This window comes from Symphalangus syndactylus, chromosome X (genome assembly GCF_028878055.3).
Source record: "Symphalangus syndactylus isolate Jambi chromosome X, NHGRI_mSymSyn1-v2.1_pri, whole genome shotgun sequence".
NCBI lineage: Eukaryota > Metazoa > Chordata > Mammalia > Primates > Hylobatidae > Symphalangus > Symphalangus syndactylus.
In genome coordinates this window covers 100183589-100255677 of record NC_072447.2, presented here as the reverse complement: position 1 = coordinate 100255677, position 72089 = coordinate 100183589, and the positions used below count along the sequence as shown (strand labels likewise).

General features: G+C 36.8%; 1 pseudogene; it reads left to right on the top strand.

Moving 5' to 3' along the window:
- The first annotated feature begins 41950 nt into the window (after positions 1-41950).
- On the top strand, positions 41951-44375 carry LOC129475356 (small ribosomal subunit protein eS7-like; annotated as a pseudogene).
- The last annotated feature ends 27714 nt before the right edge of the window (positions 44376-72089 follow it).

Here is a 72089-nt window from a genome sequence, read left to right as displayed (position 1 = left end):
AATGCAATAAAGTAAATAACTAAGTAGATTGAATAACATATTGGATTCAGCAGAATATAGAATTAGTGAAATAGAAGATATGATCATGTATATAGGCTGAAACACAAAGAGCAAAAAACGTGAAACATATAGAAATGAGCATAAGAGATATATGGAACATGGTGAAAACATTTAATATACTTGCAATTGGAATCCTGGAAGGAAAGGAGAAAGCAGGTCTGAAGTAATATTTGAAGAAATAATGGCAGAGAATTTTCCAAAACCAACTGAGGACATCAAGACATAGATTTAAGGAGCTCTGCAAACCTCAGGCAGATCAATTAGAAAGAAAACCACACTTAAATGTATATCATAGTTAAATTGCTAAAATGGGTGGATAAATATAAATTAATATTTATAATAGAGAACAGCGATAGTAATGTCTTTAAAAAAATTCTTCAGGTTGGAAGAGAGCTGAAACACACTACTGAGGGATAAATACAAATTGTGCCTGGCACATTTGAAAAGAATTGTTGAAGAGCCTAGCAGGGAGGAGAAATTTCAATTAGGCCACTTGAGGACCTCCCAGTTTCCCCAGTGTCAAGGCAGCACATAATATTCTGCCTTAATTTTAGGTGTTATGCTACAATTGACCCCTTCATGCCGTCACATCAATTTGAACTTTGGTGATGACTAAGACTTTTAGGGAGTATGATAAATGCCTCCTGATATGGTTTGGCTGTGTCCCCACTCAAATCTCATCTTGAATTGTAGCTCCCATGATTCCCATATGTTGTGGGAGGGACCCAGTGGTAGATACTTGAATCATGGGGGTGATTTTCACCTTACTGTTCTTGTCATAGTGAGTAAGTCTCATGAGAGCTGATGGTTTTATAACTGGAAACCTCTTTCACTTGGCTGTCATTCTCCCTTTCCTGCTGCCATGTAAGATGTGCCTTTGCCTTCCACCATGATTGTGAGGCCTCCCCAGCCATGTTGAACTGTGAGTCCATTAAACCTCTTTTCTTTAAAAATTATTCAGTCTTGGGTATATCTTTATCAGCAATGTGAGAATGGACTAATACACCTCTCTAGCCAGTTAACTAGGCACTTGACTAGGAAAAAGAGGGACACGTGGTGAGGTGGTTATCAAAAACATGAACTTTATGGTCAATAAAGGCAGTTGAAGGACAATTGTGGCATTGGAGTGAGAGTGTGTGTCCCCAGTAACACCCAGCTAGGGATCTAATTGCCACTTTTTAACTTAAACAGGAGTTCCTTTGAGGAGTTCATTATGCCTCTCAATTAAATTGGCTGCTGGGGCTCATGGGGGAGGTAGAAGTTCCATTTAATGCCTTCTTCAGGACCCCAGCACTATGTACTCTAAGAGGTTAAGTAAGTGCCTTGGTCACTATCAGAAATGCCTGGAATTCAGTAGGAAGTGAGAAGTACCCTGGTGAGGTCTTGTATTATGGCCTTAGTGTTTATAGACACATCTGTTACCTTGATTTATATTTTTGAGTATCTGTGAGGTAGGAAATTTCCAAAGATTTTAATCCAAACAAGATATATATATTTTTTTACTAGGACTGTCACAAACACCACAAACTGGGTGGCTTAACACAACAGAGATTAATTCTTTCACAATTCTGTAGGACAGAAGTCTGAAATCATGGTGTTGGCTGGGCCTTGCTCTCTCTGACGCTTCCAAGGGAGGATCCTTCCTTGCCTCTTCCAGGTCTGGTAGCTTGGAAGGCATTCCTTGACTTGTAGCAGCATAACTTCAATCTCTGTTCTCATCTTCATATAGCATTCTCCCTGTGTCTCTGTGTCTTCACATGGCTGTCTTCTTGTAAAGAAACCAGTCATACTGGATTTGGAGCCCACCCTTCTCTGTGACCTTATCTTAACTAATTACATCTGCAATGATCTTATTTACAAATACAGTCATATTCTGAAATATGAGGCGGTAGGACATCAACATAGCTTTTCTGGAGGACACAATTCAACTCGCGACGGAGGGCAACTCCTAGGCAATGGCCCAAGAGTTTGTAAAAATGATCTAATTGTTGGCCGGGGCACGTAGTGATAATGACTGCCTGAAGTACAATAAAATGTGCTAACCCATATATCCCATTCTTTTATCAGGGACATCCTAGTTAAAACATGAAAATTAGCAATTCTCCACTGAGCTCCATCATATATAGTGGTGGCCATGTCATCTGTAAACTCCATGAAATCCCATTGCTGTTTACTAAGTTGCTCCAAAGAGTCTTCTCAGGTAGCCAAGAAATCTGGAAGGGAGTGACTTCCTCCAACACCATGGCAAGGGACTGAAGACATGGAAGCCTACCCCCTTGCTGGTAGGTATGCCAGAGGGCCTGGGTTTGGCTCCATCTTGTAGTAGCAAGGAGGCCTCGATAGCCATGCCAAGCTTGCAAGATGCTGCCTCCTTACCCAAGACATAATGGACAGCTAAATACAGAGGGTCACAGGCTCAGGGTCTGTGAAAGCCTCTGTTTCCAGGACAGCAAATTATGTGACCAATAATTGCTTCTGTAATGGTGTGTAGTACAGGGCTTAAGAGAGTAGTTTCTTGCATCAGAAGCCCTGGGGCAACTCATGAGGAATGAGAGGGGGTTGCTAAAGCCTCTATAATGAAGGCATTCTTGAGGGCCTAATGAAAGTGCCTGTTACATTGCAATTTGAACAAACTGTAAAGCCTTTGTTGGAATGATTTGCAAGTAACAGCATAAGCAAGTTTAAGTAAAATTTATAAATGAGGAATACATTGCCTCTAAATCCCAGAAAGGCATAAAAGATATTTTGCTTGTATTAACACGATGGGTGCTGAGAGGATCAATAGCTGTTCCTTGGTGGTGCCAGGAATGAAGCAGCCCTTGGTTAACTGAATAATTTTTAGGAATTTAATGGATGGAGTCAGTAATTTCAATAATATTGTATATGGGGGTCTTAATAGATGTGCTCGTAGAATTAGGTTGCACTAATCCACAATGAGGTGTCATTCATTCTTTCCAGAATTTGATGTTAAATAGAAAAGCAGTGACGATAATCACCCTTTCACTAATTAAGTCTTGTAGAATAGGTTTCAATTCTTAAAAGCCATTTTTAAATGTACTGTGAGCCATATTAACTATTTTAACTGAGCTGCAAGTGTCAGTTTGGGCCAATTTTGTCAATCCAATTTGTAAGTGCTATGAAAAGAAAAGAAAATCTCAGGACCCCAAACTTACTATGCCAAAGGGAAAAGTTAATCTTGGAAACTGAGTCATGCAAAAAATTGCCCTTCCTCTTGTTACTAAACATATAGCTGCAAGACAGAAGGCCACGTATCTCTTCAGGTGGCCCCCCCTCCCTGAAAATGTAAATTAACAGCTTATCTTCACATCTACGGGACAAAGACAAGACTAGAAATCATCTCTCTGCTCACCTTGAAATAGATGCAGATTTACTGAGCCCAAGACGAATGCATAACTGACTGTTCCTCCTTTCATATGCAACATGTGGATTCAGTCAGCACTAATCAAAGCCTCACAAGAATGTGACTAGTTATCTCACTGCCTACCATTTTCTTTTTTCTTTCCCACTTCCCCTCCTGCCTGCCCTTTTCCCCTTAAATATTGAAGCCCTCAAAACCCTCTTTGGAAAATGTGATGGCCGCAAATCCTACTATGACTTGTGTCTCTTTTTCCTAGGCACCTCCTCAACCTAGGAAAAATAAATCTCTAAGTTGATTGAGACCTGTCTCAGACACTTTTTGTTTTACATTGCTAAATATTTAATTTGATTTTAATTTGTTACTCATTGAGTTAGAGTATTCATGCCAATTGTGGGATTGTTTCAGGGCAATGGGTGCTATCAGCATGGAGAATTTGGGCAAGTCAATCATAATGATGATTCAGATTAATCATTTTGAGATATAACTAGTTGCTCTCTATTTTATATTCAGTAACACTCTTAAGATAATAGGTGACACCATGTTTTAATTTAATGGCATCTTCAGGCATAGCATAATTTAAGCCCCAGTATTAAAGCTATGAAGGTTTGCCAAAAAGTGTATTTCACCAGATAATAAAGTTAATTCAGAACTTATGTTGTAAAGATATAAAAGCCATTCAGTGTCCTTTATCTTTTTGATGTATAAATTATTTTAGTAAATTGTGAATTGCTGCTTGGGTAAAATTGTGGACCTTTATTTCAGATTTTGTTTGTTTCCTCCCCCTGTGTCCAGGTTTCTCCCTCCCTCCCTCCCTCCCTCCCTTCCTTCCTTCCTTCCTTCCTTCCTTCCTTCCTTCCTTCCTTCCTTCCTTCCTTCCTTCCTTCCTTCTTTATCGGTCACTGTATATACTTGGCTGGAGGTAGATTCCTTTCTTCTTTGCTTACATTTAAAAATGTCTCCTTCGAGAGGGCCTCAAATCAGTATCATCAGGGTCATAGGCCACCCTCATTGCAATAATTGTGTTTTAGAGATTAACAAACCTGAGTTTAAATCTGGATTGAATTTACATTTTCACTGTGCCGCAGGGGTGCCATGGTTGTTTTCTCTATAGCCCTGAGGATCAGGATCTTTGTTGCAGCAGAAGACTAGAAAGCAAAGGAGCACAACAGAAGAGTGCTGTATCCAAAATCCAGAGGTCTTCAGATTGAATATATCCTCTGGCTACAGCATGTGGTCCTCCTGTTTTCTCTATTTCCTTTTTTTTTTTTTTTTGTCTATACAAATTTCTTCAGTATATTTTATTTCTAGATGAATAATCTTGTGGCTTTCAATTTCTGCTTCTGTCCAATCATCCATGTTGTGGACTTTTTGGGTGGTTAGGTGGAAAGATATGGGTGCTTAGTTGCATGCATCATAGATGGCCACCTTTTCTTCCAGGAAGTGCCAGCTTCCAGGGTCGGGGTCCATATCCAGTGAGTTAATTTTGTCTGTGGCCTAGGTGAGACATCAACCTCCATGATTAAAAGGTTAACATTTTGCATACTGGCAAACCATAGTGCTAAGAAAACCTCAGGCATATTGGCCAGGGGTTTTGCATTGGGGGAGCAGTTTAGTAAAAACCACTCCTTTTCTCTTTCTTATCTCATCAGTTTCTGGACCATGGTCCACCAAGTGTGTGCATCTAAATACCTTTGAGGATAAGGAGACTGCGTGTGACAGCAGCAAGAGAAGCAGCATCACAGGAGACAGGCAAGAGGGCTACCTTCACATGAACAGCAATGACTATTAGGCAACATGAGTTTCATGCTTAATTATTCCTGGGATAGTAGTCTCTTTTCTTCCTCCAAACTTCAAAAAATGCCTTTCCCAGGCCCATCTATCCAGGGGCTGCAAAATCACAAAATAATACTTGTATGTCTTCCAAAATCAGGAAATGACAGTCACCAGGCTAGACATAGTGACTAGAAAGCTCTAGCACAACCCTAGTTAAGCAGGATTCAAGTAGTGACCAATTATGGCATGTGTGGTCACCAGCTTTGTAGGCAAGAGCCTGAGAGATCACCTACTGTATTAGTCAGGGTTCTCTAGAAGAACAGAACTAATAGGATCTATCTATCTATCTATCTATCTATCTATCTATCTATCTATCTATCTATCTATATCATATCTATATATGTATATGGGAATTTATTAAGTATTAACTCACCTGATCACAAGGTCCCACAATAGGCCGTCTGCAAGTTGAGGAGCAAGGAGGGCCAGTCCAAGTCCCAAAACTGAAGAACTTAGAGTCTGACATTCAAAGGCAGGAAGCATCCAGCACGAGGGAAAGATGTAGGCTGGAAGGCTAGGCCAATAGAGCCTTTTTACATTTTTTTGTCTGTTTTATATTCACTGACAGCTGATTAGATGGTGCCCACCCAGATTAAGGGTGGGTCTGCCTTTCCCAGCCCACTGACTCAAATGTTAATCTCCTGTGGCAGCACCCTCACAGACACACCCAGGATCAACACTTTGCCTCTTTCAATCCAATCAAGTAGACACTCAGTACTAACCATCACAAGTTAACTTGAACCCATACACATCTCCTGAAATTATACATAATCTTCAAATAAAGACAATAATAAGGTCATAATTTCACCTAACATAATACAACTATCTTTTGTACAACTGGAAACACACCAATCTCCAACCCAAATACTATTACATAAAGTTAATACTTAAATGCTGATATTAAGTCAATAAATCTTATGTCACATGATAAAGGAAAAAGAAAATAAAATGAAGATATTTTCTTAGTACAAGTGTATACATGCACAAACATATTTTTAACAAATGAAGGAGGAAATACTCATGACAATTACAGTACTTGTTTCTGCACCTGGTCACGTGGTCATAGCTAGTATTGATGACTATCTTCTTCTGCTATTCATTTTCTATTCCCTTTGCCTTCAGCAAGCACCTCAGCAGGTTGTAGTTTTTTTCCTGGTGGAGTGACCGAAACTTTCATTCCCAAAGGGTCTGGGCCATTTGCAGTCCTGCCGTTGTAGTTTCCCATTGACCTTAATCACAGGGCATGGTAATACTAAGAGATGCCCTAACGGATCTCTTGTATTCCACGCATACTCTTCCTTACCTCTGTTGTGGAGTAATAAACTGAGTTCATCTTGATAGTTTGGGTCAGTCACCCAAGCCAACACTGTAACTCCCTTCTTAGCCTGTTGACTTAAACATAGGAGGAGCCCAAAGTTTCCAGGTGGCAATCTTAACTTCCAGTTTAATGGAATCATTGTTGTGTCTCCTAGTGGCAGCATTCTTCCCTCTGGAACTAAGACTTCTAGACCAGCAGAATCTAATGTCGCAGAAACAGGAAGCAAAACTTTTGCTGGTGGATCACTAAGGGTGATGGTGAGTGGTGCTACTTCCACTTCCCCCCTTTCATTCCCGGACCTGTGAATCCTGGCTATGGGAGAAACAGTACCATATATTGGATGCTGATTCAGAGCACACATGGCCTTGTGGAGAACTTTGCCCCAGCCCTGCAAAGTATTCTCACCTAGTAACATTGTAATTGTGACTTCAAAAGGCCATTCCACTGTTCTATTAATCCAGCTGCTTCAGGATGATGGGAAACATAGTAAGACCAGTGAATTCCATGAGCATGAGCCCACTGGCACACTTCTTTAGCCATAAAGTATGTGCTGTGGTCACAGGGAATGCTGTGTGGAATACCATGACGGTGGATAAGGCATTCCATGAGTCCACAGATGGTAGTCTTGGCAGACGCACTGCATGCAGGGTAGGCAAACCCATATCTGGAGTAAGCGTATATTCCAGTGAGGAGAAACCTCTGCCCTTTCCATGATAGAAGAGGTCCAATATAATCAACCTGCCACCAGGTAGCTTGCTGATCACCCGGAGGAATGGTGCCATATCAAGAGCTCAGTGTTGGTCTCTGCTGCTGGAAAACTGGGCACTCAGCAGTGGCCCTATCCAGGTCAGCCTTTGTTCTCCACATTTGGTCAAAGATATTATGTATAGAGCCACTAATGTCCTTGCCTCTCATGAGCGGTGAATCAGTAATGTCAAATGCATTTATTTTGCATAACTCTCTAAACAGTTCATGCCAAGGACTATTAATGTTCTCCATACTATTAGAAGAAGAGTCCTTGGCATTTTTGGGCATAATCATATTAAGCAGCCAACTCCAGAAACCCCAAAACCATTGAAAGCACTCCATTTTTTAATATTCTGTTCCTCTAAAACCACTCCTGGTACCAAAATCTGTATTAGTCAGGTATGTATGTATAATACATACATATATATATACATGAGTTATTAACTCACATGATCACAAGGTCCCACAATAGGCCATCTGCAATCTGAGGAGCAAGGAGAGCCAGTGCGAGTCTCAAAACTGAAGAACTTGGAGTCTAATGTTTCAGGGCAGGAAGCATCCAGCATGGGAGAAGGATGTAGCCTGGGAGACTAGGCCAGTCTAGCCTTTTCACATTTTTCTGTCTGCTTTATATTAACTGGCAGCTGATTAGGTTGTGTCCACACAGATTAAGGGTGGGTGTGCCTTTCCCAGCCCACTGACTCAAATCTTAATCTCCTTTGGCAACACCCTCACAGACACACCCAGGATCAATATTTTGCATCCTTCAATCCAATCAAGTTGACACTCAATATCAACCATCACACATACCAAATATAGGGCAAACCCAGTGACATGGCACACTGGATTATAGTCAATTAACAACAATTATTGTGTGGGGACCAGACAGTTTCAGGATGGGAAGAGATGGCATTATCTTACAAAGACAACACAGTACCACGCAGGCCAATGTGGAAGACCACCAGTAATCTTTGGATCTATCTAAGACAGCCTTTGCTATATCATGGAACCAGTTAATTAGGCAAAACAGTAAGTTAAAGCTGACCAGGTGTCATCAGTTAAAGTTAGCCCATCCTATTCTTGATACCAATTGTTTTAATCACCTCCAATTCACCCAAATAGCAAGAAAGGAATTCCCACCACAGGGTTATGGCGATGGCTGAACATATGATGCTTACCATTGAAAAGATGAGAATTATAGCAGTTTATTAGTAACATATACTCACAGCTTGGGGGAGGAAGACACTGAATACCATGCAGGGCCACACAAGAGTTAAGATAATAGTTCATATCAATAGAATAAAAAACAAAAATCACACAGTCATAACAATAAGTGCAGAAAAGTCATGTGACAAAGTCTAATATTCTTTTGTAATAAAAAATTTCAAGAACTAGGAATAGAAGCAACTTTCTCATCATGATAAAGATAGTCTACAAAAACCCATCGCTAACATTATACTTAATTGTGGAAGACTAGTTGCATTTCCCTCATGTCTGAAATAAGTCAAAGATGCCCATTCTTGCCACTTCCATTCATCACCATACTGGAGGTTCTAGCCAGGGCAATTGGGCAAGGAAAAGAGGCATTCAGATTAGCAAGGAAGAATTAAACTCTTTCTACTCAAGATGTCATGGGCTTGTATATAGAAAATCCCAAGGAATGCACTAAAAAACTGATAGAACCAATAAATAACTTTAGCAAATTATAGTTTACAAGAGCAACATACAAAAATCAATTGTATTTCTACATATTTGTGATGAACAGTCCAAGGAAAAAAGAAACTATTTCATTGACAATATTATCAAAAGGAATAGAATACTTTGGAATAAATTTAACCAAATAACTGCAAAATTTATACTCTGAAAACTACAAAAAGCATTGTTAAAAGAAACTAATGAAGATCTAAATAATTGGAAAAAAACCTCATGTTCATGAATTGGAAGAGTTAATATTGTTAAATGACAATATTATACAAGTTAATCTGCAGATACAATGCAAATCCTATTAGAATCTCAGCTGATTTTTATTTTAGAAATTGACAAGCTGATTCTAAAACTCATAAGAAATTTCAAGGTACCCAGAATAGCTAAGTAATATTGAAAAAGAAGAAAAAGCAGTCCTCACATTTCCTGATTTTAAAACTTACCATAAAGTTAGCAGTTAATAAGGTAGTGTGATACTGCCAGAAGAACAAGCATGTATATCAATAGAGGGATTGAAAATCCAGATCATAAATCATATTCCAATGTACAACTGATTTTTGAGAAATGTCAGTAATATCCAATTTAGAAAGTATATTCTTCACCACAAATGGTGCTGCAATAATGTATAGAAAAAAAGCTAGACTCACCTTACACCATATACAAAAGTTAACTCAAAATAAATCAAACACCTAAATGTAAGAGCTAGAACTATAGAGCTCATAGAAGAAAACAGGGTAAATTTTCACTACAGAGTTGGCAAAGTATTCTTAGATATGGTAATTAGATATAACAGTTCCCCGAGTTATTAATTGTGGTGTTACATGGCCTATGAATTTCACTTCTAGGTGTATACCTAAGAGAAATAAAAACATACATTTACACAAAAACTTGTACATCAATGTTTATACCAGCATTATTATAATAGCCAAAGAGCGGAAACAATTCAAATGTCCATCAACTGATGAATAAACAAAATGTGGTATATCCATAGTATTCATCCATATATGATAATATAATTTGTCCATGAAAAATTAAGGATGTACTGATGCATTCTACATGAATACCTTGAAAACGTTATGCTAACTCAAAGAAACAAGTCACAAAAGACCACATATATGATTCCATTCATATTAAATATTCAAAACAGGAAAATCTGTAGAAAAAGGACAACATTAGTGATTTCTCAGAGATATAGGAGGGAATGATATCATAGATAGTGTGTGGCTTTCTTTTTGTGATAAAATATATATAACAACATTTACCATTCTAACCATTTTTTATTTCAATATTTATTTTAGATTCAAAGGGTACATGTGCAGGTTTGTTACAATGAGATATTGTGTGATGCTGAAGTTTGGGCTTCTATTAATCCCATCACCCAGATAGTGAATGTAGTATCCAATAGGAAGGCTTTCAGGCCTTGCTCCCACCACCCCCCCGCCGCCTTACTCCCTCCTTTTGTAGTTCCCAGTGTTTATTTTTCCTGTCTTTACATCCATGTGTACCCAAGATTTAGCTCCTGCTTGTAAGTGAGAACATGAGGTATTTGGTTTTCTGTTTCTGCACTAATTCACTTAGGATGATGGCATTTAGCTGCATCCATGCTGCTGCAAAAGACATGAGTTCATATTTTTATGGCTGTGTAGTATTGCATGGTATATATGTATCACATTTCTTTAATCCATTCTTGATGTGCACCTAGATTTATTCCATGTCTTTGCTATTGCAGTCTAACCATTTTTAAGCATACAGTTCAGTGGTATTAAGTATATTCACATTGTTATGGAACCATTGCCACCATTTGTCCTCAGAACTTCTTTTATATTCAAAAACTAAAATTCTACTTCCATTAAATACTAACTTCCCATTCCCCCCCACCAACCCACTATACTATAAAGCTAGAGGAAATAAGACAGTGTGGTATTAATGCATGGATAGGCAAATAGATGAAAGGAAATAAAGAATGTCCAGAAACAGACCATACATATACAAACTCTTTATTCATGAGAAAGATTACTCTGCCATTGGGAAAGACTAAGTTTCTAGATGAATTATGTTGAGTTGTTGCAAAATTGTGGATCTTGACTCCTACCTCACACCATATACAATAATTGACTCTGGATCACTTCAGGAGTGGGTGAGCTTTCTTAGATTGAGTGTAAAAAGCATAAAAAGAAGAGACATAAAAATTGTTTTAGTTTTCTTGGGCTACTACAACAAAATACCATTGGCTGGATAACACAAATAACAGAACTTAATTTCTCATGGTTCTGGAAGCAGGGAAGTCCAAGATCCAGGTGATGACAGATTCAGTGTCAGACAAGGGCTTTCTTCCTGGTTTGCAAACAGTTGCTTTCTTGCTGTATCCTCACATGGCCTAAAGAGAGAACATCTTCTTGTCTCTTCTTACAGTGGAACTAATATATTCATAAGGACTTCATTCTTATGACCTAATTACCTCTTGAAGTTCCTACCTCCAAATACCAACACATTGCAGATTAGGACTTTAGCATATTAACTTAGGGGAAACACAAACATTCAGTCTATAGCAAGAACAGTGTAAAAACAAATAAAATGGCAGAATAGAAGCCAGTGAAGGAGACGGAGAAGGAATAATCCCAAAGATCAGAGAAAATATTGAATAATATAACAAGCAAATTTCATAAAAGGGGAATTCATCAATTGTACTAAGTATTATGGAATAGTTATGTATAGTATGGACTGAAAACAGGTTTTTGAATTGTGCGAATAGAAGGAAATGGTAATGTGACAGCAGTTTTAATGGCAAGGTGAGGAACAGAAAGCGGGTTTTTGTGTGAACATAGTTAAACTGGAATTTTATTTCCTACAATTCCCTTCTCTGTATAGTTCTAGAATAACATGGCTCTCCGGATGTATTTTGTTTATTTGGAATGTGGATGAGAAACAGCAGATATCTTGTCTTACACTCAGGAGTTTAAGGCAAGACATAAGGAACTTTTGCAGCATATGAATATTATTGCTTATCTACTGCTCACCTTGTTGACATGGGGCAGAAGCCAGGCTCACAGCAACTTCTACTCTTGTTGGATCTCCTTCAGCTTTTCTGATTCTTAGGTTATATGTTTGTTTAGTGACACAAAGGGCAAAATCTTCACCTCCAGATCACTCCATCACAGTTGGAGGTTTGGAGGTGATGAGAGACTAATGAGAGATTTAGCCTATCCTTGTGGGTTTCAGTACACCCTAACAGATTGCAATTTGCTCCACTTCCTCCACTTCACATCTGTCATTCCATCCCAACTGCCTACCCTGCTGACTTTCAGGCTTCTGTACTATAAACAGAACTAAGAGCTTCACACAGATGCTAGCCAGTTCCTACAGCTGTATAAGATCAAATCCCTTATCGTTTGTGTGCATGTGTGTGTGCATATGTGTGTGTGTATGTGTGTGTGTGTTTCTCTTCTAGTGGCACCCTTCTCTTATTAAACTCTAACTGATTCACTCTGTGAAATGGCTTGAGAAATAGGTGAGAAGTGAAGAGAAGTAGAGTTGGTGAGTGTTCTATTAATCCTGAAGTTTAGCAATAAAGGATGAAGCGAAATTGTAAAGTTACCAGATGAGAAAGTGAGGTAGATAAATGGGTGTTTTTTTAGAGAATGAATCTGATCATATTGATAGTTGAAGTAGAAAGAACCCATCGAGAGAGAGAGATTGAAAATATAGCCATGAGGGAGGACAACTGATAGAATGAGAGAGGGAGCAAGTACAGGCGAGTTTATATCTGTTAAAAAGGAAAACATGTACTCAGAAATTATTTTAAGTAAGTCACGTTTCTTATTGCTGGGGATACAAAGATGAATAAAACATCCTTAGGTCTCCAGGGAGAATGGAAGCAGAGACAGATACACCATTTAATATAGTAATATTAAAACAATATATTGTAATAGGAATGGTAATGGAGATATACACAGAGTATATTTGGAATACAGATGGGGAACACAGTTTGGTCTCAAAGATTGCAGGCAACAAGATTCGGGGGATCAGGGAAAACTTCCTGTAAGGGATGATGCTTGAATTAAGCTGTGCAGGTTATTTATTTGCAGCTTCTCTTGCTGCACAGCCGACACTACTTCATAATTTACTGTTCTTTCTCATGTTCCTTAGGCTTAGAATGACCTTCCTCCACTTATTAGCTAAAAAACCTCAGTAATAACACTTATTTATTACTGAAATATGAAATGCAAAATGGATCAGAAGTCCAGTTAAGCATGTTGGTTTAAAGATGTGTGCTAGCTTCTACTCCCAGAACTCTACTGAAATAAAAACAAATGAATAGAAATTGCATACATCCACAAGGTCAAACAAAATGAGAGACATCAGCAAACCAGAAAGATGTAAACATTATTGGAAGCTGGAAAGCACATGAAGAAATAGGAATTCACTTAGCGGAGTTGGAAGGGCTGAAACCAACGCAATGACACTGGGAAAAATCAAGGAGGAATAAGCCAAAAATATGCTGCAGAGCCCAGAAATACAGTAATAATAGGAGATGTTAGTTTCCTCCAAAGGCGGAGGAAAAAGTTGAAGACAGGAAGATTGATTGCAAGTTTGTAGGGGAAGCAATTAGAACTCGGGAAATCAGTCTTAGTTTCCCCTAGCAGAAGATTAGAGGGTTATTTTCTAGGGAAAATAAACCCTAGGAAACGTTTCCCTAGAAAATAAATCCTCTCAAGAGAAAATATCACCACTGGACAACTCCTATCCATAAACATATAGCTTCTAAGTCACATCTTAGTATCTGCCTCTTAAATATGAATAGGCAGCCAAGAATTGCCCAGTATTTGAAGGAAGACTTTAATAATAGCAGATACCAAAACAAACAAACAAACAAAAAAACTTAGAGGAAGCAAAATCGATGCAAAAAGCAGAAGAAAATCATAAAAATAGAACTTTAGTATCCTAAGTAATATGAATAAATAAAAAATATATTGTTTTCATGACATAAGAGCAGTACAGTATAAAAAAGAAGTATTAAAAGAAGAATAAAAGGTTCTTGAAAATAAAAATACTATAGTTATCATTTAAAAACTAATCAGTAGAAGTATCAGATGATACATTTGAGCATGTGTTCCAGAAAAGAAAAATAAATAAATAAATGTAAAATAGTAGAGTAAATAAAGGAAAATTAGAGGATCCTTACATAAGATGTACATTTTGATAATAATGGCCCTGGGAAAAGAGAAGAAATGGAATTGTAAAGAAAATTCATTTTAAAAATAAAGAAAATTTCCCAGAACTGAAAGTACCTTCATTTCCAGATGGAAAAGTCCTACCAAATGACCAGCACAATGAATCCAAGAAGAAAGAAGGCATAATTTATGAAATTGGAGAACACTGGGATGAAGAAAAAATTACAAAAACCTTCAAGGAGAAGAAAAGTCTTTTTGTTTCATTGATATTTTTGTATTTTTTTAAATTTCAACTTCATTTATTTCTGCTCTCATTTTTATTATTATTTTTTCTTCTACTAATTTTGGGTTTGGTTTGCTCTTGGTTCTCTAGTTATTTAAGTTGCATCATTAGATTGTTTATTTGAAGATTTTCCTCCTTTTTGATGTAGGCACTTATAGCTATAAACTTCCCACTTAGTACTGCTTTTGCTGTATTCCGTAGGTTTTGATGTGTTGTGTTTTCATTACCATTGGTTTTTAGAAATTTTTCAGTTTTCTTCTTATGCTCTTCATTGATCCATTGGTCATTCAGGAGCATATTGTTCAATTTCCATGTATTTGTATAGTTTCCAAAATTCTTCTTGTTATTGATTTCTAATTTTATTACATTGTGGTTAAAGATACTTGATATTATTTAAATTTTTTGTATGTTTTAAGACTTGGTTTGTGACATAACATATGGTCTATTCTTGAGAATGATCCATGTGCTGGGGAAAATAATGTGTATTCTGGAGGCATTTGATAAAATGTTCTGTAAATAGCACTGTAGCCATCACAGCTGATGTGCTGAGTCTCACCTGAAGCCCGCAAGTCTCAGAAGCTCACCAAGGCCCTCTATGTAGTACGTGGCATTACTGCTGGTTATTCAGGGCCCAAGGGCTCTTCAGTTAGCAGATGATGAGTGGTACCAGTACTGGGTCCTTTTCTTTTCTTTTTTCTTTTCTTTTTCTTTTTTTTTTTTTTTTTTTGAGATGGAGTCTCGCTCTGTCGCCCAGGCTGGAGTGCAGTGGCACTATCTGGGCTCACTGCAAGCTCCGCCTCCCGGGTTCATGCCATTCTCCTGCCTCAGCCTCCCGAGTAGCTGGGACTACAGGCGCCCGCAACCACGCCCGGCTAATTTTTTGTATTTTTAGTAGAGACGGGGTGTCACCCTGTTAGCCAGGATGGTCTCGATCTCCTGACCTCGTGATCCGCCCGCCTTGGTCCCCCAAAGTGCTGGGATTACAGGCGTGAGCCACTCACTGCGCCTGGCCAGTACTGGGTACTTTTCTTCAAGGCAGCAGGTTCCCTTTTGCCCCAGGGTATGTCTAGAAATGTTACCTGGGATCTAGGGCCTGGAATGGGGGCCTCATGTCTCCGACCAGTGCCCTATCCTGCTGTGGTTGAACTGGTATCTAAGATGCAAGACAAAGTCTTCTACACTCTTCCTTCTCCTCTCCTCAAGTGGAAAAAAGCGGTCTCTTTTGGAGCTGTGAGCTGTGCAGCTTCTTGGTAAGGGAGGGGTGATACCAGGACTCCCTTAGCCACCCAGCTGGTGTCTCAGTATGTCGCATGTCCCCCAGTCACTGTCTCTGGGCTTAGGTCAGCCCTATGACTTGTCCAAGAGTTGCAGTCCTCATGGCCTATACTGCCTTTCATGTTTACTTAGAGACCAAGAGCACTTTGGCACCCCGTGGCAGTGAGGTTTGCCGTTCAGACCACCGGAATCAGTGATTTTTTTCTGGCTCAAGCTGTTCCCTCTGTGGGCGGGTGTCAGCTGAGTTTGGTCTGTCAGTGCTGGCCGAACAGCACTGAGTTCGATGCATCACAATTTCTGTGTTCTCCTTCCCCCAGGGCCCAGAAATGCTCCCCACACCAGGCTGAAGGTGCTGGGGGTGCGGGCGGTATGGCATCGGTGATTCAGGACTGTTTTTTCTATCTCTTCATTAAAACCTGTTTCTGTGAGTGCTCACCTGATTTGTTATTCTTATGGTGGTGTTTTTTCTGTGTAGATAGCTGATACCTATTAACTTGGTGTCCTTCTATGTGAGGGGGGCGGGTTGGGAGGGGTAGGAGGAGATGATCAGTGGAGCTTTCTATTCTGCCATCTTTCTCTGCCTCCTCTGGATGTATTGCTTTTATATATGATTTCATCTATTTACAATCAATTATGTTCCACTTATCCATATCTCTATTTCCTCGTCAGGAAGAATTATATTTTTTGATATTTTGTAAAAATTGTAAAACAGATGTTTTAAAAATGAATAATCCCAAATTTCACCCTCCACATTGTTTTTCATTTTCAGGGTGTCACTGTATATTCTTATTCTTTATTTTCTTATATAAACCCTAAGATGATTCACTGAGCCATCGCCCCCTGGGTCTGATCCCTGGTCTGAGTTATATGGTAATTATATTAAATATACTAAGCAATTTGGAGTATACAAATACTTTTACTTCCTCTTCTCACTCAGGTTTCTCTATTCATGAATTTATAAAGGTTTCACAATATACATTTGAGGTTACATTTTATAAAGGTCCAATATATATCTATTTAAATTTATTTCTAAGAACTGTTGTCATTATTAATTATGAAATGAAAAACTTCAGATAAATTAAATTTAAAAGTTTATTTGAGCAAAAGATGATTCATGAATTGAGCAGCCTCCAAACCAGAAGAGGTTCATTGAGCTCCACTCTGCAACATGGGAAGGCAGTAATTATAGAGAGAAAACAAGAGTGATATACAGAAATAGCTTGCTTGGTTACATCTGGCATTTGCCTTATTTGGACATGATCTGATCAGTTGGCAGCCTGTGATTGGCTGAAGCTCATATGCTGTAATTATCTGTGACTCAGCTATTTGTTACAGAAATATACTCCAGAGTTAGGCTTTCAGTTTGTTTAAAAATTTAGGTTGCAGTTTTCTACACAGGGACTCAAGGTACCCAGGCTACTTCTGGTCAAACTTAAGTTGATTTAACATAATGAAGTTTTATTATGTTAAATAAATGCTGTTGACTTTTCAATATTTATCTTATATCTGTCCAGTTTTTAATGTTGTTGTATTATTTTGAATATTTTTAATCTAAAATTATTAATAACAATTTTATTAATAATTATTAATAACAATTTTATTAATAATTTTAGTAAACTAGGTTTTATAGGTATATAATTATGTCATAAGTGAATGATATATTATTCTTTTTTCTTGCCAGTGTTTATCCCTTTTATTTCCTTTCATGTCTTATTACTTTACCAACAATTTTCATTACAATATTTAAAAATAGAAGGTAGGTATTCTTGTTTGTTTCTAAAGTGAAGGAGAATGCCTAGAATTTTGTTATTGGTGAGTTTTTGTTTTGCTTTGTGAAATAGGAATTCTTTAATTTTTTGTTTCTGTTAGTTTTATGACACATTATATTTACATAACAGCAAATATTTTTTTCTGAAAGACATGAACACATGTATTTGACCACATGTAATGTCAGTATGAGAATTAATCCAAGCATATGTGTGGTGTGTATGTATGAGTGTGTTTCAGTTTGTATTTCCATTATTTTTAGTATCTAAGCTGCTAAATATAGTTTCTAAGGTATTAATATCATTTCCTGTGTTTTCCCTAATGTTTAAAAATTGTAAGAGAAAGATGATGTGAAGCTTTTTTTAACAAAGTTAAATAAAAATTTGTGTGGATTCAGGTTATTACTAAATTTGTTGCAAGTTCTCTGTATTTGGAACTTATGTCCATGGAACTTTCCATGAGTTTCTTAGGTAATTAGATTATGGAAGAGTGCTTATGCATTTTCAGGTATTTCAGAAATACCTGAAATTGTTAGTATACCTTACCATAAGTTGATTGTTTTAGGAACTCACTTACTAGGACATAACTTCTAGAGAAAAAATTGGCTTGTGCATGTCCTTTAATTTCACTCAAGTAATTATAACTTCTCTTTATTGATCAGTTACTATGCCTGAGGTGCTATGCAAAATAGGTATTTCTTTTTTTTTTTTTTTTTTAATGAAGTAATATACTATTTTATTGAGCAGAAGAATCAATATCATCAAGATGACAGTTTTAGCCCAAATAACTTATAAATTCAATGCAACTCTAATCAAAATTCCAACACTGATTTAACAGAAATTAACAACTTCGACATAAATTTCATATATATGAGTAAAAAGCCCAAACGTTTTTAAGTAACCCTTAGGAGGGACTCACTCCATCAGATAACAATTGCTGTTAAATTACAATAATTGAAATTTGAGTATTGTTGCAAAGAATTAATATATCAAGAAACAGAACAGAGAACCTAGAAATTAATCCATATATGTGTACATGAGGCACTCAACAGGTGAAGCAGGGGCTATTCAATAAATGGTGCTGAATAAGTGGTTAGGTCTATTAACGAATAAGTACAGGGTGATCATTATGTAGCAGGCATTGTAGTTTACACTGCAAAATAGGTATTTCTATTTTACCAATGAAGTATCTGAGATTTTACCCAAGGTCATAGGACCAATAAGTAGTACAGCTTATATTCCTACTCACACCTCTATGAATCCAAACTCTCCGCTCATACCTGGATGTCACAGTACTTCATTTTCAGTGGCAGAGGATGCAGCACATTTTTGTGAGTCATTTTCTTTGCTACCTCCTTCACACTTCCTTTATCTTAGAACTCAGGTTTGGATATCACCTCCAGTCTCTCCAAACACAAGTAGGCACTCTACTTTCTCTGGTATATGCTTAACTGTCTTATTCTCTTTCTGCATCATGATGAAATGTTTAGTTTTCATTTCATGTCTTAATAGATGAAAAGAGGATAAATTGTTGGCGTGTGTGTTTATGTGTTTCCACAAGTGTACATATGCACAGACATAAACACACACACCAATTTGTACACTTGTGCACACAAATAAACACATTTTTTCTCATATGCTGCCATCTTTCTGCTCTCATTCTCTATTCTGTTGGTTGCTGTTGGTGGTGGTTGTTTTAACTCTTTCTATGTGTTTGGCATGTCACTCCTGGTTTGCCCCATAGTCACTTCCTGATTAATCTGATACTACTCCCATCAAAGTCCTGTTGAAAAACAATCTGCTGATTTTGTCTACTAGTATAAGTCATATTGCATGTTAGATGCTTTTTTGGTTTGCATGGGCAGTATATTTATGCCATTACATAGTTAGATAAGAGCCAGTGCTGTAAAGAAGAAAAAATGCAAAGATTTTTTTTTTAGTCAAAAAAATTCAACATTTAACAACTTTGATATTAAGACAAGTGAGGCAACATACATTCTTCTCAACAGCACAAGGAGCATTCTCCAAGATAGACTATATGATAGACCAAAAAACAATTTTCAATAAATTTAATAAAACTGAAATCATATCAAGTATCTTCTCAGACTACAGTGGAATAAAACTAGAAATTAACTCCAAAAGGAACCTTCAAAACTATGCAAATAAATGGAAATTAAATAGCTTGCTTTTGAATGATCTTTGGGTTAACAATAAAATAAAGATGGAAATTAAATTCTTTGAACTCAAAGATAATAGTGACACACTTTATCAAAACCTCTGGGATACAGCCAAAGTGGTTCTAGAAGAAAAGTTCAGAGCATTAAACGGCTACATCAAGAAGTCAGAAAGAGTACAAATAGAAAATCTAATGTCACACCTCAATGAACTAGAGAAAAAAGAACAAACCAAACCCAAACCAGCAGAAGAAAAGATATAATAAAGATCAGAGTAGAACTAAATGAAATTGAAACAAAAAATAAAAAAAAAGAAACAAATAGCTGGTTTTTGAAAATAACTAGCAACATTAACCAAGAAAAGAAGAGAGAAGATCTAAATAAGCAGAACTAGAAATAAAAAGGGAGCTATTACAACCAATAGCACAGAAATACAAAAGGTCATTCAAGGCTACTATGAACATCGTTATGTGAACAAACTAGAAATTTTAGAAAAGATGGATAAATTCCTGGAAATATACAATCCTCCTAGATTAAATCAGGAAGAAATAGAAACTATGAACAGACCAATAACAAGCTGTGAGATGAATTAGTAATAAAAAAATTGCCAACAACAAAAAAGTCCACAGCCAGATGGATTTACAGCTGAATTCTATCAGACATTTAGACAAAAATTGGTACCAATCGTACTGAAACTATTCCAAAAAATAGAGAAAGAGGGAGTCCTCCCTAAATCATTCTATGAAGCCAGTATCACCCTAACACCAAAACCAAGAAAGGACATATCAACAGCAACAACAAACTATAGACCAACATCCCTAATGAATATAGATGCAAAAATCTTCAACAAAATACTAGCTAACTAAATCCAACAGCATATCAAAAAGATAATACACAAGGACACCATGATCAAATGGGTTTCATATCAGGAATGCAGGGATGGTTTAACATATGCAAGCCAGTAAATTTGATATACCACATAAACAGAAATAAAAATGAAAACCATATAATCATATCAATAGATACAGAAAGAGCATTTGACAAAATCCAGCATCCCTTTTGTGATAAAAACTCTCAACAAAATAGGCCTAGAAGGGAAGTGCCTGAAAGTAATAAAGGCATCTATGACAAACCCACAGCCAACATCACACTGAATGGAGAAATGTTGACAGCATTCCCCCTGAGAACTGGAACAAGACAAGGATGCCCACTTTTACCACTTCTATTCAACATAGAACTGGAAGTCCTAGCCAGAGCAATCAGACAAGAGAAAGAAATAAAGGGCATCCAAATTGTAAAAGAGAAAGACAAACCATTGCTGTTTGCAGATGATATGATTGTATACCTAGAAAATCCTAAAGACAACGCCAAAAGACTCTTAGATTTAATAATTGAATTCAGTAAATTCTCAGGTTACAAAATCAATGTACACAAATCAGTAGCACTGCTATACACAGAAAACGACGAGAATGAAATGAAGAATGCAATCTCTTTTACAACTGAAAAGTAAATAAATAAATAAAATACTTAGGAATGTATTTAACCAAGGAGGTAAAAAAATCTCTGCATGGAAAACTACAGAACATTGCTGAAAGATATCATAGATGACACAAACAAGTGGAAACGCATCCCATGCTCACAGAAGGGTAGAATCAATATTGTGAAAATGAACATAGTGCTGGCCAGGTGTGGTGGCTCATGCCTGTAATCCCAGCACTTTGGGAGGCCGAGGCAGGTGGATCACCTGAGGTTGGGAGTTCGAGACCAGCCTGACCAAGATGGAGAACCCCCATCTCTACTAAAAATACAAAATTAGCAGGGCGTGGTGGCACGTGCCTGTAATCCCAGCTACTTGGGAGGCTGAGGCAGGAGAATTGCTTGAACCCAGGAGGCAGAGGTTGCGGTGAGCCGAGATTGTGCCATTGCACTCCAGCCTAGGCAACAAGAGCGAAACTCCGTCCAAAAAAATAAAGAAAGAAAATGAACATACTGCCGAAAGTAATAGACAGATTCAATGCAAATTCCATCAAAATGTTATCATCATTCTTCACAGAACTAGAAAAAACAATCCTAAAATGCATATGGAACCAAAAAAGGGCCCACATATCCAAATCCAGACAAAGCAAAAAGTACAAATCTGGAGGCATCACATTACCAGACTTCAAATCATAGTACTAGGCCAAAATAGCATTTTGTTTGCTTTGTCAAAGATCAGTTGAATGCCAGTATTTAGCTTTATTTCTGGGTTCTCTATTCCATTGGTCTATTGCCTACTTTTATACCAGTATAAAACAGAACAGAATAGAGAACCCAGAAATAAAGGCAAATACTTACATTCAACTGATCTTCAACAAAGCAACCAAAAACATAAAGTGGGGAAAGGACACCCTATTCAACAAATGGTGCTGGGATAATTGGCAAGCCACATGTAGAAGAATGACACTGGATCCTCATCTCTCACCTTATACAAAAATATATTCAATGTGGATCAAAGACTTAAATCTAAGGCTAGAAACCATAAAAATTATAGAAGATAGCATCAGAAAAACTCTGTGGACATTGGCTTAGGAAAAGAATTCATGGCTAAGAACCCAAAAGCAAATGTTATGAAAACAAAAATGAATAAATGGGACCTAATTAAATTAAAAGCTTCTGTACAGCAAAAGAAATAATTAACAGTGTTAGCAGACAACCCACAGAGTGGAAAAAATATTCACAAACTATGCATCTAACCAACGACTAATATCCAGAATCTAAAGGGAACTCAAGTCAGCAACAAAGAAAAAATTAATAATCCCATCAAAAAGTGGGCTAAGGACACGAATAGACAATTCTCAAAAGATGGTATACAAATGGCCAACAAACATATGAAAAAAAGCCCAACATCACTAATTATCAGGGAAATGCAAATTAAACCCACAATGAGATACCACCTTGCTCCTGCAAGAATGACCATAATTTAAAAATTGAAAACTAGCAGATGTTGATGTGGATGCAGTATAAAGGGAATATTTTTACACTACTGGTGGGAAGGTAAACTAGTACAACCACTATGGAAAACAGTATGGAGATTCCTTCAAGGTCTAAAAGTAGAACAGTCATTTGATTCAACAATCTCATTACTGGGTATCTACCCAAAGGAAAAAAGTTGTTATATGAAAAAGACACATGCACACTCATGTTTATAGCAGCATGATTCACAATTGCAAAAATATGGAACCAACCTAAATGCCCACCAACCAATGAGTGGATAAGGAAAATTTGGTATATATACACCATATATACACTCAGCCATAAAACAAAATAAAATAATGGCCTTTGCAGCAACATGAATGGAGTTGGAGACCATTATTCTAAGTGAAGTGGGAGCTAAGCTATGAGGATGCAAAGACATAAGGATGATATAATATACTTTAAGGACTTGGGGGAAAAGGTCAGAGGGGGATGAGGGATAAAAGACTACATGTTGGGTACAGTGTACATTTCTTGGATGACAGGTGCACCAAAATCTCAGAAATCACAACAAGATAACTTATCCATGTAGCCAAAAACCACCCGTTCCCAAAAAACTATTGAAATGAACAAAAAATGTGAAACAAACTCTTGATATCAAAACAATAAACTCAAAGAAATGACTCTCCTCTTCAAAGATGGATGGTCCATATTATGTTATGTGAGATGCAGATTAATTTAATATAAATTAATATACATAACTGTATAACCCCAGATATATATCACTTTTGATAGTCCTCCATTTCATATTACTGAGTTCATATAATGAATATATGACTCAGATTCTTAGAGATGACTAGAAATTAAAGTCAATGCCAAATGTCAGTAGTGTTGGTAAATCAACACACACTGGTTATCCAGCCTAACATATTATGAGGTAATGCAACTTCTATATTAGAGCCATTTGTGACTTCATTATAAGTAAAACATCCTCATCTTGCACAGGTAGAAATAAACTAGGCTTTAAATCAGTTGGCAAAATAACGTAAAAATTAGAATCACATTATTCTGCAGAAGGTTATCCCCTTGTGAATATGTATCATAAAATACTAGTTTTTTTGGTAAAAAAATATATATAAAGTTGGTATTTTACTCATTGGAATCTAACAACTTAGATCCAAAAGTATATATCTTGTGCTCTTAGATTCCATGCTACTACATGTTTAATTGATACAGAGAGTACTGAATGCCAGTGAGGATCTCTAGCATGCTCTTTCCAGTTTCAGCACTGTAGATAGTGATACATTTAGCTGTGCGTCACCTTAGCAGTTCCCTGTCTTGATTAGATGGGATAGTGGAGCCATCACTTGGGTAGCTGGCCATTTTAAGATAGTGTCCCACTGATTAACACTTTTGTGACTTATAATTATATGTGCTGCTAACACTTTATAGTGCTGTTAGGGTTTTAATTTAATGGTGTTTGAAGAATCAAATGAATGTTGTGTTGATGCCTTAAGTACTTGAAAATGTATTATCATCAGTTTACAATAACATATTAACTAGATCAAAAAATCTCTCCATTTAGCAAAAAGCAGGTAAAAAATGGAAAGTTTACATTTTGTAAAGTAGGGCAAATAGAAAGTATTAAAAATGTGTTTATTGATTAATTTTATAAAACTCATAAATAAGTCCATCAGAATAATCTGTAGTACAGCACTGCAATATTACTGGGTATTTGGAATGACTTGCTTTTCCTTTCCTCAAATTGTATCTGTTTTATTACTGAGGCTAGAAGAGAAATAAATGGATTTTAACTGGAGATGGAGCATTTTTTAATAGAATATAAATCCCTTAGCCTAACATTCAAAACTCACAAAGTAGCCTTATTAATTGTATTAGTCCATTATCATGCTGCTATGAAGAAATACCCAAGGCTGGCTAATTTAGAAAGAAAAGAGGTTTAATTGACTCACAGTTCCACATGGCTGGGGATGCCTGATGAAACTTACAATCGTGGCAGAAGGCACCTCTTCACAGGGTGGCAGGAGAGAGAATGGGTGCAAGCAAGGGAAATGCCAGACGTTTACAAAAGCATCAGATCTCAGGAGATTCACTCACTATCATGAAAACAGCATGGGGGAAACTGCCACCATGACCTGATTACCGCCACCTGGTCCCACCCTTGACAAGTAGGGATTATGAGGATTACAATTCAGAGTGAGATTTGAGTGGGGACACAGAGCCAAAACGTATCATTCTGCCCCTGGCCCCTCCCAAATCTCATGTTCTCACATTTCAAAGCACAATCATACCTTCTGACAGTCCCCCAAAGTCTTAACTCATTCCAGCATTAACCCAAAAGTCCAAGTCTAAAATTTCATCTGAAACAAGGCAAGCTACTTTTACCTATGGGCCTGTAAAATCAAAAGCAAGTTAGTTACTTCCTAGATACAATGGGGGTACAGACATTGGGTAAATACACCCATTCCAAATGGGAGAAATTGGCCAAAACAGAGGGGCTACAGGACCCATGCAAATCTGAAATCCAATGGGGCAGTCATTGAACCTTAAAGTTCCAAAATAATCCCTTTTGACTTCATGTCTCACATCCAGGTCATGCTGATACAAGAGGTGGGCTCCTATGGCCTTGGGCAGCTCACCTCTGTGGCTTTGCAGGGTACCACCCCCGTACTGGCTAATTTCCTGGGCTGGTGTTGAGTGTCTGCTTCTTTTCAGGTGTATGGTGCAAGCTGTCAGTGGATCTACCATTCTGGGATCTGAAGAATGGTGGCCCTCTTCTCATAACTCCACTAGGCAGTGCCTCAGTGAGGCTGTGTGTGGGGGCTCCAACCCCACATTTCCCTTCTGCACTGCCCTAGCAGAGGTTCTCCATGAGGGCCTCTGCCCCTGCTACAAATTTCTGCCTGAACATCCAGGCATTTCCATACTTCTTCTGAAATCTAGGTGGAGGTTCCCAAACCTCAATTCTTGACTTCTGTGCACCCACAGGCTCAACACCACATGGAAGCTGCCAAGGCTTGGGGCTTGCAACCTCTGATGCTGTACCTTGGTCACTTTTAGCCACAACTGGAGCTGAAGCAGCTGGGATACAGGGCACCAAATCCTGAGACTGCACGAAGCAGCAAGGCCCTGGGCCCAGCCCAGGAAACCAATTTTTCCTCCTAGGCCTCCAGACCTGTGATGGCAGGAGCTGTTGTGAAGACTTCTGACATGTCCTGGAGACATTTTCCCTATTGTCTTGGAGACTAAGATTGGGCTCCTGATTTCTTATGCAGATTTCTGGGGGTGGGGCTTGAATATCTCCCTAGAAAATGAGTTATTCTTTTCTGCCACATTATCAGGCTGCAAATTTTCCAAACTTTTATACTCTGCTTCCTCTTGAATGCAGTGCTGCTTAGAAATCTCTTCTTCTAGATACTCTAAATCATATCTCTCAAGTTCAAAGTTCCACAGATCTCTAGGGCAAGGGCAAAATGCTGCCAGTCTCTTTTCTAAAGCATAGCAAGTATCGCCTTTATTCCAGTTCCCAACAAGTTCCTTACCTCCGTCTGAGACCACCTCAGCCTGGAATTTATTGTCCATATCACCATCAGCATTTTGGTCAAAGCCATTCAACAAGTCTCTAGGAAGTTTCAAACTTTCCCACATTTTCCTGTCTTCTTCGCTGCCTGTTACTCAATTCTAAGGTTGCTTCCACATTTTTGGGTATCTTTATTGTAAAGATAAAGTACCACTCCCAGTACCAACTTTCTGTATTAGTCCGTTCTTATGTTGCTATGAAGAAATACCTGTGACTGGGTAATTTACAAAAAACAAAGGTTTAATTGATTCACAGTTCCACATGGCTGGGCATGTCTCATGAAACTTACAATCATGGTGGAAGGCACCTCTTCACAGGGTAGCAGGAGAGAGAGTGAATGCAAGCAGGGGAAATGCCAGACGCTTATAAAACATCAGATCTCGTGAGATTCACTAACTATCACGAAAACTCTCACTACCACAAAAACAGCATGGGGGAAACTGCCCCCATGACCTGATTACCTCAACCTGGTCCTGCCCTTGACAAGAGGGTATTATTGGGATTACAATTCAAGGTGAGATTTGGGTGGAGACACAGAGCCAAACCATATCATTAATGTTTCCAGATTTTTTTTATCTGTACATACATATGTATGTACCTTCCATTTTGAAAAAAATGACTCCATTCCAGGTATGCTTTTGGAATTTTGTATCTGCACCTTTGCTCATAGTCATAATAACTATCATTTATTAAGCATTTATTATGTATCAAGTATGTGCAAAGTGCTTTTCATGCATTATCATATTTAATTCTACAACAACTCTGTGAGGTAGGTACCCTTATTATCTCCATTTTTCACATGAGAATCTGGAAGTTAGAATATGTTAGAAACTTGCCCAATAGCACAAAACCAGCAAGTTTTCGAGCCAGGATGCCAACTCAGTTCTGTCTGATCCCAAAGATCCTGCTGTTATCCATGTTACTGTATGGTTAATACCATCCATTCTGCATGGGAAACTTCTAAAAATCAGCCCTACCTATCTCATTTATTCAAACCTAAGCAAACTTTAAGGTCGAAGTTAAATGCAAACTCCTCCAAGAAGCCTTCCATTAATGACACGTAATATTGCCACTTCTCCCCCTTCAGAACTATCAAAGCCCACACTGATCTTATCATACATAGATCACTTCTTACACATTACTTTGAATTATAATGGTAATTGTTTACCATATCATATCTTTGTGACTTAATTATAAGTATAGACACTGACATTTCCATCTCTGTATCATCCTCAGCATCTAGCATTTCATCTTGTATATTAGTAAATGCTGAATAAATCTATGAAAATTAAGTAATTTACTGACTAACTGAATGAAAGAACATAAGATTAGACTGTTAGAATGCAACAGGTATCTCCTGGTCTAGAGAGTTCACAAAGAAACGTTAGTATCTTTGATATAAGGGTAGGAAACTGGCAGAAAAAATATGTTGGAAAAGTCGAGTTTTTATTATTGAATACACAGGTTACTATCCAGAAAGTAATATTCCCTTTTTTCAAACTTCTTAGAAGAATAATATATATTGAAGACCAACTAGGCTTTACATGTATGCACATTTTAAGGACATATATATATATATATGTATATATCTGTGTGTGTATATACATATACATATGTGTATATACATATACATATATACATATGTGTATATACATATACATATATACATATGTGTATATACATATACATATATACATATGTGTATATACATATACATATATACATATGTGTATATACATATACATATATACATATACATATGTGTATATACATATACATATATACATATGTGTATATACATATATACATATACATGTGTGTATATACATATATACATATACATATGTGTATATACATACACATATCTATATATACATACACATATCTATATACATATACATATGTATACACATATATATATTTCAACTCAATGGGTAGTTATTATCTTTATTTTACCCTGATTAGAACATTGAAACTCATAAAGTAACTTTTCAAGGTCAAACAGAGTTAGGAGTTGGAGTGAGATTTGAATCTAAGCCCATGCATTCATCAGTGCCCATATCTTACAATCCCCAAGTTTTGATTAATAATTGTGGGAAACAACTGTAGCAATTTTATTGATGGAGGAAGGAGTGGCATTTGACAGTACTGAATTCTATTCCACTATAAACTACTTTAAAAACTCTTTGTTATAAAAAGATGTCTTGGCTGTATCACCTGGTGCAAGATACAGCTCAGCTTCATTTAAATATTACCTCCTCTGTCAAAGCAGGCATCCTCATTCCGTGTATTTCTGTAACACTTTGCTCATGCATCAATCATAGTAATTTTCACACTCTATTGTAACCAAACTATTATGGCTAGACTATCATCCCTTCAAGAGGAAGGACCACTTCCTATGTGACTCTGAATTGCCCTTACCTAATACCTAACAAAGTAACTAAGACAGAGAAAGTGTTCAATGAACGCACATATGAAGACTAACATTGTTGAAACAATGTGGTTGGTTGCTAGGAGAATATGAATAATACTCTCTCAAAGAGTGTATGTTATGGCAGAGAATATGTGACAAATGCAAAAATAACTATACTGTGAGGCCTGAAGGACTAAATACCTTCAAATAATACAAACTGTTTGGCAAGGTCAGAAAAGGGAGAAATTTCCTGTGATTAAGTGGGGTTGAGAGATCAAGAGGGCTTAAAATATCATAGGCTTTGAAGTCATTTGGTCACCATTCAACAAACATTCACTGAGAACCTGCTGTGTGTCAGATACTGTTCTAGACCCACTAGGATTCATAGATAAGACATAACCTTGCTTTCCCATATTTCAAGATCTAGTGAGGGAGCAACATGTATAAACAGGCAATGAAAAAAAAAATCTGAAAACACAGAAAGATACACTAAGTAGGATTTATTAAAATAACCACAGTGGTGGCAGGCATGATGGTATTAAGGAAGAGTTTCTGAAGGAAGTAGTGAATGAGCTGGATCAAACAAAACTCAAAGGTGACCACAGTACTAACACTTAATGGCTTCAAAATTAGCTGGAAAATGTGTGTGAATAACAATAATTTCAGGGTTCTTGTAAAAATTAAAATAGGTAAAGCATATAAAACTGTAGACTTAGTAGATTCTACTCCACAGATTATTTTCCTGTCCCTTCTCCCTTTCCTCATTGCCACTTTTTGCTTTCATATGTGAACATTTAGGTGCAGCAAGAATGGTAGATCAGTCCTCCCAGATGAAACATACAGATGATAAATTTGCTATTCAGTAAATCATGCAATTAGAAAAAGCCTGTCAGTGAAAGTTGTGGCGATACTTTGAAGGTATTTAGAAAGGAATGTGTCAGCAAATGTAGAATCTACTAGCAGCATCTGAGTGACCCCATTATTAATTGTTTTAGACTGGATCATCTCTTCTTTTGTTGCTTCAAAGACTCTTGATGCACTCGAATCATCTTACACACTTATGACTGAATGAAACTTTGTGTGAAGTTTGAAGACAAGTAATTGACACCAGAGGGCCACCATTTTCAGGGAAATTGGAATTTTCTATTGGATTTCATTTCTAACAGAGCATTACTGTGGTGTTAAGTGGAGTTGGTGTTTAAAGGAAGGAATCTGTTTTACTGAGAAGATGCTGAACAGGAAAATAAATAATTCCCTGGCCAAGCACTTCAACCAGTCAATTAGTGTTGAGGTAGAGGTGCTAACCGCTTGTTCTCAACCTACTAAGTGGTAGACTGACAGTATTCATTAATGCTATTTTTTGGACAAGGCTGCAAGAAGCATTCTCACCCTGGACATAAGCAATAAAATATAAAGCCCCAAAATGCACACTGTTCTTTGTAAGCTCTGCGAAAGCTTAGTCACTGGGTCACAACAGCACAGTTTTCTGCCAACTTAATTTGCAAGTCATTACCACCTGCAAATCAGTCACAAAGGATCACTCAAATTAAAATAATAGGATGTAGTGGAAATCTTAGCTTTTTCATTTCAGCGTATTTACCATAAATGGCTTTGTTTTAAATTTTTGTTTGAAACTAAGCAGTATATTGATTAGTTTTCAACAACTCATGAATCACAGTTCAACACAAATTACTTTAAATTGAGGCAATCAGGAAATACAGCAGACCTATTTCAGCTTAGCTGCATATATTACAGGGAATGATAATACTAAAATTCTTGGCTTCATCTAGATGCTTCTGATTTTTTCCCCAAGACATAATATACAAAGATGGAAATAGAGACAAAAGTTAAATGCTAGACTTTGGTGGTCTGAGAGGAAGCTGTAGCAAAAGAACATAAAAATGGTCTGCAATTAGTCTAGAATAAATAGAAGTATGTCTTCTCTGGACTAGTATAGAAGTGCAAAGTTTTATCATTATAACAAAGATAATATGTACCTTATTTTCCTCTGCGATGGTATCTGATTGAAAAGTCAAGTCATCTTATATGGTAACAAACAAATATCCAAGAGCATAATTGTAAAGTTAATATCAGTTCCTTAAATGATATTCATAATGAAATGATCCAAATGGATATTCTATTATGTCCACATTTTACAAAGAGTAAGTGTAAATCCACAGAAAATGAATGTGTATGGGTGTGTTTATTTATTTTCCTGTAACAAATTCCTCTTTGTATGTCTAATTCCTTTTAATTAATACCCAAAAGTCTACAGAATGACTCCTTTGGGAAACACAGAAAAGAGATGTTGTGCTCCTGTTTTCCAAAATCTGCTCCAGCAAAAAGTCCCGTTTGCTTTACTATTTGTATTCTTTACCCACTTGGGAAAAACTTCTTAGTTGACTTTATGGCAGATTTTTTCCAACCTGCATGTGAATACAGTATGGATCTCATTGAGCCAACATCTAGAAAGTGGCTAGAAAGATTCTTTCTTAGCTTAAGAATATAGTGTCAGGAGATCTGAATCTATTTCACAAATATTTATTGATTGCATTCAAAATCAGCCAACCTCACTCATTTTTAAAAAATCCCTCCTACAGCAATAGATTATCTCAAATAGAAATAAGCTATAAATCTTTTTAATATAGAATGCTCTTGGTATCATATTTTTCTTTCTGACTTTGGCACTGGTGGTTATGTTCTGATAGAGTTCATTGGTTTTTATGTATTGGGATATATTAGATTCCATAACTTTTGTTGCAATTTTGAAACTACAATCCTTCCTGGACTGCTGTCCATCTACAATACTATATCTCAAATTGTTATGGGATGGTTTTATTAAGACTGGCTTCTTTCACCTTTTTCAAGTTAGTTCTATAGACTAAGTGTTACTACCCCTGATGCTCAAAGTATGATCTTAATCTTACCTGGAAGTTTGTCAGCAGTGCAGAATTTTAGGCCCTATCCCAGACTTACTGAATTAGAATCTGCATTATATGGCTCATTCATATGTGCATTAAAATTTGAAAAGTGCAGGTGGAGGATCAGTGTCTGGTATATGGTAGATGCTAAAATAAATATTTGATGGAACGAGTGAATATGATAAAATATTATAACTAGATAGCAGAAATTATATATGATTTGTCTTAAACAAGGACAGTCAAGAATTTGGAGAAATTTTTAAAACTTTCAAACAAATTTAGAACATTAAAATGTGGAAATAAGTATCAGAAAGGAGGTTAGATTATTTCAGGATATAAGAGCTCTTCTTTTGCATAAAGAAAAGTAGAATGAATTATAAATGTAGTCATAAATTTTAGATATGAGATTATGTGCCCAGCATACTTTGTAAATTATATTATCAAATAACAGCGTTATTAATTTTTTTATGTTAGTACAATTGTGGAATTAATAATTATAAGGAATTTTTCTCTTTCAAGGAAGTTATGATTATTTTGATACACAAAACCTTTCTCATTCCCATATGTGACCGAAGCATGTCTTTCCTTGTGTCCTGTATCTACTTTCTGATTCTGGCTCTGTCCTTACTCCATAGGGATCAAAATCTACAGCATGACACTGTGACACACAAGGGGAAGAGGACAAGCTTTTTATAAATAAAGATTGATTTCGAAAATTAAGTAGGTGATATAATGGCATAATAAGTGGCCAAAAATTGATTGAGCCATCAGTAAAGTGATTTATTGTGAGTTTAAAAAGTACACTGATAAATCTGATCAACCTGAAACCCTTAACGATTAAGCGTGAACATCTCTTCTACTGTTATTAAATAAGCTGAGAAAAACAGTATGTCAACATTATATAAAGTAATATTTTTATTAGCTAGAATTTGTTTTCAATGAACATGGCTTAAAAATGCAATCTGTCATGTTCCTTGTTCAAAACTCTTTTAAGGAACTCTTATTCAAAATGGAATCACTTGGATAAGCAAGTAACAACCTACAATATATTATTAGGAAATGTTCATGTTTATAAAAATCATTAGGCAAGCTTCCTCTTTGAAGTTAACTGGCATAAACTGATGGAAACTGGTAAGGCCTTCTGGATTTGCTTTGAGCCATCAAAGACACCTAGAGTTCAGGTTAATCTGTTCCATTTTGTAAATACTATAATATCCTTGAGTTAAATCAGCATTATGCTTTAGAACCTTTCTCAGGGACCACCTAAGGAAATATACTTATACTTGTTTTGAGATGGAGTTCTATTGAGTGATAATTATTGTTTTTGTTTTATGAAATTATAATCCTATGTGGCTTGCCTTTTGTCTTATCTTAGGGAAAATATTATTAAAGGAAAATTAGAGTATAATATACTAATGACACTGGAACAAGGAAAATTCCTTCCTTTTTATCTCTAGCTTTCTCATTGAAGTTCTGTTTTTCTGCCAATGATTCTTAAGCTTTATTGCACAGCAGAATAATCTGAGGAACTTGGTAAAATGCACATTGGTGGGCCCAAATTGTTCTGAACTGAGATATAGAAATTTCGATTTTTAACAAACTCTCTAGGCAATTGTGATGCTGCATATGCTCTTTTCAGAAACATTTCTCTAATATCTTAACATTTAACATTAATACACTGCTTATTACCTCAGGTAAATGACTTAATTAAGGATTGTTTTTAACTTTGTGGTATTGCCTTCGATTCTAAAACCCACATTGGGATGTTTATGCTTTAGAAGTATAATGGACTATCTAAAATACAAATTTTATTTAAGGCTATCATATCTGTTTCATAAAAGAAATAAATATTACAAATATTTCTACTTCTCTCAAATAGGAAATATCTTAATTCTTGCTAATTTTTAAGGAAATTGTTATGTAAATGTGGTCTGTACAACACTATTAGCTGTTTCAAACCTTATATTTTGTATCCATAAATAAATGGTCAAAAACAACTTAATTACTTAAACACTTTTGACAATATTTTCCTAATAATGGTATCTTTAGTAAGTTTCATCATGTTAATTGTGTAATAAGTTCAAAAAAATCTAAGAATTCTCCGACAGTGGATTACTGTCAGATTCACATTAATTTTTCAGAAAAAAGTCAGAGGCCTAATTAAGCATTTTAAGTCTGCCTTTATATGCTCTGATTTTTAAATGACTAAGCAATGAGGATTTTATGACTTCTTAGAGACTGTTCCACACAAAACACACATATAAGCTGTTTTAGAAATGTCTTTGTACAGTTTCACCTCATTGCTCCTCTTAGACTACTTTCTCCCTGCTGTTTAACCTTTGCAAATAAATGTGACCTTCTTGTCTTTATTTGGTCAACACCTACATTGACAGTTATACATGTTTTCTAAACTTTGTAAAGCTTTTATTATGTGGATTGGTCAAGGATGGACATTTTGTTTAGATTGAGTTCCTTGGAAAACTAAAGGTTGAGTAAAAAGAAAACATTTTGGTGCACAGCTTGTTACTGGAAATCTTTGTAAAATGTATTCATCTGCTTTCTGGTTCTAGGGAGCTCTATATGCTAAAAAAAGTGTGCTCCTTTCTTTGCTGTTTGAATGACTTGTACAGCCATCTGAACATCCATGATACTTGTGTAATACTATACATTTAGAAGGGATTGGGTTATATTTGTACTGACCTTACAACTCCAGAGGTTTGAGTACATTGTGAATATGTCTGTGTTACTGGTTAGCTTACAATTTTTAGTATTTGAATTTCACCCTGTTAATATTTTATTTGACATGCAATAATAAGGAAGTATGTGTGTGTGTGTGTGTGTGAGAGAGAGAGAGAGAGAGAGGGAGGGAGAGAGAGATTGAGTTCTAATTCTTCTTTTTTTATGTCTAGAGTCAGACCAGCATCCTTTCACTTATTCAAGGACAGCTTAAGTAAAATATATCTAAAATTAAATACTGTGTGAAATAAATGAAAGCCAGACCTGGTTAGAATAATAAAGATCATTTATACTTTATCAGCATTTAAATGTTAACTTTTTAAAAATGCAATAACCAGTGCTGAATTTGGGTTCTCAAATATCAGTCTACATGGAGTTTTATCAAAGCTAGTTAGTAACCAGGGTACCACTTATTGCTATGTGGTACACCTTTTAATTTTTCCTTTGATATACATTTCCATATTCATTGTTAAATTTTTATATTTAAAATGTACTTTTTTCTTTACTGCGTTACAATGGTGCTAACTCTGCTCATTATTATCTGCATATATGACTATTCATTTTAATGCTCTAATATCCTTGCAGATTGAATATTATCCAGCAATAACTTGTCCAAACTCATAGCCATTCCAATATATTTAAATTACACTCTTTTTATTGTTTTTCTATTTCTCCATTTAGGATTGGTCTAGTCGTATTTTGATTTCAATGCATTCTTTAAATTGCTTGTTACTTTTCATTTAAGTTCATTAGTTAAATCTCCCTTTTTCTCCTGGCTTTGCTATTTAAAAAAATATTTTAGGTTATTTTATATTGCAATTTTTTCAGTATGCACATAATGTCTGTATATAAATACTATGGAAATTGTATTATTTTATAACATTGGTGCTTAATATTTAAGAACATCAATTTCTAGCTTGATACAGGCAATTTATGAAAGGCAGATTTAATCAACGTAGTGTTTTTCTTTACTTTTTAAATATTCACTGGCTACTTTTTCTTTAGAATTTCTGATGTCTTTGCAAAGATCTCTTTATATTCCCTTTATAGTTCCCTTGACTTGAATGAACTCATTTTCTTCTTTTCCACCTTCATATCTTACTAGGCAGGCCTTGGCTAACTGTATATTTATGTTCTGGCTTAGCCCCAGATCTCCATTTGGGGATCAATATTGATCTTTATAACATTTCCACAATATGGCCAAGCTCAATCTCCAGGTTCTTCTTTATTTGTTTATTACATCCCATTCACAAAACTGTAGGCAGTATTACCTAAATGATTCTCTTATTTTCTTTCATTTTTTTAAGTTGGGATTAATTACCGCCTTTTATACAACGGTTTGTTTTCTGTTTGTGTTTAACCAGTTTAATTACTCCCAACTATTCCTTTTTAGGTTTCCTCTTTTCTCAAAATACTCTAACTTCATATGCCCTTGTCTTTCTGCTCTTTATAAACTAGCTGTAGTTGTAAACCAGATAGTCAGGGATCACTGAGTATGAGTTTTCTTCTCTACAGAGTCTCAATTGCTTCTCTCTTACAATGACAAAATAAATTCGCGTTTTACTTCCTTTAGTCCTTAATACTCCATTTATCTGTAATTGCCACCTTAGCATTTTCGCAAAAATTCTGCTTTGAGTCAGGCATTTCAAGCACCTTAGTGCTTTATCTGTTAACAGATAGTATTTTCTAATCCCACTACCTGATTGTCAATGACATAGAGAATTCCCAAACTTTACACTAGCTAAATATAGTCTAACATAATAGTTCTTAATCTAGAAAAATAATATTTAAGAGGAAAGTAATCTGCAGTGTCAACCATATCATTGTGTGGTTGAGATAAGTATGACAGTGATCGAACTATGTCAGTGTCCTTTTAAAATAACTATATCAATCATGCTTTTAAAAAATTATTACTTAGTAAAGGGAAATGTGATTTGTACAAGGGCAAATTAAAAATTACTGGTATATGGAATAAAGAACACTGGATATCTGATTCTCCATCCAGGTAACTATTTTAATGAATAGAAGTGGCAAAAATAGACAATAAAGTAGAAAGTTCCATGGCTGAGACTACAGGCACGTAGGTTCTAGAGACCTAATTTGACCACTTAAGCACTATGTTTGAGTAAGACACATTCTTCTCTTGTATTCCTCAGTGGGAATTAGGTGGTTGAAATAAATAACTTTGCAATTACTTTCTAGCTCTAAAGTTCTGTTTTTTTCAAAAGAGGCCAGGATTAGATGGAGCTTTAGGGATCAAGATTGCTTACTAATTGAATAAATAGTTCACAAAAGCCCGTTCCATGAAGAACTACTCCTGGATTGAGGGATCTGAGAGAAGTATGAGAATGAATCAGCCTCTTCAGATAGGTATTTGAGGTTCAAATCTTATGTAACTCAAGAACTGTATAATCTTATTAGATAGATGTTAGCCTTCTGGAAAATTAACCTTTTAAGTTAACTGGGAACCTACTGCGTACTCCTCTGAAATTTTCCTCTCCTAGTTTATTTTCCTAAGAAGCAATTTATCCGACTTTACTGTTTGCAAGCCATTATTGACTCCTTTAAGATTCAGGCCTAATAGTCATAATTCTTTCCAATGTCTTAATTATATATTCTTAAATGCATTATGTTGCTGGGTGCTGCTTTGCAGATGTTATCATTCAGCCTGAGGATAGATGCATTTTAGTGTTAAATGAGCTGATCACTTTAAAATGATGAATTTGGGAGGATTCATAAGTCTGTTCGATCTGTTATTATGATTGTGATTTATTAGAAAAATTTATTTTGTGTACCTCCCTGGCTCATGACACTTGAAAAATAATATTCCTACCAATTATTAAAATTTTATTCAACTTTACTGCCATATTTAGTATAGCCTCCCCAAAAAAATATCAGAAATAAAATGCGCATTGATGTGCCTGCTGATCCCTTCAACAAAGGGCATTTGTCTCCCAGTGTACCAACCAGCTTATCAATATAAGTGTAGAAATTTTAACGACAGTATCAGCTGCATCAATAAACATTCTGAGAATTCATTGAGAACCACTTCCACAATCTTGTTAGCTTTTGACAGCACTATTGAAGCAAATTGCTGAATTGAAAATTCCAATCTATAATGACATGATGTCAACCAATAGGTCATTGGAACACTGAGTGGTTTAATAGGAGTTTCAAAAGCATGTTATGATTCTTACTAATTGAGCACCAAAAGGTGGACCTTACTTGGTAGCTCTCTGCCTAGAAAAATTAACTTATTTAAAACAGGATTGGTTCTATCGTATTTAACATATACCAAGTGATGAAATGTTTGGCAGTATCTTGAGAAATTAGAGTGTAGTTGACTATGATCAATATATAGCTTCCCTTGAAAGGCTTCTGAAGAAGCAGGCAAATTATGCAGTGCCTTGATGACATGAATAGAATTATGACAGAAATCCATAATGCAAAGTTAAAGAAAGCCACTAGAGAAGTATGAAGTCAAGTCATATTACATAAGAATAACAATAGCAACAGCAATAAGAAAATCTGGAGATGTATCTGAAATTGCACTGAACGATAATGACAGCATTCACTTTCTGTATATATAGGGAAGAATGCTAAAATGGCCCAGTAATCACAGATCTGCTATTAGTTAGGAAAGATTTTGAATAAATAAGTAAACAAGTATTAGGCATATACTTATTCTGGTAAAACTAGTTAGGAAAAGTAAGATGTTGCAAATTTTTTTTAGGTCCAAGTAAGATGTTGCAATTAAGAAATGAGAGGTAGTTTTAGATAAAATGATTTTCTGGTTACGGTTTTTGTTTTATATATTTGCATTTAGCCTGTTTGGTTACTGTAAAATGTTGCACAACTTGAAATTATAATTGAAGTAGTGAAATATCTGTGGGAAAATTTTTGTATTTCCTGGCCCTGCTTACTGGAAGATTACAGAATCTTGTGAGACAGGATGTTGATAATTAAATTTACATCTACAGTGTGTTTGCTAGAGTAATGGCTAATATTTCTGCTTGGTGTTTAAGTTTAGCTGCTTATTTGAATAAATGGTCGAGCTCAAGCCTTGAGAAACATATCAAATTTTAAACCACAATGCAAGCAGAAAATCTTTGCTTCTAATTCCTGGAAAAACAGTTCTACAAATAAAACTTGTGCTTGTATTCACTGTTAATGAATTCTTATCTTGGGTCAATTGCATTAGGCACACACATACACACGGAATTCATTTATTATATTTACTTTGATTGAATTATCACTGGATATTGTGCATTGGTTTTTATAACTAGAATATTTAAATCTTATTTTTTATTAAATAGCCACCAAACTAGTAAAGTTCTTGATATTTAATAGTCATGAAAGTTATACTTTTATCTGATAGCATACATGTCGTTAGATTTGAAAAGGAAACCATACGATACTAAGGGATGTAGATGGGGCATTATGGTTGCAGATAAATTATTAATATTTTGTATTATTTATTTGTGGCATACTTTGAAGACTTTTTAATATAGATGCAGATGTCTTCAGATGACTTTCACATACATTTTTTTTCTTATAGGATAGTGTTATCAGTTACCTATTGCTGCTATAACAAATTACTCCCAAACGTAGCAGCTTAAAACAACCCTAACTTATTAGCTTATTGTCCTGGAGATCAAATGAGTCTCATTTGGCTAAAATCAAGATTTTGGCAGAGCTGCATTCCTTTCTGGAGAGAATCCATTTTCTTGCTTTTTGCAAGAGGCCACATGCGTTTCTGGGCTCGTGGTCCTTTCCTCTGTCATCAAACCCAGCAATGGCCAGTAAAGCCTTTTCATATTTTGCTTGTTGATTGGTTTAAATTCCTTATACATTTTGAACATTAGACCTTTGTTAGATGTATAGTTTGCAAATATATTCTTACCTTATGCAGGTTGTCTATTTACTCTGTTGATAGTTTCTTTTGCTGCACAGAAGCTCTTTAGTTTAATTAGGTCCCACTTGTTAATTTTGGTTTATGCTGTATTTGCTTTTGGAGTCTTTGTCATGAAGTCTTTGCCAGGACCATTCAGAATGGTATTTCCTAGGTTTTCTTCTGGAGTTTTTATAGTTTTAGGTTTTACATTTAAGTCGTTAATCCATCTTGAGTTGATTTTTGTATATGAACAAACCACCACAAAATCAAAATCATTTACTGGCTTTTGAGAATGGAAATTTATTCTCTTACCATTCTGGAGGTAAGCAGTCTGAAATCTTTCAGCTTCTGGTGTCTACCAGCATTCTGTGACTTGATTGTATCGTGGAAGCATTACTAAAGTAACCTGCTTCTGTGATCACATTGTCTTCTCTTCTGTGTGTGTCAAATTTCCCTCTGTCTCTCTTACTTGTGATTGAATCCAGGACCCATCTGGACAATCCAAGATGATTCCCCCCATCTCAAAAGCCTTAACTTAATCACACCTGCAAAGTCCCTTTTTCCTTATAAGATGACTTTTACACGTTCCAGAAAAAAGTACTGGATATTTTTGGGTGCCCATTATTCAGCCTACTACAAACATTCTTTGAATTTGTGGAGTTCTTAGAATCTAGTAGAGACACGAGGCTTTAGAATACTCTGCTTACTACAGATTCAGTATCTCTGGGAAGCTTTTGACAGCTAAAGGCAATGAATATTATGTAATAATATGATAAATTATTGATGTAAAATTTTAATATAAATAACTTTTAAACATCAAAAATGCAGGTTAATTCAAGGTGTTTGTCATTTTGGGGGATGTTTCTATTAAAATTTTCCAAATTCTATTAACTCTATCACATCCTGAAAGGCATGAAAAGAAGTTGGGTTCACATTCTCAAACTACTGTTAGTCTCCTTGGCCTCACTTAATGGATGAAGCAATGTTTCCATCTTTCTCTGAACCTTCCCAGCTCAGGAATACTGAGGGCATGACTAGATTATGTAGGAATTTGGGCTATGTATCTATCTATCTATCTATCTATCTATCTATCTATCTATCTATATCTCTTCCTCACATCAGCCTAAAGCAAAATTGGATTCTCCAGACATTTTATATTCCAGTGAAACATGGTCCTCCTTGAGGTCTTACAAAGATTATAAACTAAGGTTCTCTAGAAAGGGTTCTCTACCTTTAGGAGTGTCTATATGACGGCAAGTGGGGGCATCCTATTGTCACAACATTTCAATTCCAGTCCAAGATTAACAGAACCCTCAATAGCTTACCTATGACCACTTTTGTTATGAACTAGTTTTGTGCTACTCCTTATATGAACATAGCTAAGATATTATGTCCCCTTAACATATATATATATATATATATAGAATCCTCTTTTGGAACACAGCGAAACGAAGATGGGAGCCTCAGATTCTAGTTACATTAATGTTTTCTACCTCATTTTGGCCTTGTTTGACTCACTATTTTTATTAGACTTCAGTAAGTTTGCTTTGCTTTGCCCTGTTACCGCAGCTTATCTTCAGTCACTATTCTCTTTTTAGTTACTCAACTTAAAAGGAACAAGGCCTTTCTTCTCTATTACAATGCTATTAACAATAAGAGTCTTGTGTACCTGTCAGAAAACAAACAAGAAGTGAATGGAATCCTAACAGGATAATAGGAAATATATTACATAAGTATGCATTTAATGTAAGTGGTAACCTCTGGATATTTGTGTGAATTAAACCACAGATTAAGACTCATACATCAGTAATAGCAGGGATCAAATAAACCACAGATAAATATGTTATGTGAAATAATGTAAAATTGATGTTACATATTAACAGAGGATCAACTGTAATGAAGCTCATTGGCATCGGATAGAATCCTATAATTTCAAGTCTTGTGGAAGAGGTCGTAATCTAAATGAGAGTTAAGATTTCCTACACAAATCCAGACACATCTAAAAATAGGTCTAAGAGTTCTCCTAAACATGGCACATGAGATAACTTAAAGTTTTATTTACTTTATTTTTATTCAATTAAGGTTTTTCTTATTTTAACTTCTTGAAAGGTTTTACCTCTCTTGTCACTGATGTGGTACATTTAAGTGTTGACATTCTATTTTATGACACGTTTTATTAATTGCATTGATTTTAGTTCTAATTTACTTTTATAATTATCCACTTGAAAAAATCACAATTTAAACAAATTTATTTTTTTACCTTATAGACTTTAAACACAGGACAGCTTATAGGAAAACAAGTTAGAGAATCTCTATTTTGCATTTTACTGAGAAAAATGTGGCTGCTCAACTCTACTATATTAGTCCTATGGTGGCCTTTAATTAAAAAGAATGAACACCAATAGTAATTTAAGTAGAACATAATAAAAGAGGATAAAAGTAAAACATTGTGCTCAAAATTGCTCCTGAATACATTAACTTATTAATCGATTATATTTGTATCCTGTTAGGAATTGTATGGACTAAGAGCCATGAGAACAATCTTGAAGCAAATAGTTTTATTAAAAAGAAGTTCATCTTCTGCATGACAGCAAAATAATATGAAGTATTATATCAAAATAACACTGATGAAATTATAAATTAATTAAAAAGGTGGTACATATTTTATACAATTAGGTAGAGTTGAAAATTTCAAACATGCTAAACTGTATACTTTCGGAATCATGCATACTTTAACCATCAATAAAAGGTAAGATGAGCTAACAGACTGCACATCTTTCTACAGTTTTTTCCTCCTTACTGTCATGACAAATGGATTTTTTTTCATCATTTTTGGAAAACAGTCTTGTAACAGTCTTGTTTGATCATTTGCTACCTACCAATGATTAACCTCTCTAGCTCAGGTACTAAAGTACAGCATTTACTTGAAATTCTATAGATGCCAAAAGTAATAGTAGCAAATGAACTCATTGGAGAGAAAAGAGAAGGAAAGTTTTTTGTGGGGGGGCTGTGAAACAAAAGGAAAAATATTTATATTTGGAAGTAAATGCCAGTTATTTTGTGGTATTTTACTTTTTAGATGAAAAATAAAAAATAATTTTAAGAACCAAATATTACTGCTACTAAGAAACAGCTGCTTATTATTTAGAAAAAAATATATAAAAAACAGGGGGGTAGAACTCAAAATTTAAAAGAAGGCTTTTATTTGTTACTGAAATATTTTGAGGCTGGGCAAGGTGGCTCGCACCAGTGATCCCAGAACTTTGGGAGGCTGAGACAGGAAGATCACTTGAGGCCAAGAATTTGACACCAGGGTGGACAACCCAGTGATACCCTATTTATAAAAAAAAAAATAAAATTGTAAAATTAGCTGGGCATAGTGGTATGCACCTATAGTGTAGTTCCTCGGGAGCTTGAGGTGGGAGAATTGCCTAAGCCTAGCAGTTTGAGGTTATAGTGAACTATGAGTGTGCCACTGCACTCAAGCCTGGGCAATAGAAATGAGACTGTCCCTTAAAAATAAAAATGAAATACTTCGAAATAACAAAATGGTAGATTTGGGCAATGGAAAGTGGATGACGTTCTGTGTTTTTTCTTTACAAAAATGTGTATGACACCTTTAATAGAATGGTGAAGGTAGATATGAAGTATTCATTACTTTTACTGATGTGGGGTATTATAGAGATTATATTGCAGAGTTCTAAAAAGGATGGATTAATTTTCTCTTCACAAGTAAATGTTCCTACTGTAGGGCATTTGTTTAGTCAAATAAAGCAAGAAAGAAATGAGATAATAGGACAATTTGTCATTCAAAGCTTAAACAGAATTGAAATTGTAAATTTTATGCTACTGCAGATGAATTTTTTAAATAAAATGTAAGCTTGCAGAGAATTTCCAAGAAGAGTAAGAGCTATGACTTTAGCAAATGCCAAGTATATTTGACTTTCAAATGAAACTACATGGAAGCAAAAATAGCAAATCAACAGATTTTAAATGGTTGAAGGAAGTTACACAAGAGCAAAGGAGACTGTACCATTGTGGCACTAAAATAAGATTATTGTACAGGAAAATATGTGATATTAAGTAGCATGGAGCTTGCCTACGGAAATAAATATCACATGTATGATTTTTTTTCCGATTTCTTTATTAGGCTGGTCATATTGCCAAGACTTAAATATTGCTTATTTAAAATAAAATGAAGAAAGTACTTGTCAAAAGACCTCTGATTGATTATAATCATTTAACACATGTAACATTAACATTCTAGGATGATGGTGAATATGGCTTGAGAATTTTCAAATCTACAGCATGAGGATATCTACTATTTAATACTTAGCCACCATTATAGGGATTTCTTTGGATACTTCCTTAGATGAAGACAACTTTTTCACTGCCATATGAAAGCAATTTCCTAGCTGAGGGAAACACACACACACAGATGCCTATACACAAACAATATTTATCTTTGATTGTTGTTAGAAACCTAGTATCTTGAGCACATCAAGGCTTGAGTTAAAAAACAAAACAAAACTAGAAAATACTGAACATGAAATAATACCTTTTGGAATTTGATGAGCTCTCGCGAGACTTGGGCCTCTCCCTAAGCTGACTTTCAGCAAGGAGAAGGACGAGTTTGAGTTTGGGCCCAGGCTCTTCAGGAGCTGCAGTTAAACGTGGACCTCAAGACTCAGCACAGGGAGCAGAATATTACAGCAGCCAAGGAAACTGAAATTGGTGGTGGTCAGAAAGTGATCATAATCTTTGTTCCCGTTCAACTGAAATCTTTCCAGAAAATCCAAGTTCAGCTAGTACGTGAATTGGAGAAGTTCATGGGGAAGTATGTCATCTTTATTGCTCAGAGGAGAATTCTGCCCAAGCCAACTCAAAAAAAGCCATACAAAAAAAAAATAATAAGATAAAGCATCCCAGGAGCCATACTCTGACAGCTGTGTAGGATGTGATCCTTTAGGACTTGGTCTTCCAAGTGAAGTTGTGGACAAGAGAATCTGTGTGAAACTGGAGGGCAGCTTGCTCATCAGGGTTCATTTAGTCAAAGCACAGCAGAACAATGTGGAACAAAAGGTTGACACTTTTTCAGGTATCTATAAGAAGCTCACGGATAAGGATGTTAATTTTGATTTCTCATAGTTTCCGTTGTAAACAAAAATGACTAGATAAAGTATATTCACAGTTTTAAAAAGGAAATAATACCTTTTAATCTAACTTGAGATAAAGTTATCAATTTAATCACTGTAATAGATGAGAGTTTTGTTTAACTGTGGTTGGTTAAATATTAATATAAACTATGAAATTAGTTTGTTCCAGCGAGTTGTATACATGAAATATGCTGTTAATTCATCGTTAAATTTGCTCACTGGGTGTGACTCACTGAACTGCAGCAATGCTCTGAAAGAGTCAGTATTCAACTGGTTCACCTAGCTTGCTATTGGCAAATGCCCAGAGGCTGGTGACCAATAATCCAGTGTCAACAAATACAGAAAATACCTATATCAATTAATAGGTTGCTTTACTGATGGTGTCAAATACTATCTTTCCCCAAAAACGTCTTGAAAATAATTTAAGATTATGTTGCTCATCATGGAAATAATAATAAATTCTCTAAGCCTACTCCTTAGGGGAGATTTAGTTCCTGCCAGACATAATTTGTATCTTGATTATCCATGAGGCAAGCGCTGGTATCTCTTCGGGTAGCCTGGGAGAGGTGGTTAGATCATCGTAATGTTTAATCAGTGAGAGCTTCAGAGTATTTGGAAGATGAGTTAGTCAGTTATCATGGAAACACACAAAAGACAAACATAGTCAGGTGTTTTAAGATTAAACAAAAATATAAATTACATGAATAATATTTATTACTTATTATTGGTTTCAAGCTTACTGTGTGTATTAGTCCATTCTCACACTGCTATAAAGAAATACCCAAGACTGGGTAGTTTATCAAGAAAAGAGGTTTAATTGGCTCACAGTTTCGCAGGTTGTACAGGAAGCATGGCAGTTTAGGGTACCAAATGTATATTTAACATATATCTTTTAAATAAATGAATGAAACGTATATTCAGAGTGAATATACTATTGGATCCAATTACCTTCCGCCAGGCCCCACCTCCAACATTGGGGAAAACTATTCGAACATGAGACTTGAGCAGGGACACAAATCCAAACCATATCGCTATGAATATATATAGAACTCATAGTGGGAAAGACTGATGTTAGGCAAGTAAATAAAGAAAGAAAACATTTAATTACAGTTAGTGATCAGTTATTAGTACAATGAAGGAAGTATATAGACAAATTATTGCAGAACAATATGATGCCAGGAAGCCAACAGGGAAAAAAAAACATACTTTAGATAGAATAAATAGAAAGGGGATACCCCTCTAAGGAAGTGACATATACTCTGAGATCTGTATGTCTGTGTGGTAAAGTCAGAACTGACTATTGGGGTTGCAAGGGATGGGATCGATGCTTAGAGATCTTCAGGAAGAGGAAAACAGCCTTTCTAAAGACCTTGAGGTGGTAGGGAATTTCACCTGTTCCAGAAACTAAAATTATATCACAAGACTTGTGGCAGAGTCAGCCAGTCAGAGACTAGCAGGGGAAGAGTTTGGCGAGGCAGATGGAGCTCAGATACAGCCAGGCATTATAGACCATATATTTGTAGTGGGCATTAGTGTTTGGGGGGCTTGTCAGAGCAAGAGGTTTTAAAAATAAATTACTTTTTTCTGCTGTTAAGACATTTTTTCTATAATTAAAATTTATTGAGGTAAACCAAGATCTTACCTATCCTTATTTTGCTAGTCTATGGAAGTCAGAGAAGTGAAAGGTATATTATCTCTCCATAGCTACTCTCCATAGTCCCCATAAGTTCTTTCTTCTCTTGTAGGCAAATTCTTGGGATACAAGGTAGGTTAATGTATGACTATAGGCATCTGTAAATTGTTTTTCTAATGAACACCATATGGTTGTCTTTTTCATTATTGGAGAAAAGATGGCCACATAATCAGTGTGCCAATACTTTTCAGCACATCCATTTAGCAAGTGAAAGAATATGTTATCTTACCGTCTTTCTCTTGCTAGATCTCTGAAGTTTCAGGTTCTATCAATTTCAACTATCATTAGATTATATCTTTCTTCTTACTAATTTGTAAGTTCCTTAAGAGGAGACATGAGGGCCTTATTGTTTTATCTTACCTCTGTATCAAATACAGTACCTTACATTGAAGAAGCTTTGACATATCACAAAGTTTATGCAGACAAATGATATCAATTCTATTTAAATGTTATTATGTACTTTCTCCACTCAGTTATGAGTTCTACTGACGCTAGACACTATGATTATCCTGTTCACTGTTGTGACTCCCCACCCCACCTCCTCCTCCATGGAATCTTTTGACTAATTACTAGAAATGATGTTTGGTTTTAAAGGGGATGGGATAAATTTTCTAACTGAGGCTTTGGGGAATACCAGAAGACAAAGAGGTGAGTTTCAAACACTTGGGAAACAACAAAACTAAGTACGTAGGTGCCAAAAATTGAGACTTAATTCAGGATCAAAAAGCTATGAGTTTAAAGCCCAGTAGAGATGTAATCAGAGTATAGTCAGTTTAGGACTAAGCAAGGAAGGTGACAGATAATTTTCAGGTGAATATTTTAAATACTAGTTGGTAGAGGGTGGTAAGACTAACTAAAAGCCCAGAACCAGAATAGACAGTTATTTCTTTTCTAGGAAATGTTGACATTCAATTTAGAAGTATGGGCTTTTTATCTTGAAGGATTGGGGGCTACTTTTTTCACATAACACTTCCATCTGTGCAATGTTTATGAATTCCCCAAAGTAATTAATTTTATGGAACATTTCCAGGTGTCATATCCCTCTTTTCTATGACTCCTGGGAAAATATAAAATACAGGACAAGCACTTGTGCCATAGAGTTTTATTGGGAAATTAGCAGCAATTGCTATTACAACGTAAATATGGTTCATCCATGAGCACACGTTCTTTAAAAATAAAATAAAAAGGAAAAATGGGCAAAATGTAAATAAGGTCTATCCTAATCTAAGGGTTAGACTCCCTTTTACTCTACTTTCCCTGTAAGGCCATTATCTCAATTTTTTTATGTTATGAATATATTTATTTGAAAATGTTTCTCCTTTCTGCTGAAGATGGAAAAAAATCACATTGTTTTTACCTGATAACAAAAAAATAAGTATTTGCCATCCTATAAATTTTCTATTCTCACATGGTCCAAAAAGAAATTGAGGAGCTGTAATCTTTCATTAATTCTGCCTCTTTTTTAAAATAAGGAAAAATAACTGCATATTATTTCCCAAACTCTCCAGCAGACTATTTACTTCAACTTATTTAAGTATATTTTATTATTTTATTTTATTTAATTATTATTTATACTTTAAGTTTTAGGGTACATGTGTACAACGTGAAGGTTTGTTACATATATATACATGTGCCATGTTGGTGTGCTGCACCCATTAACTCGTCATTTAGCATTAGGTATATCTCCTAATGCTATCCCTCCCCCCCCCATCCCACAACAGTCCCCAGAGTGTGATGTTCCCCTTCCTGTGTCCATGAGTTCTCATTGTTCAATTCCCACCTATGAGTGAGAACATGCAGTGTTTGGTTTTTTGTCCTTGCGATAGTTTGCTGAGAATGATGATTTCCAGTTTCATCCATGTCCCTACAAAGGACATGAACTCATCATTTTTTATGGCTGCATAGTATTCCATGGTGTATATGTGTCACATTTTCTTAATCCAGTCTATCGTTGTTGGACATTTGGGTTGGTTCCAAGTCTTTGCTATTGTGAATAGTGCCGAAATAAACATACGTGTGCATGTGTCTTTATAGCAGCATCATTTATAGTCCTTTGGGTATATACCCAGTAATGGGATGGCTGGGTCAAATGGTATTTCTAGTTCTAGATCCCTGAGGAATCGCCACACTGACTTCCACAATGGTTGAACTAGTTTACAGTCCCACCAACAGTGTAAAAGTGTTCCTATTTCTCCACATCCTCTCCAGCACCTGTTGCCTCCTGACTTTTTAATGATCACCATTCTAACTGGTGTGAGATGGTATCTCACTGTGGTTTTGATTTGCATTTCTCTGATGGCCAGTGATGATGAGCATTTTTTCATGTGTTTTTTTGGCTGCATAAATGTCTTCTTTTCGCAAGTGTCTGTTCATGTCCTTCGCCCAGTTTTTGATGTTTTTTTTTTTTCTTCTAAATTTGTTTGAGTTCATTGTAGATTCTGGATATTAGCCCTTTGTCAGATGAGTAGGTTGCAAAAATTTTCTCCCATTTTGTAGGTTGCCTGTTCACTCTGATGCTAGTTTCTTTTGCTGTGCAGAAGCTCTTTAGTTTAATTAGATCCCATTAGTCAATTTTGGCTTTTGTTGCCATTGCTTTTGGTGTTTTAGACATGAAGTCCTCGCCCATGCCTATGTCCTGAATGGTAATGCCTAGGTTTTCTTCTAGGGTTTTATGGTTTTAGGTCTAACATGTAAGTCTTTAATCCATCTTGAATTAATTTTTGTATAAGGTGTAAGGAAGGGATCCAGCTTTCTACATATGGCTAGCCAGTTTTCCCAGCACCATTTATTAAATAGGGAATCCTTTCCCTATTGCTTGTTTTTGTCAGGTTTGTCAAAGATCAGATAGTTGTAGATATGCGGCGTTATTTCTGAGGGCTCTGCTCTATTCCATTGATCTATATCTCTGTTTTGGTACCAGTACCATGCTGTTTTGGTTACTGTAGCCTTGTAGTATAGTTTGAAGTCACATAGCGTGATGCCTCCAGCTTTGTTCTTTTGGCTTAGGATTGACTTGGCGATGCAGGCTCTTTTTTGGTTCCGTATGAACTTTAAAGTAGTTTTTTCCAATTCTGTGAAGAAAGTCATTAGTAGCTTGATGGGGATGGCATTGAATCTATAAATTACCTTGGGCAGTATGGCCATTTTCACGATATTGATTCTTCCAACCCATGAGCATGGAATGTTCTTCCATTTGTTTGTATCCTCTTTTATTTCATTGAGCAGTGGTTTGTAGTTCTCCTTGAAGAGGTCCTTCACATCCCTTGTAAGTTGGATTCCTAGGTATTTTATTCTCTTTGAAGCAATTGTGAATGGGAGTTCACTCATGATTTGGCTCTCTGTTTGTCTGTTATTGGTGTGTAAGAATGCTTGTGATTTTTGTATATTGATTTTGTATCCTGAGACTTTGCTGAAGTTGCTTATCAGCTTAAGGAGATTTTGGGCTGAGACAATGGGGTTTTCTAGATATACAATCATGTCATCTGCAAACAGGGACAATTTGACTTCCTCTTTTCCTAACTGAATACCCTTTATTTCCTTCTCCTGCCTAATTGCCCTGACCAGAACTTCCAACACTATGTTGAATAGGAGTGGTGAGAGAGGGCATCCCTGTCTTATGCCAGTTTTCAAAGGGAATGCTTCCAGTTTTTGTCCATTCAGTATGATATTGTCTGTGGGTTTGTCATAGATAGCTCTTACTATTTTGAGATACGTCCCATCAATACCTAATTTATTGAGAGTTTTTAGCATGAAGCGTTGTTGAATTTTGTCAAAGGCCTTTTCTGCATCTATTGAGATAATCATGTGGTTTTTGTCTTTGGTTCTGTTTATATGCTGGATTACATTTATTGATCTGTGTATGTTGTACCAGCCTTGCATCCCAGGGATGAAGCGCACTTGATCATGGTGGATAAGCTTTTTGATGTGCTGCTGGATTTGGTTTGGCAGTATTTTATTGAGGATTTTTGCATCAATGTTCATCAAAGATATTGGTCTAAAATTCTCTTTTTTGGTTGTGTCTCTGCCAGGCTTTGGTATCAGGACGATGCTGGCCTCATAAAATGTGTTAGGGAGGATTCCCTCTTTTTCTATCGATTGGAATAGTTTCAGAAGGAATGGTAGCAGTTCCTCCTTGTACCTCTGGTAGAATTTGGCTGTGAATCCATCAGGTCCTGGACTCTTTTTGGTTGGTAAGCTATTGATTATTGCCACAATTTCAGAGCCTGTTATTGGTCTATTCAGAGATTCAACTTCTTCCTGGTTTAGTCTTGGGAGGGTGTATTTGTCAAGGAATTTATCCATTTCTTCTAGATTTTCTAGTTTATTTGCATAGAGGTGTTTGTAGTATTCTCTGATGGTAGATTGTATTTCTGTGGGATCGGTGGTGATATCCCCTTTTTCATTTTTTATTGCATCTATTTGATTCTTCTCTCTTTTCTTCTTTATTAGTCTTGCTAGCAGTCTATCAATTTTGTTGATCTTTTCAAAAAACCAGCTCCTGGATTCATTAATTTTTTGAAGGGTTTTTTGTGTCTCTATTTCCTTCAGTTCTCCTCTGATTTTAGTTATTTCTAGCCTTCTGCTAGCTTTTGAATGTGTTTGCTCTTGCTTTTCTAGTTCTTTTAATTGTGATGTTAGGGTGTCAATTTTGGATCTTTCCTGCTTTCTCTTGTGGGCATTTAGTGCTATAAATTTCCCTCTACACACTGCTTTGAACGTGTCCCAGAGATTCTGGTATGTTGTGTCTTTGTTCTCGTTGGTTTCAAAGAACATCTTTATTTCTGCCTTCATTTCATTATGTACCCAATAGTCATTCAGGAGCAGGTTGTTCAGTTTGCATGTAGTTGAGCGGTTTTGAGTGGGTTTCTTAGTCCTGATTCTAGTTTGATTGCACTGTGGTCTGAGAGACAGTTTGTTATAATTTCTGTTCTTTTCCATTTGCTGAGGAGTGCTTTACTTCCAACTATGTTGTCAATTTTTGAAGAGGTGTGGTGCTGAAAAAAATGTATATTCTGTTGATTTGGGGTGGAGAGTTCTTTAGATATCTATTAGGTCCACTTTGTGCAGAGCTGAGTTCAATTCCTGAATATCCTTGTTAACTTTCTGTCTCGTTGATCTGTCTAATGTTGACAGTGGGGTGTTAAAATCTCCCATTATTATTGTGTGGGAGTTTAAGTCCCTTTGTAGGTCACTCAGGACTTGCTTTATGAATCTTGGTGCTCCTGTGTTGGGTGCATATATATTTAGGATAGTTAGCTCTTCTTGTTGAATTGATCCCTTTACCATTATGTAATGGCCCTCTTTGTCTCTTTTGATCTTTGTTGGTTTAAAGTCTACTTTATCAGAGACTAGGATTGCAACCTCTGCCATTTTGTTTTCCATTTGCTTGATAGATCTTCCTCCATCCCTTTATTTTGAGTCTATGTGTGTCTCTGCACGTGAGATGTGTTTCCTGAACACAGCACACTGATGGGTCTTGACTCCTTATCCAGTTTTCCAGTCTGTGTCTTTTAATTGGAACATTTAGCCCATTTACATTTAAAGTTAATATTGTTATGTGTGAATTTGATCCTGTCATTATGATGTTAGTTGGTTATTTTGCTCGTTAGTTGATGCAGTTTCTTCCTAGCCTCGATGGTCCTTACAATTCGGCATGTTTTTGCGGTGGCTGGTACTGGTTGTTCCTTTCCATGTTTAGTGCTTCCTTCAGGAGCTCTTTTAGGGCAGGACTGGTGGTCACAAAATCACTCAGCATTTGCTTTTCTGTAAAGTATTTTATTTCTCCTTCACTTAAGAAGCTTAGTTTGGCTGGATAGGAAATTCTGGGTTGAAAATTCTTTTCTTTAAGAATGTTGAATATCAGCCCCCACTCTCTTCTGGCTTGTAGAGTTTCTGCCGAGAGATCAGCTGTTAGTCTGATGGGCTTCCCTTTGTGGGTAACCCAACCTTTCTTTCTGGCTGCCTTTAACATTTTTTCCTTCATTTCAACTTTGGTGAATCTGACAATTATGTATCTTGGAGTTGCTCTTCTCGAGGAGTATCTTTGTGGCATTCTCTGTATTTCCTGAATCTGAATGTTGGCCTGCCTTGCTAGATTGGGGAAGTTCTCCTGGATAATATCCTTCAGAGTGTTTTCCAACTTGTTTCCATTCTCCCCATCATTTTCAGGTAAACCAATCAGACGTAGGTTTGGTCTTTTCACATAGTCCCAAATTTCTTGGAGGTTTTGTTCATTTCTTTTTATTCTTTTTTCTCTAAACTTCCCTTCTCGCTTCATTTCATTCATTTCATCTTCCATCACTGATACCCTTTCTTCCAGTTGATCGCATTGGCTCCTCAGGCTTCTACATTCTTCACGTAGTTCTTGAGCCTTGGCTTTCAGCTCCATCAGCTCCTTTAAGCCCTTCTCTGCATTGGTTATTCTAGTTATCCATTCGTCTAATTTTTTTCAAAGTTTTTATCTTCTTTGCCATTGGTTTGAATTTCCTCCCGTAGCTCGGAGTAGTTTGATCATCTGAAGCCTTCTTCTCTCACCTAGTCAAAGTCATTCTCCGTCCAGCTTTGTTCCATTGCTGGTGAGGAACTGCGTTCCTTTGGAGGAGGAGAGGTGCTCTGCTTTTTAGAGTTTCCCGTTTTTCTGCTGTTTTTTCCCCATCTTTGTGGTTTTATCTACTTTTGGTCTTTGATGATGGTGATGTACAGATGGGTTTTTGGTGTGGATTTCCTTTTCTGTTTGTTAGTTTTCCTTCTCCCAGACGGGACCCTCAGCTGCAGGTCTGTTGGAGTTTGCTAGAGGTCCACTCCAGACCCTGTTTGGCTGGTTGTCAGCAGCAGTGGCTGCAGAACAGCGGATTTTTGTGAACCGCGAATGCTGCTGTCTGATAGTTCCTCTGAAAGTTTTGTCTCAGAGGAGTACCCGGCCGTGTGAGGTGTCAGTCTGCCCCTACTGGGGGGTGCCTCCCAGTTAGGCGGCTCGGGGGTCAGGGACCCACTTGAGGAGGCAGTCTGCCCGTTTTCATATCTCCAGCTGCGTGCTGGGAGAACCACTACTCTCTTCAAAGCTGTCAGTCAGACAGGGACATTTAAGTCTGCAGAGGTTCCTGCTGTCTTTTTGTTTGTCTGTGCCCTGCCCCCAGAGGTGGAGCCTACAGAGGCAGGCAGGCCTCCTTTAGCTGTGGTGGGCTCCACCCAGTTCGAGCTTCCTGGCTGCTTTGTTTACCTAAGCAAGCCTGGGCAATGGTGGGCGCCCCTCCCCCAGCCTCGCTGTCGCCTTGCAGTTTGATCTCAGACTGCTGTGCTAGCAATCAGCGAGACTCCATGGGCATAGGACCCTCCGAGCCAGGTGCGGGATATAATCTCCTCATGTGCCATTTTTTAAGCTCGTCAGAAAAGTGCAGTATTAGGGCGGGAGTGACCCGATTTTCCAGGTGCCGTCTGTCACCCCTTTCTTTGACTAGGAAAGGGAACTCCCTGACGCCTTGTGCTTCCCGCGTGAAGCAATGCCTTGCCCTGCTTCAGCTTGCGCATGGTGCGCTGCACCCACTATCCTGCACCCACTGTCTGGCACTCCCTAGTGAGATGAACCTGGTACCTCAGATGGAAATGCAGAAATCACCCGTCTTCTGGGTCGCTCACGCTGGGAGCTGTAGACCGGAGCTCTTCCTATTTGGCCATCTTGGCTCCACCTATCTCAATTTTTTTAACCTACTATGGTTATGTTATGCCTTTCTGTATCCCGGCCTTTTGATGGTGCTTTTCCACACTGACTCTGGTCTTGGCCACATGCCTTGCTTTGGCTAGTGTAGCATTACAAGATTAATGCAAGCAGAGACTTGAAAAGTGCTCATGCATTTGATTTTTCTCTCTTTGGCTTCTGCTGACATCATGACAAGATGCCTGGGCTAGCCTGCTGGAGAAATGTAAGAAATACATGTAGGAGAGCTGGTTTATCTGAGATTTCTTGCTATATAAGCTAGTGTTCCAGTTGACCCATCAACTGACCACAGATACATATGTGATCTCAGTGGATATATATGAAGCCTGGTTTAAATCAGTAGAAATATCCAGTGACCCATAGACTGATAAGCAGTTGTTCTTTTATGTATTTTAGGATATGGTGGAGCAATAAGTGACTAATACGTCCAACACATTTTGAGCCATTTTCTGTATTTATCTTCAAGAACTTCCAGCCCCTCAAATCTTGCATAGTTCCTTTGAATTGATATATTGCTTTAACCTGTAAGAACTTCAGATGTCCCAGATGTCTCAGCTTCTGATCCCTGCCCAGCTATATTTATATAGCTATGTTTGATTTCTCAGATTGTCTTAACCCTGACTGAAAACTCTTCTGGGTTTCATCCAAGTTTACATTTTGGTTAGTTAGCTGTGAAGACAGAATAGAGTGCCTTCAAAAGTGGGTGGGAGGAGCATATATTCAGGGCAACTTGAATCTACACTTCTAGATTATTGCAGCCCTCAAACTTGGCCCAGATAATTTATCTACTTATATATATGTGTATATACATTTATTTTATATATCATTTTAAAAGCAGGTGGAGACTTTGTTTTTGATATGCTAGGCCATAAAATTCTTATGTAAAGCAATGCCGTGATAAAAGAGTTATTCAAGTAAACCAGTCGAAAACACAAAGCCTGAAGAATTTGAGTGGAAAGACTAGAGAGATTAACTGTAATTGATAGTTGAGTTCCAATAGAAGGATTGTTTATACATTTGTGACCTGGAGAGGAGGTTGGGAAAGTGCAACTAAACTTGCAAATCTTTGCTGGGCAAGCAGATGACTACACTCTTTTGATCATATTCTAATATGAATAATTACTTAAGAACTGTTGCAGTTTTTTTCCCCTGAACTCTTCTATGTCATATGTGTTGTTAATAGTTTTCTAAGTAGGCCCTAGCCCCAGGGTTCCCATTAAAAACTTTTCAGTAGTCCAGAATAAAATCACATAAGGCTAACACAGCAACATTCACATGTATAATGAATGTGAAGCAAAAGCTTTCAAACTAGAATTATTATGATACTTTAAAACCAATCCAACCAGCATCTAGAGATACAGATGTTGTACTGAATCCTTCTAATGCAGGAATTTGCTTCACATTTGGGACTGAGGAGTTTCATGTATTCTCAAATAGATGCAACCTGAAAGTATTAAGGCTTGACAGTGTGTGTTCAAAATTAACATGATAATAATGATGACAACTTCTAAACTTAGTCTTCTGTGACTAGCAGGCTCTCAGAAATAGCAAAGGATAATGAAAGGGAAGTAATGAGGCAAGATATCTGTTCTATCATTTACTAACTTCTACAGATTGACAAACAACTGGTTTATTTTTTCCATAGTAATGCTCCATCCTTTTTATAAAAATAAACTTTTTTTCATTCTTCACTAATCCTGCCAAGTGAATAAATTGCTTCTAGAGACATATAGTCTAATATTCATCCCTAGACGTCTATCTTGCACCTGATATTTTTAGGCAAGTCACAACAGGCAATTATTTTTTGTTTGATTGCTTGATTTGGCAGGGGGAGGTCAAATTCAGGGCTTCTCTCTAGGAAGAAGAAGGCTAGTATCCCTGTTTACAAGTAGACATACAAGCATTGTTGAAAGTTTTCTAAACAAAAAGAAAATCCATAAGGTAATTGATACATTAGATGCCTAAACATGTTATCTCTGCTATTAAAACATCTTTGAGATAAGATGGCATTTTTGGCACCATTTCTAAATGGCCGTGGTCTATTTGCAAATAGTAGAAGTAGTGGTATATTTTAGATACAATTTTTTTAAGTTGAATATATTATAGTGAGATATTTAATATTAAATGGCCATGGAATGGATATTGAGAGTATAAAAGTAAGCAGAAAATGGAAGAATGAGTAGACTAATACTAACAAAATAAGCATAGAGTGATTGATATCATTTCCAAATCCTCCAAAATTGGTTTGATTAATTTGACAGGATCGTAACATGTCTTTAAAGGAATTACTTAAGACCTGATAAGGTGTTTTCTTGTAGTTGAAGTACCAGAGATTGAAAAAGAGACAGAAAGACAAAGCTCATTTTAATATAATTATATTAATATGCCTTATTTTTTGGAATATATTATCATCTCTTTTTTTTCTATTTGGCTAGAAATTGAATGCTATGAATATTTGCAATTCAATATAAAATTCAGAAACAGAATATGACACAGATTCAAGGGAATAAGAAAAGAAATTATGCATGTGGAAAAATATGCTTTCTAAGGGTGACTTACAAGTTTTATCTCTTTAATATATCTCAACAAAAATCTCTGCAAACAAAACAACTCAGATACATTCACTCTTATAAAGTAACTCACAAATAACCCGTATGTATTTTAAATGAGCTTCAAAGTTGCTAATAATAAAATCATTTTTAATAAAGTTTTTCTAATACTGGCTAACAATATTTACTTATTAAAAAATTCTATCAATTGCCTGCTGTGGTCACAACTGTTGAATTATTTTTTACATTAAAGTTTTAAATAATAATTTAAAACACAAAAGGCAACTGGCTATCTATATGCAAAGGTGCTTTCTCACTGTTGGAGTTAAATACTTTATGATATTGAAGATATAATTTAATTCAAATATTTGAATGGTGCTAGGCACCTGGGACATGATGATGAATGGGACAGCATGCCACCCCTCGAGATGTCACAATTCAGTTGGGGTTCAGACAACTAAACAGGCAATGTCAGTAAAATTCTATGTGAGCCATTAATAAGAAATACTTTATGGTGAATAACTCCCCTTAATTGCCTTAATTGGTCAAGTACACCAAAATTCCCAGTCCTTCTGGCTTAAGTTAAATTTTCTCTAAAATGTATTATTAGCTATTATGTAGGATTTCTAGGGAGTATTTATACTGAATATCTTTAACTCATGATATTTGATCCAGAGACTGCTCCAGTTTCGAAGATCATTGCAACTTTCGGCAAATGTACAAGTCCTGGACATTTGCTATAGATACGTATGTGTACAGGAAAGATGCACTGAAACAAGTGAAAAATAAATCACCTGGCTCATTATTCTTGTACAGTTGATCCTACAGATATGGCAGAATATGAAAGCTACAATTAAGGCACATTAATACAGATAGGCAGTGTTACCACGTTTTACCTCCCAATAGTCCTCTCTGCATTTCTGTCAATTTCAAAATAAATACATAATTCCTAAACAGTGTTTAGAAATTTTCATTAATATTGAGGCAGAGGAAACTACCTGATGAATCTACTGTGACCACTTGGATTAAAAGCCAAAAGCAAAAGTTAGCATGTGAAAATCATAGGTAGCAGTTATATTTCAAGGATGAGTAAAAATGCCAGCATACTTAGGGTTATCAATCATTATGATTAGCAAATCGATATGGTAGGTACTTAAAAAACACTTTGATATCTAGGTTCACCTCAATTGCTGCCCAGGCACTTAACATTCCTAAACAAAGGACCATTTAACTGGCTTTGCATTTGACTGGACTGAGCTTGAATAGCTTAGATATAATTTTCAGTTTGGCTGAACACCAATCAAGATTCATTCATTCTAGCTCATATAGTGCTCCATGCATTCAATTTCTTTACTATTCAGTCAAAGAAAGAAAGGACAGAGCAAATATCCATCCTTCAGCAGATTTTTCGTTGTTGTTGTTATTGTTATTGTTTTACCTGGAAGTGGCAGTTGTGCTCTCATTTAATGGAAATACTGGGAATATACCTTTGTGAGGTATAATGGGCTTTTGTCAGTATAATAGAAATTCCTTACAAAATTGATAGTTTCATTTTATTTAAGACGATACATATTCTAATAAGTTTGTAAAAATCCATCAAGTCCTGGGCATTTGCTGTAGATACGTATGTGTACAGGAAAGATGCACTTGAACTCCCTGAAGTTCTCTGCAAGAAAGCCAGATAAGTAAACAGTTTCGTTTTAAATCTAAACTGCTGATTTTTTGAGGAATCACAGCAGTTTTCCCTGGGCTATCTGGTACCAACTTTCAAAACTGTGAGGAATTTATCCCATTTTAAACACAAGAATTTAATTCAAGTCAAGCCTTGTTTCTTTCAGATTTTTATGTTAAGATCATACATAGGCATATACAAGTAATTTTTATATACTTACATGTATGTATATTTATTAAGCTATACCTGCGATGCATAATGATTCCTGTGATGGATCTGGTCCAAGTAAATTGAAAACCTTCTGGAAAGGATTCACCATTCTAGATGCCATTAAGAACACACATGATTCATGGGAGGAGGTAAAAATATCAACAGTAACGGAAGTTTGCGTGAAGTTTATTCCAACCCTCATGGATGACTTGAGGGGTTCAAGACTTCAGTGAAGGAAGTCACTGCAGATGTAGTGCAAATTGCAAGATAACTTGAATTAGAAATGGAGCCTGAAGATGTGACTGAATTACTTCAATCTCATGATAAAATTCGATGAAAAAGTTGTTTCTTACAGATGAGCGAAGAAAGTGGTTTCTTGAGGTGGAATCTAATCCTGGTAAAGGTGCTGTGAAAATTGTTGAAATGACAACAAAGGATTTAGAATATTCCATAAACTTAGACGATAAAGCAGTGGTAGAACTTGAAAGGATTGACTGTAATTTTGAAAGAAGTTGTACTGTGGGTAAAATACCATCAAACAGCATTGCATGCTACAGAGAAATCTTTTGTGAATGGGAGAGACAATCAATGTGGCAAGCTTCATTACTATCTTATTTTAAGAAATTGTCATAGCCACTCCAAATTTCAGCAACCACCAACCTGATCAGTCAACAGCCATTGATAAGGAGGCAAGACCCTCCACTAGCAAAAAGATTACAATCCACTGAAGGCTCAGATGATCATTAGCAGTTTTTAGCAATAAAGTATTTTTAAATTAAGGTATATACATTGATTTTTAGACATGATGCTATTGCACATTTAATAGACTACATTATAGTATAAACATAACCTTTATATGCACTGAGAAACCAAAAAATTCACACAACTCTATTGTGATATTCACTTATTGAGGTGGCCTAGGACAAAACCTGCAATATCTCTGAAATATCCCTGTAACTCAATGGTGTATACTGCCTTCTGTATTAATTTACTGGGAATTGAAATATTTATTCCTGTAATTATATAGCCTTATAAAGAAAATTAACAATAGGATAATGTATTAGAGCTAGGAATTCTTAAGTATTTTTGGAGTTATCAATGTCAACATTTGCTGAATAAGGCACCCTAAAATGTGTAGCAAAATTGCTTCTTACATTCCTCTTCCTTACTTAGTAGCTGAATCAATAAGCATCCTTATACATAAAGTTATGATGAGCCAGTAAAGGTTAATTGTAAACTATCACATGACTATATATATCATGAAAATTAGTCATCTTTGCTTTGGGTTGTCTTGGCTATTCAGGCTCTTTTTTGATTCAATATGAATTTTAAAGTAGTTTTTTTTTCTAATTCTGTGAAGAATGTCAATAGTAGTTTGATGGGAATAGCATTGAATCTATAAATTACTTTGGGCAATATGGCCATTTTTATGATATTGATTCTTCCTGTTCATGAGGATGGAATGTTTTTCCGTTTGTTTGTGTCCTCTCTTATTTCCTTGAGCAGTGGTTTGTAGTCTTCCTTGAATGGGCCCTTCACTTCCCTTGTTAGTTGTATTCCTAGGTATTTTATTCTTTTTTAGCAATTGTGAATGGGAGTTCATTCAAGGTTTGGCTTTCTGTTTGCCTGTTTTTGGGTTATAGGAATGCTAGAGATTTCTGCACATTTATTTTGTATCCTGAGACTTTGCTGAAGTTGATTGTCAGCTTAAGAAGCTTTTGAATTGAGACAATAGGATTTTCTAGATATAAGATCATGTAATTTGCAAACAAAGATAATTTGACTTTCTTTCTTCTTATTTGAATACCATTTATTTATTTCTCATGCCTCATTTTCCTGGCCAGAACTTCCAGTACTATGTTGAATAGGAGTTGTGAGAGAGGGCATCCTTTTCTTGCGCCAGTTTTCAAAAGGAATGCTTCCAGCTTTTGCCCATTCAGTATGCTAAGGGCTATGGGTTTGTCATATATGGCTCTGATTATTTTGAGGTATATTCCTTCAATACCTAGTTTGTTGAAAGTTTTTAACGTAATGGGACGTTGAATTTTATTGAAGCCCTTTTCTGCATCTATTGAGATAATCATGTAGCTTTTTTATTTAGTTCTGTTTATGTGATGAATTGCATTTATTGTTTTGCATATGTTGAACCAACCTTGCATCCCAGGGATGAAGCCAACTTGATCGTGGCTTTTGATGTGCTGCTGGATTCAGTTTGCCTATATTTTATTGAGCATTTTTGCATTGATCTTCATCAGGGAGACTGGCCTGAAGTTTTCTTTTTATGTTGTATCTCTGCCAGGTTTGGTATCAGTATGATGCTGGCCTCATAAAATGAGTTAGGGAGAAGTCCCTCCTTTTCAATTGTTTGAAATAGTTTCAGAAAAAAATGGCAGCAGCTCCTCTTTGTAACTCTGGTAGAATTCAGTTGTGAATCCATCTGGTCTAGGGCTTTTCTTGGTTGGTGGGCTATTTATTACTCCCTCAATTTCAAAACTCATTATTGGTCTATTCAGGGAGTCAATTTCATCCTGGTTCAGTCTTGGTTAGGTGTATGCATCCAGGAATTTATCAATTTCTTCTTTATTTTCTAGCTTACGTGCATAGAGGTGTTTGTACTGTTCTCTGATGGTTGTTTATTCTTCTGTGGGGTCAGTGGTGATATCCTCGTTATCATTTCCAATTGTGTCTATTTGATTCTTCTGTTTTTTCTCATTAGCCTAGCTAGTGGTCTATTTTACTTTTTTTTTTTTTCAAAAAATAGCTCCTGGATTTGTTAATTTTTTGAAGTGTTTTTTGTGTCTTTATTACTTTCAGTTCTGGTTTGATGTTAGTTATTTCTTATGTTCTGCTAGCTTTGGGATTTGTTTGCTTTTGGTTCTCTAGTTCTTTTACTTGTGATATGAGTTAATCGATTTGAGATCTTTCTACCTGTTTGGTGTGGGCATTTAGTGCTACAAATTTCTCTCTTAACACTGCCTTAGCTGCATCCCACAGATTCTGGTATGTTGTCTCTTTGTTCTCATTAGCTTCAAATAACTTCTTAATTTCTGCCTTAATTTCATTATTTACCCAGGAGTCATTCAGGAGTATGTTGATTGGTTTCTTTCTACTTGTGTAGTTTTGAGTGACTTTTCTAATCTTAAATTCTAATGAGACTGTGCTGTGGTCTGAGAGATTTTTTTTATGATGTCAGTTATTTTGCATTTGCTGAGGAGTGGTTCACTTCCAATTATGTGATCAATTTTAGAGTAAGGGTCATGTGGCCATTGGAGGAATGTATATTCTGTTGTTTTGGGGTGGAGAGTTCTATAGATATCTATTAGGTCTGCTTGATCCAGAGCTGAGTTGAGGTCTTGAATATCTTTATTAATTTTCTGCCTTAATGATCTTTCTAATACTATCGGTGACATGTTAAAGTATCCCACTATTATTGTGTGGGAGTCTAAGTCTCTTCATAGGTCTCTAAGCACTTACTTTATGAATCTGGGTGCTCCTGTATTATGTGGAAATATATTTAGGATAATCAGCTTTTCTTGTTGAATTGAAACCTTTACCATTATCTAATGCCCTTCATCTTTCTGATCTTCATTGGCTTAAAGTCTGTTTTGTCGTAAACTAGGATTGTGACCCCTGATTTTTTCTGTTTTCCATTTGCTCGGTCAATTTTCCTCCATCCCTTTATTTTGAGCCTTTGTGTGTCTTTGCACATGACATGGGTCTCTCGAATACAGCACACCAATGGGTCTTGACTCTATGCAGCTTGCTATTCTGTGTCTTTTAATTAGGGCATTTAGCTCATTTACATTTAAGGTTAATGTTGTTATGTGTGAATTTGATCCTGTCATTATGATGCTAGCTGGTTATTTTGCAGACTTGTTTATGTAGTTGCTTCATAGTGTCACTCGTCTATGTACTTCAATGTGTTTTTGTAGTTGCTGGTAATGGTTTTTCCTTTCCATATTTAGTGCTTCCCTCAGGAGCTCTTGCAAGGCAGGCTTGGTGGTGACAAATTCCCTCAGCATTACCTTGTCCAAAAAGAATCTTATTTCTTCTTTGCTTATGAAGCTTAGTTTGGCTGGATATGAAATTCTGGGTTGGAAATACTTTTCTTTAAGAATGTTGAATATTGGCCCCCAATCTTGTAGGTTTCCACTGACGGGTCTGCTGTTAAGTCTAATGGTCTTCCCTTTGTAGGTGACCTGGCCTTTATCTATGGCTGCCCTTAACATTTTTTCTTTCATTTTAACTTTGGAGAATTTAATGATTTTGTGTCTTGAAACAGATCTTCTCCTGAAGTATCTTATTAGGGTTCTCTGGATTTCCTGAATTTGAATGTTGGCCTGTCTTTCTAGGTTGTGAGATTTCTCCTAGATGATATCCTGAAGTGTGTTTCCCAAATTGGTTCCATTCTCCCTGATCACCAATCAGTCATAGGTTCAGTCTTTTTACATAATCCAATATTTTTCTGAGGTTTTATTCGTTCCTTTTCATTCTTTTTTTCTCTATTCTTGTCTGCCTGTCTTGATTCAGAAAGATAATCTTCAAGCTCTAAGATTGTTTCCTCCACTTGGTGTATTTGACTTTTGATATTTGTGATTGCATTGTGAAGTTCTTGCATTGTTTTTTTCAGCTCCATCAGGTCATTTATGTTCCTCTTTAAACTGGCTATTCTGGCTATTAGGTCCTGTAATGTTGTATTATGATTCTTAGCTTATTTGCAATGGGTTAGAACATACTCCTTTTCCTCAGTGAAGTTCGTTATTACCTACCTTCTGAAGCCTAATTCTGTCAATTCAGCCATCTCGTCCTCAGCCCAGTTCTGTGCCTTCTCATTTGGAGAAGAGGCACTCTGTTCTTTGAGTTTTCAGCATTTTTGTGTTGATTCTTTCTTGTCTTCATAGGCTTATCTACCTTCAATCTTTGAGGTTGCTTAACTTTGAATTGGGCTTTTGTGGGGTCTTTTTTGTTGATGCTGTTTTCTCTTTCTTTGTTTTTCTTTTAATAATCAGGCCACTATTCTGTAGGGCTGCTGTGGTTTTCTGGGTGTCTACTCCAGACTTTAGTAGACTCATTCTCTCCTGCAGCTGGAGGTATCTCTAGTGAAGGCTATGAAACAGCAAAGATGGCATCCTGGTCCTTCCTCTGGGAGCTCCATCCCAGAGGGGTACTGACCTCCCAAAAACTCCTACAGGAGGTATCTGTAGACCCCTGTTGGGAGGTCTCACCCAGTCAGGAGAAACGGGATCAAGAACCTGCTTAAAGAAGCAGTCTGGGTGCCCTTTGATGGAGTGGGTGTGCTGCACTGAAGGGAACCCACCTCATCCAGAGCACCCAGACCCTCCACAGCCAGCAGGCAGGAAAGACTAAGTCAGCTGAACCACAGAGACTGCAGCTGCCCTTCCCCCGAGGGGCTTCATGCCAAGGACATCAGAGTTCTGTCCGCAAAACCCTGACTGGAGTTGCTGAGATTCCTGCAGGGAGACCTCACCCAGTGAGGAGGGATGGAGTGGGGTCCCATTTAAAGAAGCAGTCTGGCCATTATTTGCCACAGCAGCTGTGCTATGCTGTGGGGAATTCCTCCCGGTCTGGACCACCCAGTTTCCTGGAGCTAGCAGGCCAGAATGGCCTATTGAAGCAGCAGAGATAGCAGCTGCCCCTTCTCAACCCTGTGAACTTGGTTGTCTTAGACAGTCTTCAGGCTGCTGCCACTGACTGGCTGGAATTCCAAGCCAGTGGGTCTTAATTTGTAAGGTGCCATGGGAGTGGGTCTCACTGAACCATACCACTTGGCTCCCTGGCTTCAGCCTCCTTCCTAGGAAATGGAAGGATCTCCTGCCTCACCAAAATTCCTGGGGCCAGAGTATACAAAAACTCCTGGGTTTATTTATTTATTTATTTATTTATTTATTTTGACTGAGTTTTGCTCTGTCGCCCAGGCTGGAGTGCAGTGGTGCGATCTTGGCTCACTGCAAGCTCCGCCTCCCGGGTTCACACCATTCTCCTGCCTCAGCCTCCCGAGTAGCTGGGAGTACAGGCACCCGCCACCACGCCTGGCTAATTTTTTGTATTTTTAGTAGAGACGGGGATTCACCGTGTTAGCCAGGATGGTCTCGATCTCCTGACCTCGTGATCTGCCTGCCTCGGCCTCCCAAAGTGCTGGGATTACAGGCGTGAGCCACCGTGCCAGGCCAAACTCCTGAGTTTCTGTGCGTGCCTGAGCTGATGCCGAGAGTCCACATAGCTCTGTGCTTTGGATCCAACGCCCTGGTGATGTGGGCTCACGAGGGGATCCCCTGATCAGCATGTTGCAAAGATCTGTGGGAAAAGTGTGGTTTCCCGGGTGGGGTCCCACAATCACTCACCACCTCCCTTGGCTGCATGTAGGGGCTCCACTGGCTCCCTGCTGCTCCTGGGTGGGCTATTGCCCCACCCAACTTTTCCTCACTCTCTGTGGGTCACACTGACCACCTAGTCAGTCCTAGTGTGAGAACCTGGATACTTCAGTTGAAGATGTAGAATTCACTCACAGTTTTTGTTCTCTGAGAGATGCACAGAACACAGCTGCTTCTAATTGGCCATCTTGGCTCACCCCTCACCCCCTCTTGCCTCCACTTCTCTTAACCTTCACAGAATTGAAGAGAATTAGGGCCTTGCTCTGGTGCTCTGGATTAAGTTTTGGCTTAAGAGAATGGTGTGGCTGGTTTGATCTTCTATCCAGGCCACTAAAATTTTCCCCATATGTGAAATAAGGTTGTCTTACTTTATCTTTCGTATGTTCACTGTATGAGCACTTTTAATTTCCTTCAATACATTTTCCTTTGTTTAGATCTCTTGTTAGACGCAAGAGGCTAGCTTTTGGCCTATCTCTACTTTTGATGTGCCTCCTGACTAAGTTTAAACATTTCTAGCTTTCGACTTAAAGTGAGAGATGTGCAACTCTTCTTTTCATTTGAACACTTAAAGGTCATTGTAGGGTTATTAAATGGCCCAATTTCAATATTCTTGTGTTTCAGGGAATAGAGTGAACTGGGAAAGGGAAAGGGTCTAGTGAATGAACGATTGGTGGAGCAGTCACAAAATACACAATATTTATAAGTTAGGTTTACTGTCATATGGGTGCAGTTTGTGGCACTTCACAACAATTAAAATAGTAACATCAAAGATCACTGATTACAGACAACCATCATAAATTAAATAATAATGAAAAAGTTTGAAGTATTGCAAGAATTATTAAAATATGACACAGATACACAGTGAGCATATGCTATTGGAAAAATGGGCCTGATAGACTTTCTCAATGCAGGGTTGTCACAAACCTTCAATTTTCACAAAAACACAGTATCTGACAAGTTTAATAAAATGAAGCACAATAAAACAAGTTATGCCTGTACAAACCACGTGACCGTGTGAAGGTGTATTAGGGCTGTAGTGATTTAATTTTAAATTACAGTTTTATAAAAGGATTCATTGTGGTGGTCAGAACTGATATATTATTAGAAGCCCTGAGACATGAGGTTCTGTTCCTGGGGCACACTCTCCAGGGACTTTTCAGTTGAGAGTTCAAGTCCAAGAACAGAAGGTTACTCTTTTCTGGAGACAAGATGAGACATCCTTTTGTTGAGCTAATCTAGTGTTTCACCTTGAACCTTACATCAAGAGAAGAATATGAGGGGTTCGTATAATGATCCACCTTTCCTAATAGTTAATCATCAAACTGAGAGTAAATTGCATAGTGTTGTAACATTTTCCACTTCTTGATATGGAATAATTAAGGTATCACTTAGTTGTGACTTTTAGTTAAGGTTTTGTTTGACAAGAACAAAAATCAAAAAGTATTTGTAAAAGTCTACATATGTTAAGATGTGCAGAATTTGACTAACATGGATTTGAGTCAGCAGTCAATTGTTGTATTTTAGAGTATATGACCAATTTCAAATTTTTAATTAAAAATATTTTTATGCCAGAAGAAGTCTAATATAAATCATCTGTAAATTAGGTATGTTAAGCCTGTTTTGTTTCATAAATTAACCAAATGTTTTTATTTTTATTATTATACTTTCAGTCCTGGGATACCTGTGCAGAACGTGCAGGTTTGTTACGTAGGTATACATGTGCCATGGTGTACTCATCAACCCGTCATCTACATTATGTGTTTATCCTAATGCTGCCCCTCCCCTAGCCCCCCACCCCCTGACAGGCCCCAGTGTATGATGTTCCCCTCCCTGTGTCCATGTGTTCTCATTGTTCAACTCCCAAATGTTTTTTTTTTTTTTAAAGGAGGCTCTTATCGTAGGTTCTAGGCGGGAATTATGGAATATTATATCATGCCCAAAATAATGAAAACTAGAAAGTGAAATTTTGAATGTGGCATTAGCCTCAAATTAGAACATTTGTGTTCCCTAATATGTTTCCTTATACAAGAAGAATTAGACTTAAGAGTCAATAGAATAGGAATGGGCTTTGAGGAGGTGCTAACCTCAAATAAATTATTCACCTTTAGGGCCTCTCTAGAGTCTACCACACTTCAGACATTAGCTATTTAAAAGCAAATATTCCATCCTCTATCAGAGAGGTCAAGCTTTAATTTCCCACCATTAACTTCTTAGCTAGATTATAGAAACATCTTATATTACAGGAACTTGGAATGAGGAAAAGGAGAGAGAGAGGCACGAAGGCTGGTAATGGGAAAGTGAGATGGCACCAAGCTGGCTCCCTCAGATTTTTCTGGAGTTAACTAAACATTACATCATTTATTCACTGTATCTAGGATGGAGGACTTTGTAGCCATCTTAGTTATGGAGATCCTCTTGAGGATCTAAAGTCTCTTCTTGGTGTTACCACAACCTACAGTACTGGACTTATAAAAGAAAGTATCATTCTGCCAAAAAATGTACATGACTAGCTTCTATTCACCATAGTGTTAAGTTCAGCAAATCCTTGTGATACTTTTTCTGCTTTTGCCAAATTTTAATTATACGCAGCTCTGCTTGGGAAAAGACAAGCATTTTTCTACATTTGGTGGTGGGAAAGATACTGATTGCCTGGGGACTGGAGTGAACTCAGCAAATGCACATCTTTACTTCTTAGAAAAGCTATCAGAAAGTCACCAATAAAAAGGAGCATATAAAAGAAAAAACCATCTCTTAAGAAGTGTGGCATGAGTGTTTCTTGCTGGAATTCAAACACTGCACTTAATTGCACTAGGTTAAACTCCTTTGAGCAGAAAATGATGCTACTGTGTTACTGGAATTTATTTAATATGATATATTATGCCTTTTGGGGGACAGCAGAGAAGGAAATGAAACACTTTTAGACCATTACCACTGGCTGTGCAAATCCTGAAGTCACGACAGGATGTGAAAGTGAGTCTCAGGAAGAAAATAGAAATGTGGGGTTATGGGTTAAAGTTTTAATGAAAGAAATGCTGAATCTGAGTTGTCAAAGGTTGAGTCACATGTTATAGTTTCTTTAGTTTTAGTTCAAAAGGAAACAAAATTTTTATAGTCATTTTAGCGGTTACCTTTATTATGTAGTTTTCTTTTTTGTGTATATGGATAATAAACTAGCAGATGGTAAATTGTCTCTCTTATAAACAGTGTCATTTAAAATAAAACTTGATGCAGAAGCAGGTTTAACAGTAACTCCCACTCCTACCCTCATTTCCACCCCTCCAAGGAAGACAGTAAAGTACCCTAAGGAGGCCAGAGAGGAGGACGGTTTGAAGAAAAAACTGGTTAATCTCCATGTTGCTTAGTTTGTTACCCCTCTGTCTACTCCCCTATTATAAACAGCAGTAAAGATCATTTTAAAGGGGGCTCTGAACTTGCATTTATAATTATGGGAAGTATATTCTACTCCACAACAAGGCTTGGGAGTAGAAAAATCCAAGAAATACTGTGGCTGGCTGCAGTCTTAAAGAATAAATTAAATGAGCTGAGAGAGCAAACCCAAAATTCTTTAGAGCCTGAGAAAATAGCAGGTATGTGTAAGATCGCTGTTAAGTGGTGGGGCTTGTTGCAACCTAGATAGCTTAATAGCTGCCTGAAGGCAGACTCAGAATCTTAAGAAAAAGGTACGCTGGCCAAGCAAAATATATCAGTGGGTCCATACCCACCAACAGGGGCTAGTTCACTCCTGCCTGAGGACCTGGCCAATAAATAAATAAATAATTAAATAAACAAATGTTTAATTCATAAAAGGGACCTTGAAAATTCTGAAAAGTGGCCCTAAACTTTCAGTTGGAAAATCTTCTGGGTGGTTCTGTATTAGTGGTTAAATAAGGTTTCCTAAAGAGGTGATATTTGACTTGGAAATTGAAGGATGTGTAAAATTTTGCTAGGTCATGAATTGGGATATGAAAAAGAGCATGAGTAAAGGCACAGAAGCAAGGAATGTGTTAAAGAAACAGCAAATAATTTAGTGTAATATGTGGTGACAAATGAGGCTGGGAATAAAGGTTGAGGCATTGTAAAGGACACTGAATTCCATGTTAAGAACTTGGCCATGTTGAACACTCCACTTAGTAGCTGGAAAGATTGATCAGATGAATTCTTTAATGTTCTTTGAGAACAAGAATCTGTGGGAGAAAAGGTCTCAAGCATATCTGGTGGACAGTGACTTCTAAAGTCCACTGTCCTTCAGGGACACTTATGAAAAGAAATGTCACAGGTAAAGAGGATGCTTTTTTCTTATCTAATCTAACCTTCTCATTTCACTGATGGGGAACTCGACACAGCTTGTTTAAGCTTACACAGGTACGAGAACTAGAATATATATTTTTTATTGCAGCAGGACGAGCCACAGACAAAACCCCTCAGACACTGAGTTAAAGAAGGAAGGGCTTTATTCGGCCAGGAGCATAGGCAAGACTCATGTCTCAAAAACTGAGTTCCCTGAGTGAGCAATTCCTGTCCTGGTTAAGGGCTTACAACTCTAAGGGGGTCCGCGTGAGAGGGTCGTGATCAATTGAGCAAGTGTAGGTGACTGGGGGCTGCATGCAACGGTAATTAGAACGGCACAGGACAGGACAGGGATTTTCACAGTGCTTTTCCATACAATGTCTGTTATCTATAGATAACATAACCGATTAGATCAGGGGTCGATCTTTATCTACCAGGCCCAGGGTGTGGCACCAGGCTGTCTGCCTGTGGATTTCATTTCTGCCTTTTAGTTTTTCTTTCTTTTTCTTTGGAGGCAGAAATTGGGCATAAGACAATGTGAGGGGTGATCTCCTCCCTTATTATTACTTCAGACTACCTATCCAGTAGTTTCAATCCAATTTCTCTTTGCAAGGCTGTTTTATTTTGCTTTCATTTTTGCCAAGTTTGAGATTCTTGGAGTTAGCCAAAGCTGTGTATCACTTCTAAAGAGCTAGGTAAGTTTCTGTCAATGAAATCAATAGAAGTTGATACTCTATAGTCTCCAGGTGTGAAGAAAGTCTTTCATGGGATTCCTAGCTAGCGTCTGCTATTTTAGATGAGCTATGAAATACATTGCAAATTAACTGTGGCATGCCTCTTACCACAATCTTGGACATGTTGATTTACAGGTAGTCATTCTCTTTTCATTACGGATTAATTTTCTGATCATGAGCTGTCTCCCTTTGTATCTGCAAGTTTGATCTTATTCAAAGGTAGAAGAGTTGGATACCCATGTGGTGTGATTTGAAGTCCAATCCCAGCCAAAAGTTTCTAATCATAAGCCTAGGCTCATTCTTTAAGGATCTGCTACAGGCATATACATTTTAATAATGTCATATCTCCATTACTGATTATAGCTCATATAACTAGAAAATGACCCTTATCTCCTTTAATGCATTTTGTCCTAAATTTTACTTTTATTATATTCATAACATCATCTTTGACACTTTGTCTTTGAGTTTGATTAATATTTCTTTGTAACATATGAATTTTAAGTGCATTTAGGCATTCCATTGCTGAGAGAGATCACACATTAACCAGGTTAACATATTAGCAGGGAGTAGGGGATTATTTTATCTAATTCATCCATTGTATTAATTTTCTGCTGATGAGTAACAAATTACCACTAATATAGTGATTTAAAGCAGTACAAATTTGTTAGCTCATAATTATGTAGGTACAAAGTGCAGCAAAGCTCAACTGATTCTCTGCTGAGGGTCTCACAAGACTGAAACCAAGCTGTCTGCTGGACTGTTTTTATATGGAGCTTCTAGGGAAGAATCTGCTTATCAACCTTATTCAGGTTGTTGGTCAAATTCAGTTCCTTGTACTTTTAGGACTGAGGTCCCCATTTCCTAGCTGGCTGTCAGCTGGGATCCTCTCCTAGCTCCTTAAGGCTTCCCACATTCCTTCTAAGGCAGTCCCCTCTTTCTTGAAATCAAAAAAGGTAAATTCTTTCTTATGGTTCCAGTCTCTCACTTCCCCCTTCTACCGTACTCTTCTACAATTATTAGCTGGAGAAAGTTCTCAGCTTTCAAGAACTCATGTAATTAGAATAGATCCACCCATATGATCTCAACTTTTTAAGGAGAAAACCCTAATAAAAAGAACACAGAGCTCTCTATGTTTTGAACATTATAGGATATAGGAGGATTTCTTGGCTATGGGCTGGTTCTTCACCTTTGGTGTAGCATGACATTCAGGTATTGGTGAGGGACAGAGGCCAGTAAAAGGATTCAGTGTGGCTGTCAGGCAGAGGGAAGTAAAGGAGAGGGAAACATGTTGGCAGATGTGTAGGGGGAGACCAAATAAAATAAAATTAAATTAGTTTCTACTTCCTAATTTTGCCTTGGGTTTGTCCAGAGGACAATGTAAACCAGCCACAGATCCATAGTATATCTGATATAAGTGATCTCTTCTCAGATGTGCATTTTCATTGTGCTGGAAAGAGCAATACCAGTTTTTCCTACAGAATCTTACAGTGCCTATTAACTATTGAGAGAAAGAGGTAGAAGACAAGGTCATTCTCCCAGCCTTATGTAACAATAGAGGTGTGTGTGCAATATGAAGTAATAATAGTGTTGTTTGCTTATCATGACACAGCCCATTAGGCTAAATATAGATAAACTATAGATGACAGCAGAGATCCCAAAGCAGCTTTTATATAGGAAGCTTAATAAGGGCAACTGCAACAAGGGCCCTCCAAAAATTATTGACTATTACTTCAAACTATTAAGGCCACCTGTTGGCATCAGGGAAGCAACAGCAGACTGATTAGCTTAGTGTACAGCAATCAAGGATGCGGTAGTCGTATTTTTTTTTTTTTTTGACATGGAGTCTTACTCTGCCACCAGGCTGGAGTGCAGTGGCACCATCTCAGCTCACTGCAACCTCCACATCGCGGGTTCAAGCAATTATCCTGCCTCAGCCTCCCGAGTAGCTGTGATTACAGGTGCGCGCCACCACGCCCAGCTAATTTTTGTAATTTTTTTAGTAAATACTGGGTTTTACCATGTTGGCCAGGATGGCCTCGATCTCTTGATCTCATGATCCGCCCACCTTGGCCTCTCAAAGTGCTAGGATTACAGGCATAAGCCACTGCACCCAACTGGTAGTCATCTTTAAAACAGAACCAAGATCTTGAAAACAGAGACTTGTAACTGAAACTGAAAACAGAAACTAAAAATCAAATAACAAATTTATGCTCACCTTCCAAAATAGGTTTGCTATAATGCATCAGTCTCTTTGGTCCTTTAATTTAATAGGGACTAATGGCATAATCTTTGAATTGTAAAAGGTAACAGAAACAGTCAAGGAAAAATGGGTATTTTTTAGTGGAAATAAGTTATATAATTCAAGATTAAATTGGACCGTTTCCTATGACTACGGTATCTTCAATCCTCTCATTTACTCAATTACTTCAGAGTTGATAGAATCAATTGTTTTACC